The sequence below is a fragment of the Lissotriton helveticus genome, chromosome 1_1 (genome assembly GCF_964261635.1).
Source record: "Lissotriton helveticus chromosome 1_1, aLisHel1.1, whole genome shotgun sequence".
NCBI classification, from domain to species: Eukaryota; Metazoa; Chordata; class Amphibia; order Caudata; family Salamandridae; genus Lissotriton; species Lissotriton helveticus.
The window spans coordinates 518854447-518926535 of NC_136057.1; the positions used below are offsets into that span (position 1 = coordinate 518854447).

The 72089-nt window shown below is 41.1% G+C and overlaps 1 pseudogene; it reads right to left on the reverse strand.

Annotated features, from left to right (window-relative positions):
• Window positions 1–13144: 13144 nt before the first annotated feature.
• Window positions 13145–50474, reverse strand: LOC144762457 (inhibin beta B chain pseudogene; annotated as a pseudogene).
• Window positions 50475–72089: the final 21615 nt, after the last annotated feature.

The window sequence follows — 72089 nt, forward strand, 5'->3', positions numbered from 1 at the left end:
CAATACATCCAATCATACATCAATCATTCTATTGCAACCAATCTCACATCCACTGCATTCACACAATATCTGTACACAGTAGAATTTTATAGGACAAAAGGTGGAGCCTCCGCAACTATATTAGCTCAGTGTGAAACACGAGACTCCGCGCTAGGTTGACGTGCGTTTCGGTGGGTTTGACGTTGTAAGAACCACCTGCTTCAGGACCTTTCCAGATATACTCTCTCACTTCCCAGGGGACCTATGAATATATAAAAATTGTCACCACCATTGTACCCAAAAGTTCAAAAGAGGCAAAATTTAAATGTACTTTACTTGCAGGACTCAACCAAGACATCCATCTGTGACTACAAAACATATGTTCTATTCCCAAGTTACATTAATTCCTGGCCCAAAGTTTTTAAAGAGTTCAGATGTAGGTTGAAGAAGCCAAAGATCATACTATACCTGTTATGGCACTCTTTAAAAATAAGTCAAGAGGAAAAGGGGGGGGGGAAAAGAGAGGGAAAGGGAAGGGGGACATAAAAAACGTAATCATTTATCAATAGTCAGCCGACCAAGATAGCTGTGACACCTTCACCAAGCACCGTGAAAATGAAGTTTATAAGATAGACACCTTATCACCCTCATTCCTGCTATCTATATATTTACTTACACTTTGCCATGAAAGAGATTCATTTCAACTAGTTCTCCTATGGTTGGTTGGCATGAAAATGTCGTATCACATAACATCCACAATCCACGAAGGTATGGCACAAAAGCCTGCAATTATCAATATATCCTAAATAGAGTAACCAAGATGTAGTTGAATAGAGAAATCTTACCGAGTTAATAATAACGGTATACTTTCTCTAAGGGAGGTTCCTCTCACACATGCTCACGGCTGGCCAGTACGAGGAACATAAGCTAGGAAAGGAGTAAACACAGGACCCAAAATTGTATGATTGCTAACAAATTATATGAGAATAAAAGATAGTGTACCTTTCTCCAATACTAACCTCCTATTAAAAATTTGGATCGCGTGTAGATGCAGACATAATTTCGTTTCTACATAGAGCTCAGTCGAGATACAGAGCCTATGGTGAAATCAAAAAAGGCAGCTTAATACCCTTGGTTTTCTACTTATAGGGGACAATAACAACATTCCTTCTCAATAATATGTACACACTGCGTATAATCCCCAAACCTAGGAACTACCTCCTGTTTTGAAAAACAAAACGGTCTGCTGCCGGGTAATGCGTTAAGCGTCACAAATATTTTCTTCCTGAAAACACGTGCTTGTTAGCACAAGGAAAGTACAATCATCCTACATCCTCTCCTGTGCATATCCGATCGCATAGCCACAATTTATAACATCTAGGGTAAGGCGGTATCCCTACAGCCCAAGTAGATGCTGAATTACATATGTGTCATTTTACCCCCAGACCTAGGAATTACCGCCTGTTTTGAAAAGCAAAACGGGCTGTTACCTGATTATGCCTCACAAATATTCTCTTCCTGAAAACACGTGCTTGTTAGCACAAGGGAAGTACAATCATCTTACATGAAATATCAAACTAGCTTCTTAACACAATGATTAACGAACAGCTTAAAACAAGGACCAGCAATGCCAGGTCGAAATACCGGGAAGCTATAGGAGATTCTGCCCCACATTGGCCCAAAGTTCGGTAACCCATAGTACCCGTCCCCTAGACTGCCATAGATACAGTTTACAGCGTCTTACCTTAGGACATAGTCTGTATTGATGTTGTGTCGGCCGCCCAAATGACACGAAGAAGATTAAGCGTTAGAAAACTCACAGTTTAAAAACGCTGTTTAAATAGTACAGCGATGAAAGAGCATAACACAAGAAAATCAGAGACGCGAAGGAGGAGTACAGAAACCATCGTCATAGAAAGGGGACTTACTCATGGTTGCCATCTTAGAGCTATAAGTGTTCAAAAGTAGTTTATATTAAGTTGTAAGTGTTAGGCGATATATCCACGGATTATTAATCGGATGGAAGATTTTTATAATATATCTCTTACCATTTCGTTTCTAAATATACAAAAAGCTCCATATACCCGGGAGGGTAAAATGCATAGAATATTAATACGGTACCCTCAAGATGTATAACGGCTCAAACCAAAACACGGTATGTGGGCACATTATGTATTTATTGATGGACAACTGCTGTATATAAAGTCTCTACAAGAAGGGTATACATGCTACCCCAATGCGAGAATATTACAAGAACATTGATGACATCGGCTACCCTAGTTCCTAGAAGTGTAATTGTTGTGGCTTAAAAAATCTTTTATGGTCACTGACACCCTTGAGCTAAATATTCCTAATGTTTCACATTCTAAGTACTGTGTGGTCGGGCCTTGACATAATTGTGTGTGATGGTGAGTAACCAACACATACTCTGGTGATGTAACTTATATATGGTGTGTCGGTAGTCTAAATTTCTGACAAAGTCTACCTAGGTTTTAGTCACATACCACGCAATATCCTCATTTAAACCCTTCTGAACACTGTCAAGATGGAAAATCCAAAAGGTTTTGCGTTTTTTGCGCGTAACCTCTATGGATTGTCCCATTTTGTATTGAACTTTCTCTAATAAGGAAGGGGCAAGATGGCGGACGCAGCAGTGTCCGAGTGAGCAGCATCAGCGGCGCTCTCACTGTGCTCACTTCCCGCATAGCGGTGCAATTTTCAAGAAACCGAATCACCGATCAAAATACGGGAATACTATTTGGCACTTACAAACACTGTCAACGTACCGGAAGAAAGGCTGGGATGTGGCTGGATTTATGGTGCTGTGCTCGATGATTCTTGCAGCTTGCGTGGCGGTATCCAACCTCTGTGGACTCGCGCTGGTCGGCAGAGCGGAGGGCGGTAGCTGAGCGGAGCAGTGCTGCGCGAGGAGAGGAGGAAGAACGTAGATACGAGTCAACCCGCGTGAACAAACTTTGTGCATCTACTGAATCGCGGTATCGTCACTCCAGGCCACATCGGGAAAGAAGCAAGCAAGGCGCAACCGGTTCAAAATATACGGTTTCTGTCATGGCTCCCAAGACTTTAAAACCGAAGACTAGAGCAGCCACAGCAGCTTCACAGGCATCGCAAGACCTGACTAACAATGAAGGTACCAGCACTAGCGCTTGCTCGGCGGCCCTATTTGAGATTGCGAATTCTCCTCATAATGTAAATAATTTGCCGAATGAATCTTTGGATCGGGGTCTTGGTCAAGCACCCGCGGGGGATTCTGGGTCTTGTAGGACTGGTACTATTCCCAAAGTTCCAGGGATGTTCTCGAAGAAAAACACAAAGACTGGACTTTCTAACAGTAATAAACTGTTAACTTGTGATAAAATATATACACCTGATCTCACTATAGTCAATTCAAATATGTCCCTGTCCCTGCCACAAGCACCAAACCCAGCTATGGGGGGAAAACCTGGTGTTATAAGGGATAGAACAGAATCAGCTCTGGGTAAGGACACTCAAGAACTATCGACAACCTTGATCCCAGGGGAGCAATCAGATATAACCACTCAAGGACTACTAGGGTTAGTATCGTCTGTATCGTCTGGGTCCAATGTACAAGTGGCACTAGTTCCACCGACTTCGCTGGAGGAGGTAGAATCTGTTGATTCAACGGGGAACTTTTATTCAATGTCTGATCTATCCATAGCTTTAGAATCAGAGAGCTTAGATGGAGATGAGGACTGGAGGGATGCTGGCAGTAATAAGAGCCTGAACAGCTCAACACAGGATCTACGGAGCCTAGATGGTGATGGTGATGAGGAGGGCGACGCTGCCTCACCAGGGAGACCAGATTGGGGGGACGAAGAGAACACAGTTCTTACTGTACAAGGTGACAATGCCGGGTCACCCTCCACTCTATCTGCTGACACTCTGGATAGATCGCAGGTCCGAACCCAGACCCCAGAAGTAACATTGGATACTCTCTATCAGGTCATGCTCCAACACAGGGAGGAAACAAGGGCGGAAAACTTACGCACCCAAGGTGCAGTCCGGAGGCTGCAAAACAATTTAAGGCGAGTGGCTAAATCATGTAACGAGACAGCTGCTAGAGTTCAAGAGGCTGAGGGACGAATATCAACGATTGAAGATACTGTGGCTCACCAAAAAACGCAATTATCCTCGTTGGAGGGACTAAGAGACGAGATTAATTGGAAACTAGTGGACCTGGAAAATAGATCCCGCCGGAATAACTTACGTATTCTGGGTGTTCCTGAGGGGAGTGAGGGGAGGGACGTCAGACAGTACGTGATTGATCTTTTTTCTGAGGCATTCCCAGAGCTTACTCAGTGGAAATGGGATGTGGAGTTGCAAAGGGCCCACAGGTTCCCATTTCAAAATAATGTCAGGCAAGACTCAAATGCTAAACGAAGAGCGATCTTGATATGCTCAAATAATTTCTTGGCTAGGGAGGCCCTTTATGACCTGGCTAGACCGGACCGGAAGCGTAGGGGGAAAGGTGTGGAGATTTTTGTGCGCCCTGATTATTGCCATGCCACCGTCCTACAACGCTGGCAATTTCGCCAGTTAATTCCATCTTTCCAGGCTAAGGGCGCTCAAGCCTTTCTCCTTAATCCTTCAAAACTTAAAGTAATTTATAAAGATAGATCTCACTTTCTAACTTCTGAAGGATCTGCTAAAGACCTCCTTGTCTCGCTGTGAGCTAGCTGATTATATATTATTTGTTTTTTTCTTGAACTGGGCCCTCACTAATGATAACTGCACCGCATCTTTTTTTTTGTGTAACTTTGTTTATTTGATGGAATCTCCTCTCAAATTATATGGAAATAACAGATCATATATATGGTTTGTACTGTTTGTGTCAGATTTAGATCTGTTATGTTGGCTATATCTAAGAGGATGATGTGTAGGGAAGTGACCAGTGAGACACAAGATGCTTTTCACGTCATCAACTTTAGGGACTACTCAGTCCCTTTGCCCTTAATGGGTTGGGGTCAAGGGGGGGGGGGACTTGGGGTGGTTGGGGAGGGTAAAAAATGTTGCAAGCAAAGACAGAAAAAATGTATTTCAGAGTAGATGCTTCATTAGGATGACCGGTAAAATGATATGCAACTTATACTGGGTCTGAAAACTGTTTGGACTAGTTTTTTGTGGAGAATGGGTGTACTATTATGTAATGCTTCATCTAATAGGTCTTGGGGGATAATGTGTATAGGATATAATGAATGATAAAGATGGGGAAAATACGAATTTGTTCTTGGAATATTTGTGGCCTTAATAATAAGAAAAAAAGGGGGGTGTGTGCACAAATCATTCAGAACATGAGAATAGATCTTTTGTGCCTTCAAGAAACGCATATTACTTGGAATGACAGACAGATACTCAAAGAATTAGGCATGCAATTAATGGCCTGCACCCGTCAAGGTACCACCACTAAAGGGGTGGCTAAACTGATGAGAAGAGGATTGGGGTCTCTTAAACGCAGTAAAGCTGATCACTATGGTAGATGGGTAATCTTAGAGATTAGCACTGGCAATAAACTTTGGACAATATGCTCAATTTATGCATCAAACCTGGATGATCCGGAAATCCTGAATTATTTAAACTTAGAACTAGTTCACTGGCCGGCGCCCTTAATTTTCTGCGGGATTTGAATATTCACTTGGCTAATGGAGTAGATATTCGCACTGATTCAACTTACTTTGGCTTAAAGAAAAAGACATATAAGGCACTAAGAGGCTTAGTAGTGGATTTTGGCCTGTCTGATGTGGGATATGTTAAAAACCCTTTAGTACCTGGGTAAACGTTCTTCTCTGCCCCGCATCAGAAATTTGTGCGATTAGATTATCTTTTTATAAACACTGGTCTTATTAATGATACTTTATTTGAGATATTCCCACAAATAATATCCGATCATATTCCGATTCTGATTGAGTTGAAAACAGAGATCGGCGGTACTCCAATAAGATCGTGGTCATTTGATCGGAAATTATTAGCAGATCCTTTATATATAGAATATATGGGGAAATGGATTACTGAATTTTTTGAATTTAACAGAGGAAGTGCATCTACTCAAATTGTCTGGGACGCTTTTAAAGCCGGGGTACGTGGGGAGACACTATCTTACTCAATCAGGAAACAAAAAATTGAACGGATTAAAATGGCAACGAATCATAAACTGGTAAGGGAGTGGGAGGAGAAATTAGTTACGGCTATTTCCCTATCGCACGATACGGAACATATTAAAGCCGCTCTAGCCATTCATAAAGCATCCCTTTATGACATATATGCGAATAAATTGGCACAACAGATTGCAATATTCAGGTCAGAGATATATGAACTGGGCGAAAATACGGGTAAGATCCTAGCTAAAAAGATCAGGCAAAAGGTAGTTCTTAACACTGTTGATGCGATACAGGATGACAAAGGCCAGATTCTTAACAATCCCAAGAGAATCCTTGAGGTATTTCGGCAATTTTATTCTAATCTGTATGAATCTGATACGATGGCCTATGCTAGAGATCAGATACTGAATTTTACCAATATAGACAACACCTTAAAACTAACTTCTTTACAGGCGCGGCTATTGGACGCCGACATCACATGGGATGAAATTGAGATGGCTTTGCTTTCTCTAGCCTCAGGCAAAGCCATGGGCCCTGATGGTTTACCCTTGGAATTTTTTAGAATGTTTAGGAATCTATTGAAACAAGATATGTTAGCTACTTACCTGGAAGCACAGAACGGGGTGCCCCCAGAATCCTGGAGTGAATCTATAATTATGGCTTTCCTTAAAAAAGATAAATCTTCCATTAATCCGGCATCTTATAGACCTATCTCTTTGATTAATGCCGACAGCAAGGTTTTTTCGAAAATATTAGCCTCTCGTATATCAGGGATAATTTCATCTATAGTGTCGCGTTTTCAACATGGGTTCATCCCTAACAGGGACACCACGGATCATGTCCGGAGGGTCATTGCTCTGATGGACTGGGCACAGGCTACAAATATACCTTTAGGAGTCACTCTGTTGGATGCCGAGAAGGCATTCGACAGGGTGGCATGGCCTTTTCTTTGGGATTTACTTGCAATTAAAGGGTTTGGCCCGCGTATGATAGTGACTTTGGGGGCTTTATATCAATCACCAACGTCTTCTGTCAAAATTGGGGCTAATAAATCTTCCCCCCTATTTATCCATCGAGGCACTAGGCAAGGATGTCCCTCATCTCCGCTACTTTTTGCCATATATATTGATCCTTTCCTTTGCGAACTGAATCGAGCAGAAGATATAATTCCAGTGGAGGTTGGGGGCACTTCTTATAGAGCACTTGCCTATGCAGATGATGTGGTTGTAGTTACAACAGACATCTCCAAGGCACTCCCAAAGATCGAGGAACTCGCTTCTCGTTTTGGGGCTTTCTCTGGATACAAGCTTAATCTCTCGAAGACGCAAACGCTATATGTAGGGCAGAACCCGCCGTCACATCTTAATATAGTACCTACTGCCACATACTTGGGAATCAAGATTACAACCCCAGTTTCTGATATTCCAAAAATTAATTTTGATCCTATTCTTAAAAAGGCTAATTCTACATTGGAGCGCATTGATCATTTACACCTGTCTATTTATGGAAGGAATAATGTACTAAAAATGATAATATTGCCTCGATTTTTATATCTATTTAGAACGGTGCCGTTAAAATTTCCTCTAGACTTCTTTAAACAACTTGATAGGATGGCAGGGAGATTTGTATGGGGCTATAAATGCCACCGTAGAGCCTATAAAAAAATGATTCTCCCGAAAGCTAGAGGAGGTTGGGCGGTTCCTCATTTTTTGTTCTAATATTTAGCATCTGTTTTGCAATTTATTAATCCCTTAATTGTAGGCTGTAAAGCACCAATCTTGGAGGCACATACCCCCTCGATATATGAATTTGCTCTAGGGGTTGAGACCCGTGGATGTTTACTTAAGAATGTAGAACCCAGTTACTACAAGAAAACGAAATTCAAGACTATAATTGCAGCATATCGGGTTTGGAACATAATCAGGCGACATCTGGGCATGCCTAAAATTGTGAGGTATACCCCTTTGTCATCTCAATATTTTTTTCCTTCAATTGTTAGAGATCATATTATGAAAAAATGGCGTAATCTGGGTATTAATGGTATTGGCAACTTATGGCAGAATAATGATGTGATTCCTTTTTCGGACCTTCAACGTAAATGTAATCTTACTACCCTAGATTATTACAAATATTTACAGTTGCATAGCTTTCTTAAAACATTATCCCCACAGGAACGTCAAGGTCTCCAGAAAATCCCACTGATTGATAGTTTATATGTTAAAAGAAAAATTGGCTTTTTTTATAACTTATTGATTTCATCTTACTCAGATGATTTATCACTGGTAAAAGAGATGGGACAAGAAGCTTGGTGTGGATAATGTATTGATTGAAGACTCTATTTTCTTGGCTAATTCCATTTTATTATCTGGCAGATCACGCACACAGCACTACATGGCTCTCTTTGATCTCTATTACACCCCTGAAAAAATTTCTAAATGGGGAGCGTTTAAAGGAACATCATGTAATAGATGTGCATTGGATGCTGCGAATGCAGTGCACATATTTTTGGGTTGTCCACAATTAACTCTACTACTCTCTGAAATTCAATCTTTTCTTTTTGTATTAATGGGAATCACTGTAAACCTAACGGCAGAATTAGTACTGATAGGGGTGTCCTCAACAAAAATAGGAGATGATAATAGAAAGCTGCTATTTATTGCTATGTCTACCTTACGTGCTTGTATTACTCAAGAATGGATTAGCCAAGAACCTCCATCCTTTTCTACTTGGAGGGCTCGTTTCCTAGCTATGCACAATTTGGAACATGCTATATATGCAACAAAAGGGCGAAAAAAAAGACACGTAGGTCAGAAAATATGGGCTCCAGTCCAACAGTGGATCCAGGGGAACACGGTGTAATACGCATTCGTATCTTTATAATCTCTGTATGAATTCGATGGAGTTCAGCTTATATTGAAATGTGTTATATAATTTTTTTGTTGCTTGTATAAATGTTACTTTATGCTCTGTCTTGCTTGCAATAAAAAAAAAAAATAAATAAAAAAAAAAAAAAGAACTTTCTCTAATATCGACCATTTAAGATCTGTCTCAGTGTGCTTCAATTCAAGAAAATGTTGTACCAGGTGAGCATTAATCTTTTTAGTCCCGATAGCCGATTTATGTTCACTAAAACGTGAACGAAATTCCCGACTTGTTTCACCCACATATGCGAGCCCACATGGGCAAAAAAGGATATATACAATATTGCTACTCCTGCAGCTAGTTATTGGCGTAATTTGGTTTCTGTGTTGTTGTAACTCAACCTATCAGTTACTAAAGCCGCATCGCAGGAGTGGCAGGAACCACATCTATGGTTGCCCAAAATCCTTGGCAAACCTGTGATGGATTTCTGAGTATCTATTTTTTTTTTCTCTATTGCGTGTATGGACTAATAAGTCCCTGAGGTTACGATTTCTCTGATACGCCACTAGAGGAAGTGGCAAAGGAGGTACATTTTCGTCGGTATTGAGAATCCTCCAATTCTTATTGAGCACATTTTTGATCTTAAAGTTCAGGGTTGAGTGGTTAATCACATAGGTTATGCAATTATGAGGCGGGCGTTTTGTTCCCCGCAGTAGCGCCTCCCTATCATAATACTTGGCTCTCTTATAAGCATGTCGTATTAAATGATGTGGGTACCCTCTATTTAGTAATCTTTGTCTCAAGGCATCCCCATGTTCATGGAAAGCTTGCATGTCTGTACAGTTACGCCTGATGCGTAAAAATTCCCCAAAGGGTATAGCATCTTTCTGGCAATTCGGATGGTAGCTACCAAATTGTAAGATAGTGTTCTTAGCAGTCGGTTTTCTATAAAGACTTACCTCTAAATAGCCACTTCCACCATCAATAGCAATATCTAAAAACTCAACCCTGCGTGAACTCCAATTCGCAGTAAACTTGAGATTTACGTCGCTGGCATTGAGCCAGAGAATAAATTCATGCAATGTCTCGTCTTCACCTCTCCACACAAAAAAAATGTCATTGATGAAGCGTTTCCAAAGATGCACATTTTCAAAAAATGGAGCCGCCTCAATGTAGATGTTCTGTAATTCCCACTCCCCCATGTAGGCATTAGCCACACTGGGGGCACAAGAAGTGCCCATCGATGTCCCTTTTATCTGCTTGTAGAGGGAACCATTGAAATCAAAAAAGTTGTTGAGAAGAACAACCTCAAGACACTGTAGTATAAAGTTATCTGGTCTCCCATCAGAAAACCTTTGTAGAAGGGCAGCAACCGAGTGTAACGCTTGATATTGAGGAATGTTAATATATAACGCCTCAATGTCAAGCTTTACCAAGGTGTCTCTCTCCGCATCAAAAGGGATCCCCTCAATCTTATTAATCAAAAGGGATCCCCTCAATCTTATTAATAATGTCTCCAGTATCATGTATGGATGATGCATACTTTTGTGTCAAGGGACAGAAAAAGGAATCAACGTATTTGGAGAGTGGTTCAGTACTGGACCCAATCGTAGAAATAATTGGACGCATTGGTGGATCAGCCTCATTTTTGTGTGTTTTGGGTAGGCCATATAAGGCTGAGGTAATAGGATATGTTTTATTCAAAAATGTGTATTCCTCGTCACAGATATAGCCCTCCGTAAGTGCCTCATGCGTAATTTCCTGTATATACGTATTGAGTCTGATCAATGTTCTTGCACACTGGTACTATACACAAGTTGTTCTCATTTTATATTCAATGTGAATATTGAATAGAAAACACATATTGAAATGAACAAACAAAATCCATGTGTACCCTGTAGGAATTGGTAGGCGGGGGAGGGATTTCTTGCCATTGACTACACAATGTCTGGGGGCCTAGCCACCCAATACAATTATAACCAATCTCTTAGCCTATTTGGTAACAAAATTATGCATAATACATTAAAATGCCTTTTTTTCTGCCACAAAAATATCTTTTATTTTTCAAAAGGCAGTTTTTGACTAATCATGCAACTAAAATCAGTGCAAACTTTAAAAGGAAATCTGCTTGATAAAAAAAAGCGGAATATTTCATTTCATGTATAACAAAATGATGTCATATAAAGTCCAGTATTGTCTTTTGTGGGTCAACAGTTTAAATTGCATAGCTCACGCGGCAATTGTTTTACAAGATAGTGGGTGAAGGTAAGTGCACAGTCAAGTGCCACTTTTCAAGGCATTGCATCTGCAAGTGCTATGATAGTGTGCATTCAAGTGCCCTGCAAGTGCTGTAAGAGTGCGCAGGGGAACACTCTACAAGCACTGTCATGGTTTGTGGTCAAGCACTCTGCAAGTGCTCTAGGAGTGCGCGACTGAACACCCAGCAAGTGTTGTAAGAGCGCATTTCTGTACACCCTGCAAGTGTTATGCTCAGAATGTTGGTTTATTGTTGTCTTTTCTTTCTGATCGTATGGTCCCTTCTCAAAGTATGTGAAAAGGAAATCAATGCACTTTTCTTTTCTTTCCGAGTCTGCATACAAGTGCTTCTCTCTTGCTATTCATTGCACTGGTGGTACTTTTATGGATGGGACTGGCCAATGCGTCTTCTTGTAGACCCATTACTAGTTCTTATTGCTAGATTATGATTATCTCCAGATCCCTGCGGACCTCTATGAGCACAGATAGCAACCAGTTCAATCTGTTTTTTTTGTTTGTTTTTTCCAAAAATCTGAGATTTGTAACCAAAGGTCAACATAACCTTGTGGTGCAAGAGATTCAAAATCCCTTTAGTTGATGCTGCAAATGGTCACACTGGTCCCTTGGACTCAGATTGGTCAGTCAAACGCATTCAGCAATGCTAACCCACAATCAGGCACTGGGTCATATTGCAGACTTGAGCTTCGTGAATGCACACGGTAGGCTCTGCTGGAAGTGCTTCAGAGGACACAGTCATCAAAGTTGCTGGAAACTCAGCAACAAGTTGTCACCTATAAGCGAGGTGGAGTGCATCTTCCTCACAAATAGTTAGGAGGTAGCCATTTTCAATTTGGTCACTTAGGGGCAGATTTACGTTAACTGGCGCATCCCTAGGGATGCGCCAGTTAATGTGCGCCACAGTGCGCCACAGCTCCGCCACCCATGGTGCGCCGCATTTACAATGCGGCGCACCATGGTGCAAGGCAGGGAAGATGCGTGACGCATCTTTCGGCGTACGGGCGGTGCATTGCTGGAGTCATGTCGCAAGTGCGACATGACTCCTGCAATGCACAGGGGCCATCCCTACATTGCATGGTGCATCACCCTTACGCCTGCTTCAAGCAGGCGTAAGGAATTGACGTAGAAAGTGACTCAGTGAAATCTTGTAGATTTCACTGAGTCACTTTCCAGGGGCTTTCCTGCGACGGAACGCCCCCCCCTGCACCGGAACGCCTACATGAAACCTGACGCAGGTTTCATGTGGCGCAGGGTCTTACACCGTGACGCATTTCCATAGATGCGTCACGTTGTAAATGCCTCGTAGGGATGCGCCACGTTTACGCCGCCTTGCGTGACGCAACAGCGGCATAAACGTGGCGCAAAGGCCTCATAAATCTGCCCCTTTGACTTTTCATTTTTGAGCAATGTGGTTCACTGCTGTGCTTTTTTTTAGGGAGCAGCGTGGAGGGAGGGATGCGCGTATGTGGTGATATGAAAATCAGGAGATCTCTCTTTCAGACTGCTGTATTTGTTGGTGATAAGTATGGCAGAAAAAGTTGCCACTGGAAAATGGCAGTTTGCACCTACGACCAGCCGCGGCCGGCAGTGGGAGTACCTGCCGGGCGGTGAAGTGGGGAGGGGGAGGGGCAGGGTGGGGGGTGGTAATGTATGGACTACGGAGTTTTAAAGGTAAGTAAACATTTAAATAAATAAAACGAATTTCGTTGAGTGCACTGCATCACCAAATGCGATGCAGTGCGCGCAACGAAATGTGTTTTATTTATTTAAATGTTTACTTACCTGTAAAACTCCGTAATCCAAACATTACTACCCCCCACCCTGCACCTCCCCCTCCCCACGTCACCGACCTGCAGTGCAGGTATTCCCACTGCCGACCAAAAAGAGCTTGTGATGCAGAAAGTGTTCCAAGAGTAAGTGCTTTCATTGGCCAGGATCAACTGACAAGCACTGTTGTCAGAAGAGGCATGACACAATGACTTCCTGTTACGCAGGGATGCAGCAGAGCATTCCCTTCCACTTCCACTTCAGTCTAGGATTGGTCTAGTTCTTTATTATTTGCATATATACATATATCAAGCACAGACGCATTCTTCCCCAATCATAATGGGAACATCCCTTTTCACAATGTTATATTCATCATCAATGTGCTGAGCTTGGTGGGAATGCAACATGAGTTCACTGTGCCTGGGTTTAACCCGCATATTCTTTACTGATTTATTACTGCAGTTTGAAAAGATGAGGCTGAACCTGGCACTCCAGCCAAGTAGACCGGGCAGCTTCCCTCGCAGTAGTTCCCAAAGTAGCCTGACAGTGCTATAATCCAGTCTTTCCAGCCAAAGAGTCTGAAGTAAATGTAGAACTGCTGCCTGCAGTGCAGGTTTGTGAACCAATCACACTCCAGGCCTCGCTTGCGGATCCTGTACTTGTTATCAGCAAGCCGAGCATGGACCACTAAAAATGGCCATTTGATTCCTCGCCGGGATCCACATGGACCAGCACCACTGAATAGTCCTGGCAGCGGTCACAGTGAACCTCCAGTGTGACCCTCCGCTCGCTTTTCTCAAACAAGCCCTGGATGGCCTCAGTAAAAATGAAAGCGTGCCAGACACTGAACTTCAAGTCCACCTTCTTCTCTACTATGTGCCACTTGCAGCTTGTATCATCAGAGACCGGAAAGAAGACCTTGACACGTACTTTCCTTCGGTTGCCCTTTTCAGACTGGTAGGGCTGTAGTTTCAGGTACGGTCACAGAATGGCTTGCTGGACGAAAAGGTGCTGATTCTCTTTGTTGGAGATGAGAAAAGTGAGGTGAACTCTGGACGCTGTCAGATCATCTGCACAAAAAGGAAAGAAACAAGAGATTAGAGGCATAGTGGCAACAGTGTGTCATCAAATCCTCTTGTGGTGAAAAACCACAATGAAAAACAAAAACACTAACCCAGTACAGCACACCCTTTTTTAGGTTCCCTTTACTAGGACACGGAGTGCCAGCTGGCTTCAGCGAGAAAAGGTTATCCTTTATAGTAAGTAAGTAATAGCTTTATTCGATAAAAACATATCATAAAAGCATTAGTATATTAGTATGCGCAAAAGAAGTCAGGTCGGTTTAAACATAATAACACAATTAAAATATAGTGAATTGCATAGAAAATATTTTGTAGAGCATTATTCTAGAATTGCTGAGGTTGGATGCAATTAGGGAGGTTTGATGAAGGCATGCGTGCAAGACATAGCGTCAGTTGGTTAGCATAAGGTCCCAGGAGAGCTCAGAAGCAAGCACAAGTCCAGTACTGGATAGGTCTGCGTTCCACAGTACGTCAGTAGGTAGTTTGAATGTTTTTCTTTCTGAAGCAATGATCTACGCACTACATGGGGCAAAGAGGGTGGTTATGTGAATGACAGGTGTGAATTATAGGTGAGAGTTAAACGTGCAGTTGTCACATGCTGTGTGCACACATCAAGGTCATCTGTCTACAGTGGTATTTCAGATGCTAATGGCTTGAAATTTATGTTTTTGTAAAACGAGGGTGCTTTTGGACAGGGATTTCGTGCACTTACAAGAGGCAGGGCAAGTGGTGCACATCACCCATCCCGCTGCTAGCTACCCTGTGCAAGCCACTTGCAGAAGATTGATATCACATTCCTTGTCTAAGAGCGAAGGAATTTGTGTTTACACTTACTTCCAACCACCGCTGTTGTAATCCTTTTTTTCATAAGGGATTTCAAATTCTCTCCCTCGCCGTAAACTGCTTAAGAATGCGGGGCATATTACCAGCAACTAGCGATAATTATCGCTATGTTGGCTTAGCGGCAATATTTTTATCGCCGTGCTGCGGCGATTTTTATCGCTTAGGAACCTTGCTATTATCAAGGTTTATCTCCTAAGCGATAAAAATCGGCCGAAATGCATGAATATCGCTGAAAAGTCAGCGATATTCATGCATTACCGAGCTAATGCTCTTAGCCATGTTATCCACCTACCATTGGATAACATGGCTAAGAACTGCTATGGGGCAGGTGTTAGCTTTTGGAGATATTCGCGCTTAGCGCGAATATCTCCAAAAGTTGGTAATAGGAGATAGCGATGTTAGCAACTGTTTCCAGTCGCTAACATCTTGGCACGCCCACTTTGCATGTCATTAGTGATAAATTTCACTGACATGCAAAGCGGGGCCCAAGATGGTCGCTATCTCCTACTAGCTGTCGCTAACTGGTGTTAGCGACAGCTAGGTAATAGGGAGATAATTTTATCTCTGCTTTCTTGGCTTTTAAAGCCAAAAAAGTGGAGATATACCCCCTTGATAATATGCCCCGCGGTGTGTGTTTAGACCAGGTCCGCAGATTATGAAAGCTTGTCAAGCGGCGCCCATGACTGGTACACGTGCTCTTGTCTTTCTAAGGAGGACAATGAATGGGGCGCGTGGAATTCCGCTGGAGGTAAGAGGCTCTGACATCCCTCCACCAGGAAGCACCTCAAGGCAATTTTGTTTCCAGATTTGCTCTCTACCAGTACAATAATTCATCTGTCCATCCATTCAGTGGGATCGAGTGACCAAAACGTCAGGTAAACAGCCCACGTTCAGCCACTTGGATAGAGGGGTTCATAGCCCATTTATATCTGCTCAGCTTGCCATCTGTTATCCAACGCAGAGGTAATTCGGCTGGTGGTGTGTGTGCCGGATAAATAGTCAGTCAGTGAGTTCACTTCTCACCCCCACCCTGATTTTTGTACAAGCTCCGGGGAGGTGGCAGTCCCCTGGACTGCGAGGGCCCCCGCAGGCCTCTGCACTATAAATCTGCATTGCCCCCGGGACCTGACCCACCTGGAGGCTTCTATAAAACGAAGGACGGGAGATCGCACTTCGTTTTAAAAAAAAAGTGTGGGCGGGATTAACGAACCCAGCGCGAATCCTGCCGAAAATATAAAACAAAAATGCTTTTTTCGGCCCTGTGGGCCCCTGTGGAACCCCCTGAGCAGGCCTAGGTGGTCAGGGTGTTTCTACCCTGCCCCTGTCCTTCATTTTTAACCTTTTATTTTACCTTTTTTTTGTGACTCGATTCTACCGAGTGACAAGATGGCTGCCAACACTTTCTGGTTTGATGTGCTGGCAGCCAATCAAAATAAAGCTTGTGCTCAGGATGGTTCGCGTATACTCAATGGTCACCAAATATCGATATTTATTTATTTTTGCATTTCTCAGTACCTACTCAACGGATTTATACCATTTAAAAAAAGGTCGCTTTCTGAACCAAGACCTACCCTTTTGCCAAACTTAGTGTAATTCTGTTCAGCAGTTTGAGCTGTAGCTTTGTTTCCTATGAAAATTAACATGGAGAAAACACGTTTTTTGGACAACCCTCTTTTTCTCGGCCCCGCTCTATGAATCCCCCCAAAACTTTCAAGACAGGAGCTGACCTGAGCGAGCCACTAGTTTTAGAAATGTCACGAATATTCGTTAAACGGCGCCAAAGATATTGGCAAAAGAAAAAACGTTTTTACTATGGAAACTAGGTCCTAACTATAACTTAACAGGTTATATATATGTATGTGTGTGTGTATATTACCTACTGGCGGTCGCCAGTAGGTATATATAGTTAGGATTTTTTCTCTATGGGTTTTTTGAAAATTCTATGTCTAATAACTTTGCCGTTTGTGGACGGAATTGGCTGAAATTTTCAGGAAAATGGCACATTTTGTTTCTGAGCAGCCTTTGAAAATTTGGGGGGGGTTCGTCAAGGGGGGGCCGAGAAAAAAGGGGGGTCCCAAAACGCGTTTTTCCCATGTTAATTTCCATAGGGCGGTTGGCCTCACTTTTAGCCCGAACGGCTGAATGGATTTGCACGAAACTTGGCAAAATTGTAGGGACTGGTAGCCCGATGTGCCTTTTGTAGGTCTCAATATATGTGCTCCAGTGGATTTTGAGAAATTAACGTTTAAAAAAAGATATATATCTGTAAGCGCGGACCAGGCAGCGGTCTGGTTCGCGGACTTTTCGCGCAACGGAGCTTTGTGAAGCGAAGCTGATTGGTTCTCCGGCGTCTGTCAACATTCCAAACAGTCCGTAGCGGCCGCCATCTTGTCTCTCGGTAGGATCGAGAGACAAGAGGAGGCGAAAGCGAAGGGGCAAATGACCATAAGGGGGAATAGTAGATCCTCGCTGACCCCCTAGGTTTGATGTGGAGGTTTTAAAAGGGCCCCGCGGGGCAAAAAAAAAAATAATAATAATAATCGAACGGCTGAATGGATTTGCACGAAACTTGGCAAAATTGTAGGGACTGGTAGCCCGATGTGCCTTTGCTAGGTCTCAATATATGTGCTCCAGTGGATTTTGAGAAATTAACGTTCAAAAAAAGATATATATCTGTAACAGCGCTCCGCTTCGCGTACTTTTCGCGTTACGGAGGTTTGCGAAGCTGATTGGTTTTTCGGCGTCTGTAAACATTCCAAACAGTCCGTAGCGGCCGCCATCTTGTCTCTCGGTAGGATCGAGAGACAAGAGGAGGCCAAAGCGAAGGGGCAAATGACCATAAGGGGGCATAGTAGATCGTCCCTGACCCCCTAGGTTTGATGTGGAGGCTTTGAAAGGTTCTCGCAGGGCAAAAAAATATATACCGTTTTTTTAGTTTTTTTGCGTGGAGTGCGCTCGGTTCGCGAACCGGGAAGCGTTCTGGGGAGCGTACTTTCTTGAAAATTAGTGAAAAAAGTTAGAGTACAATAATAATTGTGAGTGATCAGATGTAGGGTAGCTCTGAGAAGAGCTTTTGGGTTTATGGTACATTTAGGTACTTATAAGTAGGTACCAATGCACATTCTTAAATTCAGAGTGAAAACTCTGTTGCCCTCATCTGAGAAGTGAACTCCATCTCCTCTGTAGATATCTTGCATGTAGTAACGCAAGTTATTGTTGTACAGGGAGCCCATTCCATGGTCTCTCATGTAAGCTGAAACAGATTTGTTTACATGCTTCCTCGATTTCTCAATTTGTGGACAAAATTGGTTCGACCACCTCCATTTCTGTCTTTGGCATATATTTGAATATACCAAGGCAGTCTGAGGAAAAAGTGCCATCAATTGCTCAAAGGTGTCCTTTAAAAGCATTTCCAGACCTACCCCAGTCAAAGTGCCCAAATCATTACCTCCACAGTGCACAATTAACAGGTCAGGTTTTGGCAAATGCATAAAGGTTTTCACCAATGGTATCAATTGGTGACATTTTAATCCTCTGTGGCCAAACCACTTAATTTCCACATCTTGTAAATTGAGGTTAGGTAAATTCCTGTTTTCAGCGTACCTTTGAGCCCAATAGATGTAGCTATGTCCAACAATCCAGACAGAAAACATGGCGAGAGAAGGTTCTCCTGCAGTCAGATGAAGTGTGGCAATGAAATGGCAGTTGAAAAAATGAGAGTGTAAAATGAAAAAAACTGAGGAGTTTCTGTGTTAATGAAGCAGTAAGAGTGATTGGTGGATTTTGATTGCTGAAAACAGAAAGTTAGTGTGCATGGATGAGTTCGTTGAAAGATGTATTTTGAGTGGCGAAGAAAAAATCATTAAATGAAAGAATGCTTTGGATATGCAGGTGCACTGAGAGTTCAGAGTTCAATTGCAACATTGTTGTGTGAGAGGTCTTGCAAGAGGTGGTTGCTATGCAGAAAAAGCAGAGAGGGGGCAGAGGGGGGAAGGGTTTTGCTTTGAAAAAAAGTGAGGGAAGAGTTTTGATTGGGTGACATGAGAGATCTGTGTGAGGAATTACAGCATTTCTGTGCTTTTGATAGCTGCAGACTCTGGAGTGCATACCTTTTGCTCTGCTGAAGACAAATTGGTGTGTTTCTGAGACTGTTTTGAAACTCAAAGTATTTGCTAAGGTGAGAAAAAATTTCTTTAATTTAGATAGAAAATAGTGTGCTTTAAGGAGAAAATTATGAAGAAAGTTGTGTTTTTCAAATGTTGCTTTGTCTCAAGTGTTTCACAAATAGATTTTGTTTCTTTGAGAAATTGTAATTGGAGAAAATGTGAAGTATTAGTACTGACAGGGTTTTTATGTGCATAGGAGCTGTGGAGTGTTTTCAAATTATGACTTGTAAATCGTTTTTGAGAAAAAGCAATGGTTTTAATATTGATGAGAAGGACATAATGGTGTCTGCTTCTTTATAAGGTAATTGAGAGTCTCTGATGTTATTTTTCCCAAATCAATGTAAGAAGTTTGTCTGTGGAGCAAATTGCTTGTAAATATGCTCCCACCTGTGCATGGCAAATTTAGATTTTGAATGTTTCCGTTACATAGGCATGTTAAAGGTGACTGAAACATGCTGCAAAGGCAATCAAAAAATGCTTTTATGTGTCTTAAGGACATTTTAAGTCATTTCCCCATGTGCAGTGTTTTCAAATTATGAGTTGAAAATCGTTTTTGAGGTAAAGGAATGTTTTCAAAATTTATGTGCGCCATATGACCCCAAATTTTTTTTTCAGGGGTGCAGCAGGGTGTTCTTGAGATACCCCTGCACCGTCGGAAAAATTCGTAATTTGCGATGAGGTAATTGCTAATCGCAAATTGCACCTTCATTCCTATGGGCCTCCTGCTGCATGGAAATGAATGGGTAATCTTGCTGAAATGCAAAGTCGAATCTGTATTTAAAAGGGTCTGCACCTCTGTACGGGTGTTCGCTATGTGAAGCACGAAAGTTTCACGGGCCGAACTCAAGGCCACCTCTCTCTGAGACAAAAGAGCTCTTATTCTTGCCATGCTGTTGAAATGTGCTCCCAAGGTTGGTATTTGTGGCCAGATTGAAAACTCCCTATGTTCATGTGTGGGAGGAAATAGAACATTTCTGCAGCAAATAACCCGTTCATTTACTGTTACGATAAAATGAATACTTTTAATTAACCCAGAACAATCTTCATTATTGAGCATCAAATAACTACCATTTTCCAAGAACTTGAACGTGGGGATGATAGCAGGAACTGGCGTGCCTTGCAACACGCAAGCCATATTTGGTCGGTGTTTGTTGCATGAACCGTGTAACTGTCTGTGCCTACACATTAGTGAATGATCTGGCGTCTCAGTGCATTCCTCTCCATTCAGATAAAGTTCTTGATCATCTTTGAAAATCTGTATGTGTATGGAAGCGACCAGACTTGATGAAGAAAACCACTACCTAAAGGTTAATAACGACCTATTGGTATATATTTCATACAATTTGAAAACTTATATAAAGCAAAAGGCAGCGTTATTAAACCGTGGATAAGGCACGTTGCCAAAGCAGTCAACCTTTTGGATTTATACTGGAAATGTTAAAGGAAGAATTACGGAGTAGGGCCTGTAAATCTTTAATAGACAACGAGTAAAATTACTCCAACCATCGTATTCCTCTAACTCCGGGATAGTAGGGGTGTTTAATTTTTTAGAAGTAGCCAATCCAAAGCATTTGGTCTGGGAAATTGTTTCATTCACAAACAACATATGTTTTGGGATGAGACATGCACGGTGGAAAGCCTCAGTGCCTTGTACCTGCCAGGTTCGTGAACCCCAAACTGATGTAGATCCTGGATATTTTTACTCTGTATTACGTTAGCATGGTCTCATTACTGGTTTAAACGCCATTTTTCCTTTTTTGTAACTTCTGCACACGACACTTAGTTGTTGCTTTAGCTTTCAGCCTACCTGCGTCAAGATCTATGCCTGCTTCAAGCAGGCGCAGGGTTTTGATGTAGCTTTGTCCTATCTGATTGTAAATGCGGCACACTGTGGGTGGCAGAGCAGCGGTGCACGTTAACTGGTGCATCCCTGGGGATGTGCTAGTTAATATAAATCTGTCCCTTTACATTTAATTATGTGCAGGGGACACAGAGTAGGTGAGGTTTATCCAAGGTTAAGAAGAGATGAGTCCTGTTCAGTGAAAAATTGGAGATAGGCTTCAGTATATTATATACTTAAGTAGTGTGTTAAGTTTTTGATGACTGTTATTAATTTACTGTTGGGTAATAGTGGTTAATAACATTTTTTATTATATTTTACCACAGATTCAACTGCACATTATTTCAAGATTTTAGGATGCCTAGCAAAGAAAGAGTAAGAAAGGCTGGAAAACGTCAAAGACAGCAGGAGCATGGAATATTGCAGCAGTCCTCTAACAAAAAGATTTGTCAAGTCACCAAGAAAGCACCGGGTAAGAGTCGAAAAACAGTCATAAGAAATATGTGTAGTAAAAAAAATATTACTACAGAAAATGTTTCACTCCAGAAAAGGAGACCGAATTCAAATGGTAAGGAAAGGCCAATGAGAAATGTTACTGCTAGAGTAAGAGATAACTCTATGCATGAAAGTAGAAGGAAACAACAGTTTAGGGATATTCGTAAACGAATGTTCCGCAACAGGATAATTGGGAATTTGTTAAAAAATATTAAGAAAGGTCAGCAGAAAGTGGTTTTTTATAAGAGAAAAAAAATAGTTGAGAAAGTTATTGATCAGGCATTTGAATTTAAACGTAAGTTATTTATTTTGACAATCAATAGAATTAGGAAGCTAAACAAGGTAATTTATGATTTCAAAAGAAATAGTAGATGGAAGAGAATAGTTAATCGTAGTAATTTTTGTGAAGTTTTTTCTGGAGAATGGATGCATAGTTCAAGCTCTGAGGCATTTTTTAATGAGGAGAGTTATTTCCAGGATAATGATTTGGTGCATGCAGTTGACACCAGTGGTCGAGCTTATGAAGTGAAAGATGGTTGTCCAGTTGAAAAAGAAAAACTTGTGAGAACAGAGATAGAAGAGGTGTTAGGTAATGAGGTTTTAGGGAGACGTCCTAAGGGTCCTGTGTACACCTGGAAGTGTAGTAGTATTTGCAGTGTACGACAGGATTCCATCAATTTGCTTTGTGATTTTATACGGTCATTTAGTAAGAAAAGTTTGAAGCAGAAAATGAAGTTGTTGCAAGAATTAGATCCTTGCAGAGTGAGAGAAGTGATAGGTTTGCATGGTCATTCACTGGCTTGTCTTTCCAGGAGAGTATGCCAGAGTGTTTTTCATCATTTCAGGATGCTAGCAGTGCATCATAATAAAGTGAGGAAATTAGTTAGAATGTTGTATTATGCTAAGAGTCCAGCAATTATGCTAAAACAATTATGCGCTGCTCTTTTGCATGGTTCTGAAATAGATGTGAAGAATATATGTGAAGAAATTGAGTTTTGTTACTTTGGAAGTAAAGAGGAGAATGTTGAAATTGACCAAGAAGAAGAGAGTAATGTGGAAGATAGTGTACAGGTTTCCAGTACAGATAATTTCCAGAGGGAAATTGCGACGTTTGAGGTGAAATCAAGTGAGAGGCCAAATTTCACTTGTGTGTGTTGTCGACGCACTTATTATAAGAATCAGACTAAGTTAGTGGATTTATATGGAAAAAGTGAAAGGGAAAATAATAGTGAATGGAAGGATTTTACAACATACTTGATGGTAGAAAATTGTTTTGATTTGGGATTGGATCAACGTGTGTGTACTTATTGTTGTAACAAATTAAATCAAAACCAGATGCCTGCTAGAGCAGTTCATAATAATCTGGAATTGGTTGAAATTCCTTCTGAATTGAAGGATTTAAATACTTATGAATCTATTTTGATTCAAAGTATCCATCCCTTTCAGGCTATTGTAAGAATGGAGCCAAAGACAGGGAAATTGCCTCCATCAGATTTACAGAGAGGATTAAAGGGAAGAGTTGTTTATTTGCCTCTAGATTTGAAGAAAAACATTAACACAATTGGAGTAGAAAAAGTGGAAGAGGAACCTCTGGTTATCTTAGTTAATGGGGTTCCGACAAAGAATAAGAAAATATGGCAAGATTTAGTAGATGTTAGGAAAGTCAAAAGGGCAACATTGTATTTGAAAAAATATAATAAATACTATAAAAATGTATATGTTGCAGAAGAGGAAGTAAGTGAGGAAGAGGATAGCGATTTGTGTGCTGGTCAAATTGAGAAAGTAGAACCCTGTACTAGTGAAGAAATATATGAACATTATAGTGTTCATCCTTTGCATTCCAAGGAAGTCATGGGGAATGCTATTGAGTTGTTTCAAATGAAACAAGCGAAAGGGAGTCCCATTAGTGTTTGGGAGGAAAGTTTGGAAGCTCGGTGTTTCCCACAGCTTTTTCCAACAGGTCAGGGAGGAAGATATGATGAGCGACCTCATCAAATTCCTGCTTCTGAATACCGGACTTTGCGATTGTATGCAGGAGATCCTAGGTTTCGACAATGCATTCCTTATTTGTTTCATCTCCTGTTTGAAAGCGATCTGTCTGGACTGTCATATGCAGTGAACCACATCTTGAAAAGTGGTATACACATGCAAAACATCTCGGCAAGTGACTTTATGGATAAAGTCAATGTCCAAGACAGTATTTTGGATTCTCACCTGATTAATCTCATGGCGTGTCAGCGTGGTACTAATGAGTACTGGTACCGTCGTCATGGTGATTTAAAATGTATGCTGAAGAACTTAGGAACTCCCACATGGTTCCTCACTTTGAGCTGTGCTGAGTATGGCTGGGAAGACTTACTTGAATTTCTACGAGAGGCAAATGCTAACGTAGAAAACATCGAATTCAAGACACCCGGAGAACTGTGCTCTTTGGATCCAGTCAATGTATGTAGGTACTTCAATCATAGATTTGAAGGTATGATGTCTTTCATCATGAATAAGAAGAATCCACCTCTTGGAGAGGTGTTGGATTTCTTCTGGAGGAAGGAGTACCAAGCAAGAGGTGCTCCTCATATACATATGTTGCTGTGGATCAAGGATGCACCTAAATTTGGAACGGATGCAGACGACTCAGTGATGAGTTTCATAGAACAGTATTCTACGTGTGCTGTTCCAAACGCAAAGGAGAAAAAAAGCCTAAGAGAAAAAGTTCTACGTTTCCAAAGCCATCGATGTGGAAAGTACTGTCGTCGTAAATTCCGGAACAAAGACAAGTTCTACACCAAATGTCGTTTCGGCTTTCCACGATCGGTGATTTCTAAAGGAAGAGTGAACAGTTTGATGTCTTCGCTGCGACATAATGTGATGAAGAAATCACCTAAAAACACATACAATTTGAAGAGGAACGAAGAGTCTAAGTACATCAACGACTACAACCCGGTGATTTTGTCCATGTGGAATGCTAACATGGATATACAGTTTGTGGCTGATAACTGTATGGCTGTGGCTAGGTATGTGACATCTTACATCACCAAAAAAGAGAAGACAGAATTGAAGGATATGTGGGAGGACATTTCCCATGAAAAGAGCCTCAGCAAGAAGTTGTACAGTTTCAGTCTGAAGATGTTGTCGCATCGAGAAATCGGAGCTTACGAATGTTCTGACCGGTTGTCTTCAGCAAGTCTCTATGCCAAGTCCAGGAGTATCGTTTGGGCGAGTGTTGGTCTTGCTGCAACGCGTAATCGAGTTCTGAAACCTGTGCGGGAAATTGAGTATTTGGCGGAAAAGGAGCCAAACAGTACCGACATTTTGAAGAGCAACATGTTGGATACATATTATCCAAATCGAAGCAGTCACCTCGAGAATGTTTGTCTGTATGAGGTTCTGCAAAATTACATATTCAAGAGGAACATCAAAGAAGATACTGAGAAAGGAGTGTATGCTGTAATAGGAAGTGAGGGATGTCTGGTCAAGCAAAGAAAATGCCACTTGATAAACCATCGAAAATTGAGTGGCGAATCTCCTGAAAAAAAGGAGTTTTTCTATTTAGCACTTTTGCAACTTTTTAAGCCTTGGCGTGCAGAAGAGGAACTGCTTGGAGATTTCCTCTGTTACGAAGACTCTTTCAATGCTGCCAAGGAGACCATAGAATGTCCTGCTTTTCCCAAATATGTAGAAATGTTGAATGTGGAAATTGAGCAGGAAGCAACGATTGCAGCCGAGATTGCCAGAGACAGTTCTCAGGACAGTCAGAGTTCTGCTTCATTGAGTCAGGATCCACTAGGAGGACCTCTTATCGAAAATGAAGCTGCCACTGCTATGAATGAAGTGGAAAGAGCCATGGCACATGCTCAGGAGGATGCGGTTAACTTAGAAGAGTTGGAAAGACAACTCAACGTTGAGCAGAGGAAAATATATGACGAACTTACCATGCAAATTGATCATGGATTAAGTCATGATAAGAAAGAGTGCTCATGTACGTCGTTGAAGCCTGTCCGACTGTACGTGAGTGGAGAAGCGGGAACTGGAAAAAGTTTCCTTATTAAAGCAATTTCATGTTATTTGCAGGAAAGGACAGAGTCATCGCTGTCTTGTGTTGTCACCGCTCCAACTGGACTGGCAGCACATAACATTAAAGGGATTACTTTACATCATTTACTGATGCTGCCAGTGGAGCATGACAACAAATTAGAATATCACAAGCTATCTGGAGATGCTTGTTTTGAAGTTTCAAGAGTCTTGAGGAAAATGAAACTTCTTATCATTGACGAAGTAAGCATGGTTTCCAATGTTATGCTTGCCTTTGTGCATTTGAGAATGCAAGAAGTTCTCAAAACAGAGTATGATGTGTTATTTGGTGGCAAACACATCATTGTTTTTGGAGATCTTCTGCAGCTGACACCAGTGAAAGGGCAACCTGTGTTCAAAATGCTCACGCATGAAGATACCAGGAAGTGCTTAGGGAGTATTGGCAACGTCAATATATGGTTAAACTTCAATTATGTTGAACTGCATGAAAATATGCGTCAGGCAAAGGATGAAGTTTACAAGACTATTCTACAAGATGTTAGAATTGGAAAAGTGACCGAGCATGGGAAAGAAGCTTTACATGCACGATTACTGACAAATTTATATCCAGACGAAGATGTTGTGCCTGAGAATATTTTTCAGAAAGTTACTGAGAAAAAATCTGGAATATGTTTGATGCCAACTCTTGCAGAATGTGCCAAATTCAACAACAAAATGTTGCATTTAGAAAAGCAAGAGATTGTGAAATTGGAAGCTATTGACAGAGTAGAGCATATGGGATCAACAATTATTTTGTCTGAGAATCTGAAAACAAAATTGGATTCATTAGAGAAGAGTATATCTAAAACTGCGGGTTTTGAAAAGACTCTGAATGTGTGCTTGAACTGCCGTATAATTTTAAGAAGGAATTTACATGTTGAAAGAGGTCTGGTAAATGGATCAATGGGTAATGTTGTTGATTTTGTGAAATACAGAAATAGAGATGGAATTGAATTTTTAAAAATTAAATTTGATGGCATTGAGGAAGTACAGCTAATTGCTCGTTGTTCTGCTAGATTTTTGCTTGTAAAAGACTTATATGTTCGTCGTAAGCAGTTTCCTGTTTGCTTGGCATATGCGGTGACAATCCATAAATCGCAAGGTTTAAGTGTAGACTGTGCATTGGTGAATATTGGCAGTTCTGTGTTCAAGGAGGGTATGGCATATGTGGCATTGTCACGAGTTAGGACTTTATCGGGATTGTACTTGATTGAGTGTGATGTCACAAACATTTGTGCGGATCTAGATTGTGTTAAGGAATACAATAGGTTGAGAAGAGAGTATGCGCCACATTTGCCTCAGTATCCTTTGTTTGAGAAACGTGTGGTAGGCCGGAAACGAAGAAATGTGACCAATACTGGGGAGGTTGTAGCAAAAAGACGAAAAGTTGATGAACCTGAAATTATAAGCAGAAACAAAAAGGATTCTGTTGAAGATGTTGTTGGTTTTCAATTTGAAAACAGTTCTGGTGTCAACTGCTATGCTAATGTAGTGGTTAATGTTGTCTTTTCTCTAGAAACTTTAAAAGAACAGATTGTGGTCAATTCGGATCAAAGATTTTGCAGTTTGTTAAATTCTGTGTTAGAGAAATGTAGCACTGATAGAACAAACATAGAAAGTGTGTCTGAAATTCGAAATCTGTTAGACAGATGTTCAGGCCAAACACAATTCTCTCAAAATAGTCAGCAAGATTGTCAGGAGTTTTTAATGTATATGCTTGATGTATTGCATGATGAAGGTGTAGATGTAGATCACCTGTTTGGGCTTTCTTATCAATGGCAGCATGACTGCGAGAACTGTAGGGTATCAGCTACTACTAGTGTAGACTCAGAAAGATTTATATATTTAACTTTGCCAGACAGTAAATCAGTCTCTTTTAATAAGCTAGTAAAAGCCGCTGATCACAACATGGAGTGTAGCCAATGTAAATCTGAAATGATGTCCACTTTATTTATACGAACATATGGCCAGTATGTCATTTTAATGTTCCAACGATGTAGGCCTGATGGAACAAAATTGACAACTTTAATTAAAAATTTTGTGGCTTCACAGTTGTCAATATCAGGAAGGACTTTTGTAACTGTAGCAATTATATATCATGATGGTCCTTCAATAACATCAGGACATTATACAGCTTATTTAAAGTGTAGAAATGGCTGGTCATTCTGCAATGATTCTGTTTTAATTTTCAAAAAAAAATTGCCATATGACCTTAAAAACTCTTACCTGGTGTTTTTAAAACCAAAATTTTAGGGAAAGAATCTCGGGATGTGCTCTGAGGAATTTCAAGAAGTTCTCATGGCTCCTACACTATTTGGCCTTGAGGATAAGTGTAGTACAGAGACATAACTTTTTACCATAACACTGGACGTTATTGAGAAATACGTGCACTGTGAATGAGTTCAGAAAAACTATTTCTTTTTATAAGCTAATTGAAGCAGCGAATCAAAACATGGAGTAGAGGGAATGTAAGTCTGCAATGCTGTCTACTGTTTTACATTGCTTTGTGATTAAAAGTGATGTAGAGAATTAAATAATTGTACTAGTCATAAAGGTAGTGTAAGTCTGCTTCATAGTAAGCAGTATCAGTGTGATAGGAAATGTAGAACATGATTGAGCAAGAAGGGGAAGATATTACTAGTCCAGGATTGTGTAAATGATCTTCAACATTTTAATTCTGAAAGTTGCGGAAATGCGAAAAGACGGGATTGGCTTACAAGAAATCCAAGAGTTATACATGGCTCTGACACGATTTGGCCTTGTGGAATCGTGTGGTAGAGAGCGAGAAGTCATTTATTGTATGTAACATGTTTTTGAAAACGATGGAGGTTTTCTTTCAGAAAGTGGCGGGTTGAAAGTAATAACAGCACAACAGAGTGTAAGCTGTTCATAGGACATCCTTGGCCGTCATGGAAAGTAAGTTAACTTTAAGGAGTTCTGAATTCTGATTTGTAATGTATGGGTTTTTTAAACACAATCATTTTGATTGTGTTTTTTTTTCCCCGCTGTTATATGATGAATACCTTCAAGTCACTGTTTTAGTGAAATTTGATACATTCTGAGAACAGCAAAAATAAACCATTTAACATGTATAATTAATTCTGTTCTGTTTGCATTTATGATGTACATGTAGAACTGTGTAGGAGGCATGGAGAAGGTGAGGCTTCTGTCAGTGTCAAAGTTGTTGCATACAGTGCTCATATTCTACGTAGTCTTTTATATTTCATTACTTTCACTGTTTCTGACAGATCTAAAAAATTTTTTTTTAAAAGAACAGTAAGTATAAGGGAAGGAAACAGACAGTTATGTTAAAAGAAACACAGCTATAGGGAATAAACTAGGGATACTGTTACCCGCAATCCTCTGCTGATGATGTCACTGAGCATGTCATGAATGATGTAATATGTGACATCATCAGCAGTGGATTACGGGTAATAGTATCTCTAGTTTACTCCCCTATAGCTGTCTTTCTTTTAACATAACTGTCTGTTTCCTTCCCTTATACTTACTGTTCTTTTTTATAAAAAAAATTTTTGGGTTCGCTTCCGGTTCGCGTACCGGGGAGCGAACTGGGAAGCGAACTAAGAGAAATAGAGGTTGGCACAGTTGCAAATATTGTACCAATTTTTTTATAACGGGGAGGTAGTTCTGAAAAGAACTTTTTTTTAAATTGTTTTTGTTGTTTTATATTTTTTTTATTATTTTTCTGAACATTTTTTTACTTTTTTTGAATTTTTCTGAACAGTTTTATATTTTTTTTGTTTTTTTTTCGGAGGGGGCAACGAAAACGATTCATTGTAAAGGGCTCAACAGGAGGAAGAAAACAAAAAAAAGAATTTATTGTTTGGGGAGTTTCGGACAAACATGAGCATGATTGTTAATAGCTCTGTTGATCAGAGTGATGCTACTTTCTGCGTAGCAAATGATTCCACTGCAATGTACGCAGACTTGTTTTACTTCACGAAATCTCGTTTGTATATTTGGCACCATCTCCCTGCCCTCTGGTCCCGTTACTTCCGGTACAACAGATCTTCTGGCCATAATAGGGAGATTATCTAGGTCGTCCTGTTCCTCTTCTTCCTCTTCTTGCTGAATTATAACTTTAGCAGGTGGTCCACTCTTCCTTGGATGTGGTGGAGGTGGTGGGGAAGCACCAGCTGAAGCTAGTAAAGAAGCCATTGCTCACTGGTAACAAAGGGTCTTTCTCTCACAATGATGAAAGTCAGAGTGAGGAAAGAAGGAGGGATTTTCACCATTTGGGAAAAAAAATAGTTCTCAACCAATGAAAAGTGTTCATTTTAGATCATATGACCTAGTCTTACATCATTAGGAAACCGAAAGTGAAATGAACCAATGAAAAGTGTTATTACCAAGTCACATGACCTGCTGTGTTTACGTTACGCGCTTTGCAGGGCCTCCCGGTTTGCTTCCAGAAACCTGTGCTTTGCGACTCGGTAAGCGTACGAGTTCGCTAACGTAGCACGTCATATGACGTATCACGCGACAACGCGAAACGTCATGCGGACGGGAGGCGTCACGATGTTGTTTTCTAACGCGGCAGTTGCGGTAAAGAAACGTTTACCGGCTCGCGGTCTATTTCGCGGCATCAAGGTCAGCTAACGGGAAGCTTCCCGATTCGCGAAGCGGGAACGAAGAAAAAAAAATATTTAAAAAAAAAAATTATTCATAAACATATAAAATATATTTTTGGATTTAAAGAAGAATACATTTTACAGCTACAGATATTAGCTGTTAAAAAACCAATGAAATTCACAGAAAAAAACATAGGTTATAGACCATATATAGTTAGGAATTAGCATTTACAAAACCTTGAAAATTCACTGAAAAAACCATAGGTTATAGACCATATATAGTTAGGAATTAGCATTTAAAAAACCTTATTTTACTCACACAAAACCATTGAAATTCCATATATAGTTAGTTGCACTAACTATATATCGCGCACCCGTAATCCACTGCTGATGATGTCACATATTACATCATTCATGACATGGTCAGTGACATCACTGATGACATCACTGATGACATCTCAAATGACATCACTGATGATATCTCATTTGACATCAATGGTCACATCAATGATGATATCATTAATGTGACAATACAATGCATCTCCTCACACTTTAATATAACCTCTGTTACACCCAGTGTTAAATACAGAGTATAATTTTTGAAACCATTGACACACCAATACTAGTTACTACATACCCACTCACTGATTCCTACGTCTACACACACATTCACTCATTCACCCATACAATCATTCATACATACAATCACTCATCTTTACAACACTATCATATGCACTCATACACCTATACAGACACTCACACTCTGCCACTCATCCATGGAGTTACTCACACACCTAGTCAGTCCTGTAAAGAATCAATCACAGTTCCATTTTCTAATCTACACAGTTAAACATAGAGTACCTTACATTTTAAAACATATACTAACACATACTTACTCTCTTATAGAATCACTGATACAAGTACACATTGATCTGCACAGAGTCACACACCTCCCAGCCAGTCATACACACACTCAGTCTCCCATACAAATACTTGTGCAACCAATCAATAACCCATATAGCTACTTATATAGCTACTGATCAACACATGCAGCAGCTTGCACAACAACAGACATGCTGATGCACACTTTCAGACAGTTTAGTCACTAACCCGTGCATTTAGTAAGACGCATTTAATCACTCACTCATACAGTCAATCACGCACCTACTAAAACCTTCATTCAGACACTTATACATCCACTCATTCTTCAATATGTAAAACATATTTAAACTTTACAGAAACACATAATCACTGGATGTTGTCATCAGTGATGTCATTTGAGATGTCATCAGTGATGTCATCAGTGATGTCACTGACCATGTCATGAATGATGTAATATGTGACATCATCAGCAGTGGATTACGGGTGCGCGATATATAGTTAGTGCAACTAACTATATATGGAATTTCAATGGTTTTGTGTGAGTAAAATAAGGTTTTTTAAATGCTAATTCCTAACTATATATGGTCTATAACCTATGGTTTTTTCAGTGAATTTTCAAGGTTTTGTAAATGCTAATTCCTAACTATATATGGTCTATAACCTATGGTTTTTTCTGTGAATATATATATATATATATATATATATATATATATCAAAACAAAACCCTTTCAGGCATAGAGTGACGCATAAATTATGCAAAAAAGAAGGAGAGAACTCTGGGTAGGTCTCAGTTTAGGTGGAAAGCAGCTCCTGTTAGAGCACTCTCAACATCAGCGACACTCTAGATCTGCTCACCTCAAATGTCTGTTTTTCTATCAAAGTTTTTAAGCATAAGATTAGACAGTGCTATCCATGCCGAGATAGAAAATGACAAAGTCTTTCGCCATTTAAACAGCAAAGTCTTTAAGCATAGGACTAGTACAGTGCAGTCCTTGCCGAGCTGTCAAATAACAAAAGCCATTTATCACTCCAGGCACAATATTACAGCTTTGAATTGGTAAAATACCAACTCAAGCCAACCTGAAATGATTAAAAGCAACCCCTGACACAGTGTTTCGCTCTAATTAGAGCTCTTCAGAGAGGTATAGCTTTGTCCAGACACAAGGGAGCACCCAGTATTAAGTCAAAACAAAACCCTTTCAGGCATAGAGTGACGCATAAATTATGCAAAAAAGAAGGAGAGAACTCTGGGTAGGTCTCAGTTTAGGTGGAAAGCAGCTCCTGTTAGAGCACTCTCAACACCAGCGACACTCTAGATCTGCTCACCTCAAATGTCTGTTTTTCTATCAAAGTTTTTAAGCATAAGATTAGACAGTGCTATCCATGCCGAGATAGAAAATGAAAAAAGTCTTTCGCCATTTAAACAGCAAAGTCTTTAAGCATAGGACTAGTACAGTGCAGTCCTTGCCGAGCTGTCAAATAACAAAAGCCATTTATCACTCCAGGCACAATATTACAGCTTTGAATTGGTAAAATACCAACTCAAGCCAACCTGAAATGATTAAAAGCAACCCCTGACACAGTGTTTCGCTCTAATTAGAGCTCTTCAGAGAGGTATAGCTTTGTCCAGACACAAGGGAGCACCCAGTATTAAGTCAAAACAAAACCCTTTCAGGCATAGAGTGACGCATAAATTATGCAAAAAAGAAGGAGAGAACTCTGGGTAGGTCTCAGTTTAGGTGGAAAGCAGCTCCTGTTAGAGCACTCTCAACACCAGCGACACTCTAGATCTGCTCACCTCAAATGTCTGTTTTTCTATCAAAGTTTTTAAGCATAAGATTAGACAGTGCTATCCATGCCGAGATAGAAAATGACAAAGTCTTTCGCCATTTAAACAGCAAAGTCTTTAAGCATAGGACTAGTACAGTGCAGTCCTTGCCGAGCTGTCAAATAACAAAAGCCATTTATCACTCCAGGCACAATATTACAGCTTTGAATTGGTAAAATACCAACTCAAGCCAACCTGAAATGATTAAAAGCAACCCCTGACACAGTGTTTCGCTCTAATTAGAGCTCTTCAGAGAGGTATAGCTTTGTCCAGACACAAGGGAGCACCCAGTATTAAGTCAAAACAAAACCCTTTCAGGCATAGAGTGACGCATAAATTATGCAAAAAAAATTATGCATACATACATATATACGTTCCAAATTCCTGCTACTCCTGCCGCTCTGATCTGAATTCCGACACAGAAAAACAGGTACAGACCACACAACAGCGCTGTAGATGATTTCAGAGGTGGTTTATTGACCCCTTGTCGCCAGCATGACTCGTTTCGGCTATGTCACAGTAGCCTTGATCACATGACATTAGGAACCAATAACTGTGTTTAAATACTGTGCACAATCAAATAGATGGGCGTTTACAGTCAATAGACATTGAAGACATACTTTTTAAATATGTATATATATATATATATATATATATATTCACTTAAAAAAACATAGGTTTCAGGGGCGTTATAGTTATTTGGACATTTCACTAGTACAAAACCATTGAAATTCCCCTGTTATAGTTAGTTCAGCTAACTATAACTCGCACACCTGCAATGCACTGCTGATGACATCACATATTACATCACTCATGACATTGATTTATTATAATCAGCCTGCAGCCTGACGGACTTCCATCTGTGTGGTTGAAACGTATGTGGTGACCCAGGGAGGCTTTTGGACTTAATAAAACCGAGCATACCGCGCCTTGACGTGCAGGACACCAGCCACTTTGGGTTTCATTCAGTTTCCCCACGCAACATCAGCACGAGAATGTTGCATCTTGGAGTTGCAGTGCCTACAGCGCTGCACTCGGTGGGCGAGCACAAGATTGGGGATGGAAGGTGCTCCCACCAATGGGAGGACTGCAGGACCATTCAAAGGTGGAGGCGCGGCAATGTCTTTTGTTAGCAGCGGCGTCTGAGGAAGGCCACACGGCCGAAATGCATTGTGCCTGTTTGCTGTCGAATTAAAGCACTTACCTGGATTCCCTGCGTGGCCTCTTCCTTTTGGCATGCTGGGGGGGTTTTGGACATTTGTTGCGTCAGCCAGAGGTGCATTAAGAGGCCCCGTTTCACAAGTTGGCAGGTTTCTTCACTGGCTTCTGCATCCGCAGTTTTTGTTGTTTTCCAAGGGATTGGAACGGCACCAGCCCACCCGCAGTGGTTGCTCAGCAGGGCTTGCTGCCATCCGGCAGCGCGTGACTTCACGAAGCTAGATTGATTTATTATAATCAGCCTGCAGCCTGACAGACTTCCATCTGCATGGTTGAAATGTGTGCGGGGACCCTGGGAGGCTTTTGGACTTAATAAAACCGAGCATACTGTGCCTTGACCTGCAGGACACCAGCCACTTTGGGTTTCATTCAGTTTCCCCACGCAAAACCTGCCCGAGATGTTGCATCTTGGGAGTTGCAGTGCCTACAGCCCACATCGCTGCACTCGGTGGGCGAGCACATGATTCAAGATGGAGGTTGCTCCCACCAATGGGAGGACTGCAGGACCATTCCAAGGTGGAGGCGGGGCAATGTCTTTTGTTAGCAGCGGCGTCTGAGGAAGGCCATACGGCCGAAATGCATTATGCCTGTATGCTGTCAAATTAAAGCACTTACCTGGATTCCCTGCGTGGCCTCTTCCTTTTGGCATGCTGGGGGGGTTTTGGACATTTGTTGCGTCAGCCAGAGGTGCATTAAGAGGCCCCGTTTCACAAGTTGGCAGGTTTCTTCACTGGCTTCTGCATCCGCAGTTTTTGTTGTTTTCCAAGGGATTGGAACGGCACCAGCCCACCCGCAGTGGTTGCTCAGCAGGGCTTGCTGCCATCCGGCAGCGCGTGACTTCACGAAGCTAGATTGATTTATTATAATCAGCCTGCAGCCTGACAGACTTCCATCTGCATGGTTGAAATGTGTGCGGGGACCCTGGGAGGCTTTTGGACTTAATAAAACCGAGCATACTGTGCCTTGACCTGCAGGACACCAGCCACTTTGGGTTTCATTCAGTTTCCCCACGCAAAACCTGCCCGAGATGTTGCATCTTGGGAGTTGCAGTGCCTACAGCCCACATCGCTGCACTCGGTGGGCGAGCACATGATTGAAGATGGAGGTTGCTCCCACCAATGGGAGGACTGCAGGACCATTCCAAGGTGGAGGCGGGGCAATGTCTTTTGTTAGCAGCGGCGTCTGAGGAAGGCCATACGGCCGAAATGCATTATGCCTGTATGCTGTCAAATTAAAGCACTTACCTGGATTCCCTGCGTGGCCTTTTCCTTTTGGCATGCTGGAGGGGTTTTGGACATATATATCTATGATAGAAATCTGACTCTGACTAGCACCATCAGTACAACAGAGGTTGAGTATCTGGACACTAGGGTCATCATTAAGAACAACACCATAGAGACAGTGCTATATCGTAAGAGCACAGCGGGAAACACACTTCTCCATGCTCTAAGCAGCCACCCCGACAACCTCAAATGGAGCATACCGTATGGGGAGCTGCTAAGAGCAAAGAGAAATTGCAGCAACATCTCAGATTATAAAAAGGAAGAGGGAGTCATGATTGAAAGTTTCAAGGCCAGAGGTTATCCGACCTGGGTCCTCAAAAAAACTAAAGAACGGATAACAGCGATAGATAGAACTAGCATTTTGAAGGAGCTAGAACAGGGAGAGTTTTGCGAGGATGCAGATAAAAAAGAAAATATCTCTCGCTTGATAATGACATACAATGGGAACTCCAGAGAGGTTCAGAAAATAATCAATCGACATTGGGGTATTCTCAAAAATGATCCAATAATTGGTGAAAATCTACCAAAGAGAGCAAGTATCACGTATAAAAGAGGTAGAAACTTACGTGACATTCTGGTACACAGTGACCTAACTAGTAACACAGTTAGGAAAGGTATCGATTTACAAGGTTTCTTTCCTTGTGGCCACTGCAAGGCCTGTGGTAGCTGTAAAATGGTAAGAGAATATTGGAATACCAGCACCAATAGAATGACACCGATATCACAGTTTCTTACCTGTACCAGTACTTTTGTTATTTACATACTGGAATGCCCGTGTAAATTACGCTCTGTGGGGAGCACGAAACATATGGCAAAAAAACGGGTACTCGAACATATGAGGGCCATCACCAATAAGCACAGACAATACCCCATTGCTCGTCATTTCGCAAGTCACCATTTCTCAGATTACACCAAACTAATATATTATGCTATTGAACAGATTCTGCCGAAGGCAAGGGGAGGCAACAGAGCGTTGAGGCTAAGACAGAGGGAGTCCAGATACATTGTGGTAATGTGTACACACTATTCCACTGGACACAACCTGGATGATGAGGTGGCCATACACCTGCAAACAGAATAATGGAATACCATCAGTTGATAGCTATATAGCAATCTTTTGTGGAATGAATGTATGTATGACATCTATGTTTTTATTGCTAAATGTGTTGATGTTACAAAGGTTCTCATACACATATGCATTTTCCTTTACAGGAGGAAAGGAAAGGAACTCATCTCTACCTGTGGCAGCAGGATCCCTACCCCCTTTTCTTCAGTTCCTCTTCTGATCATGTTCCGAGGAGCAGATAAGATTTAAAAACTTTAATATGCACATTTTTGATCGTCGCTAGGAACATTGGGGCGCAGACACAAAGGGTACACAACAAAGGATAATTACATTCACACTAGAACATAACACAAGGCAAAACTATAGCCTTCTCCGAGCAGCCTACAAATACGTTACCCACTAATCAGGGTTATACATAGGCATAAAATCAATAACACAGACATAGTTCAGCCCTGCGAGGCTGTAGTATGTTACAGAACGGCATTAAATAGTATTACTCATCAGAGTTTTGATATAACAGGCGGGTTACGGTCAGTGAGCGTGTAGTTTGTTGTAAAAATGTAATGTTCTCTCCTCCGCATGGGAAGCTTGATGTTTCCATCTGGCCGATGATTCCGACCTTGAAAGCAGAGTTCAACAAGATGAGTCGCATAAGAGCTCTATTGTCTCAGAAAGACGTCGCCCTCACATCTGCTCGTGAAACATTTATCCTTCACGTGGCAAACACCCGCACAGAGGTGCATGCTTTATTAAATACGGATTTGCTCTTGCATTTCGGTGAGTTAATTCACACTATCTTTAATGCTTCCTCCACCACGGGGCTGGCTCACTTTTTCAAAGTTGTTAGCAGTGGCCTTGTGACTTCATTTTAAACTATATTTGGTATGTTCCCGGCATTTTTTCATTCGATTTTTTCTAGCCTGTTTGGTGGATTTCCCTTAATGCTCACTCAGGTGGCAGGCGTACTTCTGTTGTTTTGTTTATTTCAAAATGGATGCGCGTCCTGTGTTGCGAGGAGGTCTGTCACGGCTGTTGCTGCTCTGCAACCGAACGCTTGAATATTATGGGGTGCTGCCTCTTGCTACCTTGAGCGCAGCTCATGGATTATTGTTTCGATTTTCCTTCTTTACATGCATCCAGCCTGTCTTTCATTGCGATTTCGACTGGGCCCTGGATTTGTGTCTCTGCAATACGGTGTCTCCCAATGTGGATTATGATCAGCTTATGAGCCCCTTAGTTGCCCATGAATTTCTTTATTCTGGCAGAAGGTTTATGGCCTTTGCAGCAATGCATGGAGTCTTGGGGCGTTGGAATGTTTTTGCAGCGGTGCAAGATTTCTTGGCACGCAGCTTCGTTGAAGAAACACCGAGTTGCCCTCTGATGGTGCTAGAGGCTACGGTAATTGAAGAACATGTATGCTCTTCCCCTTTGCTGAATTGGATGGCTGAAATGTTTTCAGATGAGAACAGTGACTTCCAATTGGAGGCTGTTGCTACATATTTTGCATATACATTGTTGGATTGAGATGTGTCATTGCTTCTCTCTCTTCCATGACCGAGGTCAAATGTTGGACATCAGATATTTTTATTTTTTTCTTCTTAATTTTTTTCTACCCAGGCCTATAGATTTCCCTATGTCAGTGGCTAGAATTGCTTGATTTGAAGTACATTATTTTTATTGAGTTTTGTTCCCGTTTTTTCACTGTGGCAATTTGAACTTGGTTTTGACTGTTGTTCTTGAATTCTGCTTTCCAAATTTGCACCTTTCTTATCCGTGCTCTGATCAAGGGAGGGTGTCATGGGGATGAGCCTTGCATTTACACTGTGTTAAGTTGGCATGAGCTTATTAGAAGTTTAGACGCCATTTGTCCTTTCTGCTGCCTTTGCACACGGCACACATTATTATATATGGTTAGTGTTTAGCAGAGTGTTTTGCTTCACACGAGAATAATATGTTTTTCTATATTAGCAGCCTTGCTTGGTAAGCTTTGTCTGAACAGTGAGTGCCGATGCCTTCAAGGTTATTTCAACACAGTGGTTGTTGTTCGGACTGATCAGCGCACGTTCTATACATAACATATATGCAGCTGCGGCCACCTCTGTTTTTAGCGCGTTTAATAATTCACTGCGTAGGCATGATCACACACACTTGGAGAACATTTGCATACAGAGAGCTATTGCAGAAACTGATGTGATCCATTTCTGCTAGGACCAGAGGTATGGGGCCGCCCTTGTAATCCCAAGAGACCTTCTGTAGATATAAAATAACCTACTAGCAAGGGAGAGTGATATAGAGGTGTATTCTAACCTGTTTTCAATTTAGCATTGTAACATGCTTTCTCCCTTTGTATTTTATGGAATAGTAACTATGCTGATAATCTTGTTGATTATAATATGTCTGCTTGTATTAGCTAAAATACTGCACATGAGAACACGGCATTAGAAATAAATATTTCAAACTTGCACGTGTCTCCATTTACTCCCTGTTTTGGACTGGTATGAGAGTATAACAAAAGAGTGTTCATGTGTTCCACATTGCCTGAGGTATTCTAAGTTCCATGTTCTGGGTTTTCTAATCATTGGTGTTAAGGAAGAACCAATGAGACACTGATTGCTAGTCTGGTAGGGGATATTACCTATTAAGGTGATTTTTTGGCACACCGTAATTCACTGAGTTTCCAAGTCTCTATGCACAGTTCTGTGTAGGAGCAGAATCCCTTCTACAATGGGTGAGGAGGTTGCTTCAGCACGTGGTGGACCCTCTTTGATACACGCCTGTGGCGGAAGGTGGTACAAAAGGGGGTGGTGATGGACGGAGCATCTGAGCCAATCAAACACTCACAGCCAGTCAAAAGATCTGGGTTTGATCCATCACCGTTCTTTAGCCCACTCTGCCACCCCAGTTCAGACATGGCTATATGCAAATCAGTCTGACCCTGTGCCTCATGGGAACAGTCCAGCCCGAATTGCCAAGCCATGCCTTCCCTGGACTGGAAACAATCTTCCGAGGACCGGTTTCTGGCATTCCAGCCGTCTTCAGCCCGGCTTGCTTGAATCCAGTGGCAAAGTGAGCAAGGGACTCACGTCTGACCATACCCTGCCACACTTATGGCGGCCAAAGCGGTACAAAAGGGGGTGGTGATGGACGGAGCCTCTGAGCCAATCAAACACTCACACCCAGTCAAAAGATCTGGGTTTGATCCATCACCGTTCTTTAGCCCACTCTGCCACCCCAGTTCAGACATGGCTATATGCAAATCAGTCTGACCCTGTGCCTCATGGGAACAGTCCAGCCCGAACTGCCAAGCCATGCCTTCCCTGGACCGGAAACAAGCTTCCGAGGACCGGTTTCTGGCATTCCAGACATCTTCAGCCCGGCTTGCTTGAATCCAGTGGCAAAGTGAGCAAGGGACTCACATCTGAGCATACCCTGCCACACTTATGGCAGCCAAAGCGGTACAAAAGGGGGTGGTGATGGACGGAGCATCTGAGCCAATCAAACACTTACACCCAGTCAAAAGATCTGGGTTTGATCCATCACGTTCTTTAGCCCACTCTGCCACCCCAGTTCAGACATGGCTATATGCAAATCAGTCTGACCCTGTGCCTCATGGGAACAGTCCAGCCCGACCTGCCAAGCCATGCCTTCCCTGGACCGGAAACAAGCTTCTGAGGACCGATTTCTGGAATTCCAGCCGTCTTCAGCCCAGCTTGCTTGAATCCAGTGGCAAAGTGAGCAAGGGACTCACGTCTGAGCATACCCTGCCACACTTATGGCGGCCAAAGTGGTACAAAAGGGGGTGGTGATGGACAGAGCATCTGAGCCAATCAAACACTCACACCCAGTCAAAATATCTGGGTTTGATCCATCACCGTTCTTTAGCCCACTCTGCCACCCCAGTTCAGACATGGCTATATGCAAATCAGTCTGACCCTGTGCCTCATGGGAACTGTCCAGCCCGAACAGCCAAGCCAAGGTGAGCAGAGAGACTTGTTTGCGCAGCAGCGGGCAGTCACCTCCAGGCAGTGGAAGTGGATGGGGTGCAGCAGCCTGGGTGCGCAGCGGCTGCCAGACACCTCTGGGCAGTGAGAGAGGATGAGGTGCAGTAGCCTGGGTGTGCAGTGGTGGGCAGACACCTATGGACACTGGGAGTGGATGGGATGCAGCAGCCTCTGTGTAGAACAGCAGGCAGACACCTCTTGGCAGTGGAAGGGGATGGGATGCAGCAACCTGGGTGTGCAGCAGTGGGCAGACACCTCTGGGCAGTAGAAGTGGATGGGGTACTGTAGCGTGGATACACAAAGGCTGGACAGTGATTTAGGCGGGCGCAGTTGTATGTACTCTGCCATTACTGATTCCATACTATGTTTCAGATGACTAAGCTTGAGGGCTGCCCTATATCCCGGCACATGGTTGGAGACACACGGGTGACAGAAACGTGAGCTGTGAGGATTTTCTCCAAAGTGTCAACATTCACTCTCCATCTCCTCCTTTCTGTCACTCACACTCCTCTCTCTCTCCCTCTCTATCACTTCCTTCCTTTCTCTCTCTCACACTCTTTCTCTCTCTCTTCCTCTCTCACTATGGGCCATATTATCAAGAAAGGGCGATTCATTATCACCGCTTTTATTGGCAGGAAACTGCCTCTAAAGCGGCGATAATGGGCTTGATATTATGCCCTTGTGAATTCCCATGAAGCCCAGGTTAACACCAGAACCTGGGCTTCAATGGGAATTCACAAGGGCATATTATCAAGCCCATTATCGTTGCTTTAGCGGCAGTTTCCTGCCAATAAAAGCGGGGATAAGGTATTACCCTTTCTTGATAATATGCCCCCTATATTTCTTCCTCTCTCTTACGCTGTTTCTCTCTTCCTCTTTCACTCTTTCTCTCTCTCTTTCTCTCGCTCTTACTCTTCCTCTGTTTCTCTATTCCTCTTTCTCACACTGTTTCTCTCTTCCTCTCTCTCTTCCTCTCTCTCACTGTTTGTCTCTCTCATCCTCTCTCTCTCTCACTCTTTCTCTCCTAACTCTTTCTCTCTCTCTCTCTCTCTCTCTCTCTCTCCTTTGATGGATGCATGACAGACAATCTTATTTTGCTTTTTGTCTTGCAGCCTGTGATTCCGGAAAGGTACAGGAATGACACGCTATGGCTATACATAGTTTTATTTGTTGTTGTTTTATATGTAAATCCATACATGACTGTGATTCTCATTTGTCAAACCTCACTTGCATCTTCTTAATTATAATTGTTCAACATCAGCCAATCTGTTAGATTTCCTAAGGTTGCTGTCACATTTGTGTGGGAGGCTGAGGGGGGATGGCGGACAAGGTTCTGGTAGCGGGGGGGTGTTGGAGCAGTGTTGGGTGTCCGAACTGCCTGATCGTTGGCTCCATTGCATCTGTTGTCGTTCAGGTGTGGTTCATGGCTGGGGTCCCTTTCATGTTGCAGGTTGTCGTCCGACTTTACACCATCTAAGAGCAGGTGTAAACTTCCTGCTACTAACACACCTTATCACCTGTTTTGTACTCTCTTTGACGATCTTGCTGGTGGTTGAGAAATTTTCGAAGTGATGTGTTCGCTGCTTTTTTGCACGGGAACGCCTACTCTACATCTCATTATCAATATTTGCCGGAGTTATCCGTAACAAGGCTTTTTGAGGCTGCTATCGCTGGTAAACTGGTGATATGAGCTGTTTGCTCCAGTTTGTGAATGGTGCATTACATTTATCACCAGTTTTGTTGCAATAAAGTGCCGTTAACTCGGCGATGTGTCCTTGAGAATATACCCCTCGGTGTTTGAAAGACTTAAGAAGTACTCGAGTGCCGTGCTCCCATCGCTTTCACACGAGGGGCCGCGCTGAGAGCCTAATTTACATTCGCCTCGTGGACTTCATCCCCCGAAGCATGCTAACATGTTCATTATTTAAAAAAAAAAAAAAACGAGAAGGGGGCTGCGCCGGCCCCCCTCCCATGGCCAATTTCGGCCCAAGGACCCCATCCCCCGGGGCCTGACCTCACCATTTGGAACTGTGGGGGGAGCCCCAATGCCCCCACGATCCCACAAGCTCCCCACGTCCTGCGGGAGTCGGCATTGCTTTTCCACACGGTGAGCTACTGACATGCACCTCCTCGTGCTGAAAAGCAATCAGCTTTGGATTTTGGAAGCGAGAGCAGGTTTCCTAGCTCTAGCTTCCAAAATCCAAAGCAAGTGTCATAGCAAACAGCAGTGTCCCGGGGGTGGGCACCCCAGGACACTGCAGGAGCTGGCCCTGGGGGTTGGCGGACCCCAGGGCCATGGAGGGCTCCTGAGGGGGCCACATGCCCCACCTCCCAACATGAGTGAAGCCCCGGGGTAGTGGTGGTCCCCGGAGCTGCGGAGGCCCCAGCGGGCCCCCGCTATTATTTTCTAAGAAATGCCCTCGGGACCTAACCCACCCCGGGGCCTCATTAAAATAAAACACAGGAAAATGCACTTCATTGTTTTTAAACAATTTCAGTGGAATTTGTGACCCCCCCGCCCTTATTGTGCCAAAATTTAAAAAAGAAAAAACATTTTTTTGGGCCCTGGGCATCCTTCTGGGACCACCTAATCAGGCCTAGGGGGTGAGGGTGTTTCTACCCTGCCCCCTTCTCTTGTTTTATTATCTTTGCATCTCTGTTTTCTGCTGACTCGTTTCTACTGAGTCACAAGATGACTGCCAACACTTTCTGGTTTGGAGTGTTGGCAGCCAATCACAGTGAAGCTTGTGCTTGGGGGTTAACCTTCGCCCAGATATTGAAACTTTTATTTTTTTAATTTCTCAGCAACTACTGAATAGATTTACACGATTTGAAAAAAGGTCGCTTTCTGATTCTAGCACTATCTTTTTGCCAAATATGGGGAAATTCCGTTCAGTAGTTTCTGCTGTAGCCTTGCCCAAAGATTCCTATAGGAATATAGGAAATTTATTTTTTTGACTCTTAATTTATGAATCTCTCAAAAACTAGTGAACGGATTTACACCATTTAAAAAAAAGGTCGCTTTCAGAACCAAGCTCTACCTCTTTGCCAAATTTGGAGTAATTCCGTTCAGCAGTTCGGGCTGTAGCCTGTCTCAAAATTTCCTATAGAAATTAACATAGGGAAAATGCGTTTTGGGACCCCCTTTTTTCTCAGCCCCCGCTTAACAAATCACCCCCAAACTTTCAGGATAGCAGCTGACCAGGATAGATATTTTTTTGGGACAATATTGTGAAGATTCGTCAAACGACGCTAAAGTTATTAGCAAATCAAAAAATGTTTTTCCTATGGAAACTAGGTTCTAACTATACCTACCTACTGGCCACTGCTAGTAGGTTTTATATATATGTATATATATATAGGTATATATTGCTCCAATCTTCGGTATTGCACAAACTAAAAGAACCGAGCCCAAGTGCGTAATGTGTGGAAAGTTTGATTTCATTTCCAGTTCATCGGCAACCTTGCCCGACGTGTTTCGGAGCCAAGCTCCTTTGTCACGGGTCAATTTTGTTTGTTTTAAATAAAGTATATATACACATAAAGAAAAAGTGAAAAACCATCACAATAACATAAACATCGAAATAGGACTACTACACCACATCTTAAGCTTAGTGAGAGTGCCAGCCATTTTAGAGTGTTGCTTAAATTCATAATGATATTGCTCTATTTACAATTTTCTTGGATCAGAAATTTTATAAACATATTTATTATAACTCATTTAGGTGTGTTATCTAATTTTCAATCCATATACACATGGTATGATATGTTTTATGTTTTTTACGACAATAAACAATTCCGCCCCAGTGGTCAAACAATAATAATATGTCCAAAGTTCCAAAACAATACTTCATATTTTCCTTCATATTGCAATATGTACATTATTCTTAACTCCCCCGGAGCTGCCACTACCAACCTTGACCCGCCGAGCCCAGGACACCTACCAAGGGAATGTCTACAGGCTCTCCCTTCTATCCCCGAAGTAGATTTCGAGAGACTGGCACACGGAATCACTTCTGGGTCCCCCCTCGACCCATTGCCCCCTAAAACTTGGAAAGCGTGCGGAACTGAACTATTCCACACCCTCCGTAGGATCTGTAACCAAACTCTTTGCTGTGGATTTGTCCCTACTCCCTGGAAGCAAGCACTCATCACCCCGCTGCTGAAAAAAACCTCCTTGAACCCCGAGTGCCTATCCAACTTTCGACCTATATCGCTTCTACCCTTTCCAGCGAAAGTGGTGGAGCGCTGGGCTAGCTCATGTCTCTCGACACATCTTGAGCAGAATCACATCCTGGACGACTTCCAATTCGGTTTTCGCCCAGCCCATGGCACCGAAACAGCTGTGCTTACAGCCATGGAAGAACTTCGGATGCATGCAGACAGGGGCCACGCAGTGGCCTTGATCTTATTGGACCTGTCTGCCGCATTCGATACGGTTAACCATGTGATTCTGCTGAAGAGGCTCAGAGAGGCAGGGGTCGATGGCACCGCCCTGCTCTGGTTCCATTCATACCTGAGAGATAGGAAACAGGCTGTGTCCCTTACCCCTTTTCAATCCGCTTTTTCTCCAGTGCTTCACGGTGTACCCCAGGGCTCGTCCATCAGCCCGATCCTTTTTAACGTTTATCTAAAACCACTGGTCACATTAATCAAATCCCACAGTTTGAAAACTGTAAACTACGCTGATGACACCCAGCTCATCCTCTCCTGGGAGGGGGAAGACTCAACCCCCATGGAATCGTTCCATGACTGCTTAAGGGACACAGCCGGCTGGCTGCACTTGAATTCCCTGCAATTCAACTCCTCCAAGACCGAGGTCCTGTTCTGCTCGGGGAGCCGGATTCCTCGCCTATTTCCTACTGAATTCTGGCCCCCGGAAAATCCAGAAAAACCACAGCCGGTCACTAGTGTCCGCAATCTGGGTGTTATGCTAAACAACAACCTTAGCATGCAAACGCAGGTAACCAAAACAGTCTCTACCTGCTCGGCCCTACTGCGTTCGTTACGTAAAATCATGCCACTACTCCCCACCCAGGCCCGAGCGCTAATAGTCAGGTGCACTATCCTCAGTCGCCTTGACTATTGTAATGCTCTTTTGCTCGAGTCCCCAGCTGTTCTACTGGACAGACTCCAAAGAGTCCAGTCGGCTGCAGCTAAACTGGCCCTTGGTTGGACCAGGAGATCCTCGGCCACAGCAGCCTTAGCCGAACTACATTGGCTCCCTTTGCAGCAGCGAATAGCTTTTAAAGCACTCTGCCTTGTCTTCAAGGCACTACACGGAACGGGCCCCAGTCCCCTACAAAAAATGTTTTCCTGGTACACCCCCACCAGAACTCTTCGATCCACCTCAGCCTGCCTTGTGTTGGTACCCAGATTTAACAAGGTAAGGACCGGGGGCAGATCTTTCAGAGTGTCCGCCGCCAAACTATGGAACAGTCTGCCGGTCGACATTCGCCAAATTCCACAACTCTTGCCATTCAGAAAGCGAATCAAAACTTGGCTCTTCCCCAATTCCGTTCACTTCTAATTCCCTTTAGCCTCCCGTCTCTTTCCATCTCAGGAGTAAGCTTTCAGCGCCAGGATACCTGTTAGGTGACAGTTGCGCTTTACAAGTGTTTTAAATAAATAAATAAATAAATTACAATTCTGCCCATGTGGGCATTTTCTATAGCAGTAACACTGGCTTCTCGCTAGTGTCCCCATATTTTGATGATGGTGTCTCCGTCTCCTATGATAAAAACATACAAGTGATGAATATTCATCGATTAAAATATTTACAAACAACTAACAGGCTACTCTACTTTTTTCAACAGTGCATCTAATCCTCCAATGAACTGAGAGTTCCTCATCCTTGTTCAACACAAGGGGATACATTGTCTTGTACTTTATGATCATTTTAGATTCTCTGCGCCTTAATTCTTTTAAGCGATTCCCCCCTCTTTCCATCTTTGGGATCCTGTCTATTGCACAATATTTCAACAGTTCCACATTTTTATGATGCACCTCTTTGAAATGCCTCGCAATTGGATATTGCCTATCCTCATTCACGATAGCTCTTCTATGCTTGAGAACACGCTTTTTCACCTGATGTATCGTGCTTCCAATGTAAATTAGGGGCAAGGACAAATTAGGGCATATACACAAAAATCTGATTTACATGTTAGATGTTTATCTATCACAAACGGTTTTTGATGTATACATAATTCAATCCGCTTCATGTTTGTGCTGTTCTTACATGGTTTGCAAGCCCTACAAGTAAAAAATCCTTTTACTATTTGTTTCTCACTTGCATCCCTTAAGTCACTGCTACATTGCATGTCTCCTATAGCGGTGCATTTTCTATAGGTGATTTTGGGATTCTCACCTACATATTCTTGTAGGGTACTGTCAGTTCTTAGGACATTCCAAAATTTCTTTAAACAACGTGTTACCTCCCAGGCCTGATATATATACATATATTATATTATATCTATATAAATAAAAATATAAATGTTTGTTTGTTCAAAATCGCAAATCTCCGAAAGTTCTTCACCAATTGCTTTGAAATTTTGACATACCGTTGGATTCCAATATGCGCGTGTTTTCATATACACAACATTGGAGTCCAATACGCGCATGTCGAATACGCGCGTGTTATTAATCAAAAGCCCGAACAGACACATAAAAATGTCAATGTTTGTTTGTTCAAAATTTTACGTCTCCGAAAGTTCTTCACTGATTGCTTTGAAAATTTGACACAACGTTGGATCCGATTAAGCACGTGTTTATATATACACAACTTTGGATTAGAATACGGGTGTGTCAAATAAGCGCGTGTTTTTAATCAAAAGGCCGAACAGACCCTATCAATTTGGTTGCTGGTCAACAACTACAAGGGACGCATAGAGACAATAGTCTACATATATTAGGATGGACAGTTGGTGTCAGGATGGCAGACCGAGAAGTTGGAAGAGGGAGGGGGGAGGAGTTGGTTCACTTTCCAACATTGGCATGTGTTTATATATACACAACGTTGAATTAGAATACGCGCATGTCCAATACGCGCGTGTTTTTATTGGAAAGGCCGAGCAGACTCTATCGATTTATATATGTATATATATATATATATATATATATATATATATATATATATATATATATATATATATATATATATATAATTCGAGTCTTTCACAAAGTGAATTGAATGCGCTCTCAGACAAGAAGGCAAGAAGAGGGTCCAAGTAGTTGGTAATGCAGTTTAATGCACAACGCGTTTCAGCAAAGAAAGCCTTGTTCACGTGCAACCCCACACTCATAGACACCAAGTTTAAATAAAGTTGTTTCAGAATGTCGGCTCATAGTCAACAACAAAGTAGGACTAGCAAAGATACGGTTTTGTGGCAGACATTTTGGAATGGTAAAACGGAATATACATCGTTTTTGTAAAATCTTGCTCGTATTCAATGAATGATACACACGATTAATGAATAATTCATGCACATATGCAAATCAATAATTATAAAGTTGTAACATGTAATCTAAACAATTGTTGTGGAGAAATCACATTTTGTTTGAGAAGATCACACAATCCGAATATCGGCTATTGCGTTAGCCAAGTGGCATCAAGAGGTGAAAATGAGGCTCATACTATGCATCTATTGCCAGAAGAATATTATGCAGCACTAGTCCCATTGGCTGTACTTAGACAAATATATATCCATGCATGCCAGCAGTTCCGGACTGCAGAGCAATCTCTGCAGTAGTCCAATCAGGCTCAATGCGCTGGAGGAAACAGCACATAGCTCAAATTAAATCAAATCAAATCAAATCGAAACAAAGGCTAACAGCACCCCATGCTGCATAGCTTATAGCAGTGAAAGTCAAGCATAAAAAGTAAAATACACTTGCGTGGCGTGGATCTCTACCAACAAAAATTCAGTCAATATATGTATAATACAAATATGTGAAGTCCACCCTGGGCCTCTGTGGGAGGCATAGATCCTGGCAATTGCTGGGGAAAATATTGCTGAATGAGTGTCACCATCAACCCAACCATACAAGTCAAAACATGCATGGTAATAGTGACTGCCCAATGTTGTTGTAATCACTCTCTGCAATGGACTGAAATCATATTTATCTGGAAAGGTCAAACCTTAAGGCTATGGTGTCTGGACGTGTGGTACAACCTCGAGCAGTGATTCCGGGAGTGCAAAGGTTGGGTGCGCCCGTGCAGGTGTGATCCAGTGGTGGGCCCCCTCCTTTCCTCCTAAGGAGTGAGAAAGAACAAAAGATAAAATCAAAGTTAAATGTGAAATGTGACTAATCAATAGCATGAGACAGACTAAATGAAAATGTATGACTAGACAGCATAATAAGAAAAACACATATGTTAAAAACATGTCAGAAGGCAATGAGCGGAGTCGGTGCTTTAACATCATAACAAACTATGCTGAGAAAGTCTGGGCAAATGCTGGCAGTAAGTGAGGTTGATAGGCCTTATTCTCTCAGGTGAATGGCCAATTCCTCATCCATGTTGAGACCTCCCGGGAATCTGGTTTGGAACTCAATTATGAGTTTGGATTCACGTTGTCTCAAATTGAGTACCCTGTCACCCCCCCTCGGATGTTTGGGGACCTGTTCCAATATGAAGAAATTTAATTCAGAGGTATTGGAATAGTGTTTCTGTTCAAAATGACGTGCCACAGGGTATTTAGGGTCCTTGTTGGTAATGGCTCTGAGATGCTCAAGGATTCTTTTTTTGGCAGCACAGCTGGTACTGCCTATATACCACAATTTACAGGAACATTCGATGACATAAATCACAAATGTGGTGCTGCAGGTAAAGAAAGAGGTCAGATTTTTATTGATGTTATTATATTCTACAGATCCTCTGTATTTACTGTGCTTGCAAGCTTTGCAATGGCCACATGGGTAAAAACCCACTAGACCATGCTCGGAGTTAGTCTTACTGTATTTAGTAATGTCATTCCTGACCACTAGGTCACCTATATTCCTACATCTTTTGTAAGTGATGGCAGGACGATCAGGTATACTGTTACCGAGAATGGAATCTGTCTTCAGGATATCCCAATTCTTGGATAACAGTTTTTTGACTTGGCTAACTTCTGAACTGTACGTTAAAATGAGTCTAGTAGATTCATCTTCCAAAAAGGAACTGCAATACCAATGATGCTTACCTGAGAGAGCAGGCAACCATCATAACCAGGTTTCAAAGCAGAGGCTATCCTAGTTGGGTCCTTAAAAAAGCTAAACTGAGAGCAGATGAAATAACAAGACCTGAAACACTAACTGACAAGAAGACTGCTGACACTGTGGAGCAAGATGAATCTACTAGACTCATTTTAACGTACAGTTCAGAAGTTAGCCAAGTCAAAAAACTGTTATCCAAGAATTGGGATATCCTGAAGACAGATTCCATTCTCGGTAACAGTATACCTGATCGTCCTGCCATCACTTACAAAAGATGTAGGAATATAGGTGACCTAGTGGTCAGGAATGACATTACTAAATACAGTAAGACTAACTCCGAGCATGGTCTAGTGGGTTTTTACCCATGTGGCCATTGCAAAGCTTGCAAGCACAGTAAATACAGAGGATCTGTAGAATATAATAACATCAATAAAAATCTGACCTCTTTCTTTACCTGCAGCACCACATTTGTGATTTATGTCATCGAATGTTCCTGTAAATTGTGGTATATAGGCAGTACCAGCTGTGCTGCCAAAAAAAGAATCCTTGAGCATCTCAGAGCCATTACCAACAAGGACCCTAAATACCCTGTGGCACGTCATTTTGAACAGAAACACTATTCCAATACCTCTGAATTAAATTTCTTCATATTGGAACAGGTCCCCAAACATCCGAGGGGGGGTGACAGGGTACTCAATTTGAGACAACGTGAATCCAAACTCATAATTGAGTTCCAAACCAGATTCCCGGGAGGTCTCAACATGGATGAGGAATTGGCCATTCACCTGAGAGAATAAGGCCTATCAACCTCACTTACTGCCAGCATTTGCCCAGACTTTCTCAGCATAGTTTGTTATGATGTTAAAGCACCGACTCCGCTCATTGCCTTCTGACATGTTTTTAACATATGTGCTTTTCTTATTATGCTGTCTAGTCATACATTTTCATTTACTCTGTCTCATGCTATTGATTAGTCACATTTCACATTTAACTTTGATTTTATCTTTTGTTCTTTCTCACTCCTTAGGAGGAAAGGAGGGGGCCCACCACTGGATCACACCTGCACGGGCGCACCCAACCTTTGCACTCCCGGAATCACTGCTCGAGGTTGTACCACACGTCCAGACACCATAGCCTTAAGGTTTGACCTTTCCAGATAAATATGATTTCAGTCCATTGCAGAGAGTGATTACAACAACATTGGGCAGTCACTATTACCATGCATGTTTTGACTTGTATGGTTGGGTTGATGGTGACACTCATTCAGCAATATTTTCCCCAGCAATTGCCAGGATCTATGCCTCCCACAGAGGCCCAGGGTGGACTTCACATATTTGTATTATACATATATTGACTGAATTTTTGTTGGTAGAGATCCACGCCACGCAAGTGTATTTTACTTTTTATGCTTGACTTTCACTGCTATAAGCTATGCAGCATGGGGTGCTGTTAGCCTTTGTTTCGATTTGATTTGATTTGATTTAATTTGAGCTATGTGCTGTTTCCTCCAGCGCATTGAGCCTGATTGGACTACTGCAGAGATTGCTCTGCAGTCCGGAACTGCTGGCATGCATGGATATATATTTGTCTAAGTACAGCCAATGGGACTAGTGCTGCATAATATTCTTCTGGCAATAGATGCATAGTATGAGCCTCATTTTCACCTCTTGATGCCACTTGGCTAACGCAATAGCCGATATTCGGATTGTGTGATCTTCTCAAACAAAATGTGATTTCTCCACAACAATTGTTTAGATTACATGTTACAACTTTATAATTATTGATTTGCATATGTGCATGAATTATTCATTAATCGTGTGTATCATTCATTGAATACGAGCAAGATTTTACAAAAACGATGTATATTCCGTTTTACCATTCCAAAATGTCTGCCACAAAACCGTATCTTTGCTAGTCCTACTTTGTTGTTGACTATGAGCCGACATTCTGAAACAACTTTATTTAAACTTGGTGTCTATGAGTGTGGGGTTGCACGTGAACAAGGCTTTCTTTGCTGAAACGCGTTGTGCATTAAACTGCATTACCAACTACTTGGACCCTCTTCTTGCCTTCTTGTCTGAGAGCGCATTCAATTCACTTTGTGAAAGACTCGAATTATATTAATCCACCGGACTGCTTCGCCGGTATTTGCGCCACCTTCCACGGGTTCCAAGTGCTCCAGAAGAAGCCTTTATTTTTCTCATATATATATATATATATATATGCAAAACAATGTTGCTCTGACGCTTGAGACACCCACAGCAGCGTTAAGTTGATCTTTATTCCTCCGAGGCAGCAAGAAAACAGGTCATTCTCCACCGCAAAGAGTTCAGTCCCAAACATGTTTCGGGCTTGGACAGCCCTTGCTCACTGGGGTTTTCATGGAGGAGAAGTTGCTCAGTTTTGCGCCATACGTGTAGCGCGTACAATATGTAAATCGCCATAGTGGGCGTGGTCAAATTGCACTCTGGTCTTTTTAGTCATCGAGCTGTAGTAGTTTGTAACTGCTCCTTCACTCAAAATTAAATATTTAGTAGAATTGCTGTTTCAAATTCCTGTTATCCAGCCAATATCATCCTCGGAGCACGATCCACACTGTTCCCCCCTGACGTTGGACCAATCTTGGCGCACGATAATGTTTAAATGTGCAGGTGAAGTCAATCATGCGCTTTGTTCGCTGCAAGTACCCTGGAAGTAGAGGCACAAACTCGAAACATGTTGGACTGCGGTGAAATGCTTTAAATGCCGAGAATCGTAATACCTGACCCAAAATAAAGGCTTTTTTGGGGGAAAAGTGGAACTGCTTCTAAGTGCGGCTCATTGTTGGACAACCTCTTTGGAGCTTGATATGTATATATATATATATTCACTGAAAAAACCATAGGTTATAGACCATATATAGTTAGGAATTAGCATTTAAAAAACCTTATTTTACTCACACAAAACCATTGAAATTCCATATATAGTTAGTTGCACTAACTATATATCGCGCACCCGCAATCCACTGCTGATGATGTCACATATTACATCATTCATGACATGGTCAGTGACATCACTGATGACATCACTGATGACATCTCAAATGACATCACTGATGACATCACTGACAACATCCAGTGACTGTATGTTTCTATAAAGTTAAAATATGTCTTACATATTGAAGAATGAGTAGATGTATAAGTGTCTGGACGAAGGATTTAGTAGGTGCATGACTGAATGTATGAGTGAGTGATTAAATGTGTCTCACTGAGTGCATGGGTAAGTGACTAAACTGTCTTAATTTGTGCATCATTATGTCTTTTGTTCTGTAAACTGCTGCATGTGTTGATCAGTAGCTATATGAGTAACTATATGGGTTATTGATTGATTGTCCAAGTATTTGTATGGGAGACTGAGTGTATGTGTGGCTGGCTGGGAGATGTGTGAATCTGTGCAGATCAATGTGTTCTTGTATCAATGATTGTATAAGAGAGTAAGTATGTTTTAGTATATGTTTGAAAATGTAAGGTACTCTATGTTTAACTGTATAGATTAGAAAATGGAAGTGTGATTGATTCTTTACAGGACTGACTAGGTGTGTGAGTAACTCCATGGATGAGTGGCAGAGTGTGAGTGTCTGTATAGGTGTATGAGTGCATATGATAGTGTTGTAAAGATGAGTGATTGTATGTATAAATGATTGTATGGGTGAATGAGTGAATGTGTGTGTAGACGTAGGAATCAGTGAGGGCGTATGTAGTAACTAGTATTGGTGTGTCAATGGTTAAAAAAATTATATTCTGTATTTAACACTGGGTGTAACAGAGATTATATTAAAGTGTGAGGAGATGCATTGTATTGTCACATGAATGATATCATCAGTGATGTGACCATTGATGTCAAATGAGATGTCATCAGTGATGTCATCAGTGATGTCATTTGAGATGTCATCAGTGATGTCATCAGTGATGTCATTTGAGATGTTATCAGTGATGTCATTTGAGATGTCATCAGTGATGTCATCAGTGATGTCATTTGAGATGTCATCAGTGATGTCATCAGTGATGTCACTGACCATGTCATGAATGATGTAATATGTGACATCATCAGCAGTGGATTGCGGGTGCGCGATATATAGTTAGTGCAACTAACTATATATGGAATTTCAATGGTTTTGTGTGAGTAAAATAAGGTTTTTTAAATGCTAATTCCTAACTATATATGGTCTATAACCTATGGTTTTTTCAGTGAATTTTCAAGGTTTTGTAAATGCTAATTCCTAACTATATATTGTCTATAACCTATGGTTTTTTCAGTGAATTTCATTGGTTTTTTAAAAGCTAATATCTGTAGCTGTAAAATGTATTCTTCTTTAAATCCAAAAATATATTTTATATGTTTATTAATAAAAAAAAAATTTTATATATTTTTTTCTTCGCTCCCGCTTCGCGAATCGGGAAGTTTCCCGTTAGGTGACCTTGATGCCGCGAAATAGTCTGCGAACCGGTAAACGTTCCTTTAGCGCAACTGCCGTGTTAGAAAACAACATCGTGACGCCTCGCGTCCGCATGACGTTTCGCGTTGTCGCGTGATACGTCATATGACGTGCTACGTTAGCGTACCCGAAAGCGAACCGAGGCGCGAAGCGCAGGTTCACGGAAGCAAACCGGGAGGCGGCGCAAAGCGCGTAACGTAAACACAGCAGGTCATGTGACTTGGTAATAACACTTTTCATTGGTTCATTTCACTTTTGGTTTCCTAATGATGTAAGACTAGGTCATGTAATCTAAAATTAACACTTTTCATTGGTTGAGAACTATTGTTTTTCCCAAATGATGAAAACCCCTCCTTCTTTCCTCACTCTGACTTTCATCTTTGTGAGAGAAAGACCCTTTGTTAGCAGTGAGCAATGGCTTCTTTAGTAGCTTCAGCTGGTGCTTCCCCACCACCTCCACCACATCCAAGGAAGAGAGGACCACCTGCTGAAGTTATAATTCAGCAAGAAGAGGAAGAGGAGGAAGAGCAGGAAGAGAGGCATTTTTTGCCTGAAGAGCCCAGGAGGTCTCACCGGAAAGAAAACTTCATTTGGCAATTTTTTAAAATTCCCAAAGGCCAGAAAAAAGTAAATGCAAGATACGTAACTTGCCTTATATGTCAAGATAGACTGTCCAGAGGGACCGAGAAGAAATACAGTTACGGAAACTACACAATGCATCGCCATATGACTAGGTGGCATCCTAACAACTACAGTGCTGCACAGTTTCGTAACGATCTAGATAATCCCCCTATTATGGCCAGAAGATCTGTTGTACCGGAAGTGACGGGACCAGAGGGCAGGGAGATGGTGCCAAATATACAAATGAGATTTGGGGAAGTAAAACAAATCTGCGTACATTGCAATGGATTCATTTGCTACAGAGAAAGTAGCATCACTCTGATCAACAGAGCTATTGACAATCATCTTCCAGTTTGTCCGAAACGCCCCAAATAATAAATTCTTTTTTTTTGTTGCTCCTGTTGAGCCCTTTACAATGAATCGTTTTCGTTTCCCCCCCCCAAAAAAACCCAAAAAAATATAAAACCGTTCAGAAAAATTCAAAAAAAGTAAAAAAATGTTCAGAAAAATAATAAAAAAAATATAAAACAACAAAAACAATAAAAAAAAGTTCTTTTCAGAACTACCTCCCCGTTATTAAAAAATTGGTAGAATATTTGGAACTCTGCCAACCTCTATTTCTCTTGGTTCGCTTCCCAGTTCGCTCGCCGGTACGCGAACCGGGAGCGAACCAAAAAACATTTTTTAAAAAAAAGAACAGTAAGTATAAGGGAAGGAAACAGACAGTTATGTTAAAAGAAAGACATCTATAGGGGAGTAAACTAGAGATACTATTACCCGTAATCCACTGCTGATGATGTCACATATTACATCATTCATGACATGGTCAGTGACATCATCAGCAGAGGATTACGGGTAACAGTATCCCTAGTTTACTCCCTATAGCTGTCTTTCTTTTAACATAACTGTCTGTTTCCTTCCCTTATACTTACTGTTCTTTTAAAAAAATTTTTTTTAGATCAGTCAGAAACAGTGAAAGTAATAGAGACAGAGTGAGTGACCAAGAGTGAAGAAGTATGAGAAGAGAGGGACTAAGAAAAATAGTGAAGGAGTAGAGTAATTAAGTAATAGAGAAAGGAATGAGGGAAGTAGCAAAGGCAGGAAAGTGATTCTTAAACAAATGAAGCAGTGGAAGTAATAGAAGTTAAATGTGATAGAAATATAACAAAAAGAGTACAAAACATTTACCTTATAATTGTCGTTAACTTAGTCATTTGTTCTTTTTATACTAAAAAATCTGTGAAAGAGAGAACAAACATTTGAAAAATATTAAAACATGTTTTTAATAAATTAGAAAAAACAAGGGAAAAGATTGAAGGACAAATAGTTTTTCAAGAACTTTGACACTTACAGAAGCCTCTGCTTCTCCATGCCCCTACACAGTCCTAAAAATATACATTTTAAACTAATAGTATCTTGATGCAGATGAAGTGAGTCCTATCTTGCAACATTGTGCATCTTTTGCATGACTGCTGCATCGGTTTCGTGTGGCATTGTTTTTTTACAGCATGACACATCTGCCTAGATTCATCATTTTATAATTTTGTCCCCTCATAGCAAATCTTTTCAACCGCGACTGCGTCACAAAAGTGACGCACAGTGGCGCAAAAGAGGCATACACCTATCATAAATCTGTCCCTAACATGTTAAATAATTGATTCAGGATGACAATAAGGTGTGGCCTATCCAGAGGTTTGTTTAAGGTGAGGCCTACTCAGGGTTGCAGATCAAATTTACACTTATTGAAGAATATAGAGGAGATAATACATGTGAACGCCTACTAATGAAGTAAGTCATGTCCACTTTACTCTTGAACAAAGGCTAGACCTCTTCTGTGTCCGTGGACAGACCTAAACTTCATCTGCACAATGTCATTCGTAAACTTAGGAAACACAGGTGATGTAATTGAAAAATGTGGAGTTTATTTTCCTCATTTCACAATCACATTACCTGTGTTGCCTTTGCTTAGGTATCTCATAGTGGAAATGTAGTCTATCATATGAAAGACTACGTAGAATATGAGCTCTGTATGCAACAACTTTGACACTTACAGAAGCCTCACCTTCTCCATGCCTCCTACACAGTTCTACATGTACATCATAAATGCAAACAGAACAGAATTAATTATACATGTTAAATGGTTTATTTTTGCTGTTCTCAGAATGTATCAAATTTCACTAAAAACAGTGACTTGAAGGTATTCATCATATAACAGCGGGGAAAAAAAAACACAATCAAAATGATTGTGTTTAAAAAACCCATACAACATAACAAATCAGAATTCAGAACTCCTTAAAGTTAACTTACTTTCCATGACGGCGAAGGATGTCCTATGAACAGCTTACACTCTGTTGTGCTGTTATTACTTTCAACCCGCCACTTTCTGAAAGAAAGCCTCCATCGTTTTCAAAAACATGTTACATACAATAAATGACTTCTCGCTCTCTACCACATGTTTCCATAAGGCCAAATTGTGTCAGAGCCATTTATAACTCTTGGAATTCTTGTAAGCCAATCCCGTCATGTTGTATTTCCGCAACTTTCAGAATTAAAATGTTGAAGATCATTTTCACAATCCTGGATTACTAATATCTTACCTTTCTTGCTCACTCATGTTCTACATTTCCTATGACACTGATACTGCTTACTATGAAGCAGACTTACACTATCTCTATGACTACTACAATTATTAAATTCTCTACATCACTTTTAATCACAAAGCAATATAAAACAGTAGACAGCATTGCAGACTTACATTCCCTCTACTCCATTTTTTGATTGGCTGCTTGAATTTGCTTATAAAAAGAAACAGTTTTTCTGAATTCATTCAAAGTGCAGTTATTTCAACATGACGTCCAGTGTTATGGTAAGAAGTTATGTCTCTGTACTACACTTATCCTCAAGGCCAAATCGTGTAGGAGCCATTAGAACTTCTTGAAATTCCTCAGAGCACATCCCGAGATTCTTTCCCTAAAATTTTGGTTTTAAAAACACCAGGTAAGAGTTTTTAAGGTCATACGGCAATTTTTTTTTGAAAATTAAAACAGAATCATTGCAGAATGACCAGCCGTTTCTAGACTTTAAATAAGCTGTGTAATGTCCTGATGTTATTGAAGGACCGTCATGATATATAATTGCTGCAGTTACAAAAGTCCTTCCTGATATTGACAACTGTGAAGCCACAAAATTTTTAATTAAAGTTGTCAATTTTGTTCCATCAGGCCTACATCATTGAAACATTAAAATAACATACTGGCCGTATGTTCGTATAAATAATGTGGACATCATTTCAGATTTACATTGGCTACACTCCATGTTGTGATCAGCTGCTTTTACTAGTTTATTAAAAGAGACTGATTTACTGTCTGGCAAAGTTAAATATATAAATCTTTCTGAGTCTACACTAGTACTACTTGATACCCTACAGTTCTCGCAGTCATGCTGCCATTGATAAGAAAGCCCAAACAGGTGATCTACATCTACACCTTCAGCATGCAATACATCAAGTATATACATTAAAAACTCCTGACAATCTTGCTGAATATTTTGAGAGAATTGTGTTTGGCCTGAACATCTGTCTAACAGATTTCGAATTTCAGACACACTTTCTATTTTTGTTCTATCTGTGCTACATTTCTCTAACACAGAATTTAACAAACTGCAAAATCTTTGATCAGAATTGACCACAATCTCTTCTTTTACATTTTCTAGAGAAAACAAAACATTAACCACTACATTAGCATAGCAGTTGACACCAGAACTGTTTTCAAATTGAAAACCAACAACATCTTCAACAGAATCCTTTTTGTATCTGCTTATAATTTCAGGTTCATCGACTTTTCGTCTTTTTGCTGCAACCTCCCTAGTATTTGTCACATTTCTTCGTTTCCGGCCTACCACACGTTTCTCAAACAAAGGATATTGAGGCAAATGTGGCGCATACTCTCTTCTTAACCTATTGTATTCCTTAACACAATCTAGATCCGCACAAATGTTTGTGACATCACACTCAATCAAGTACAATCCCGATAAAGTTCTAACTCGTGACAATGCCACATATGCCATACCCTCCTTGAACACAGAACTGCCAATATTCACCAATGCACTGTCTACACTTAAACCTTGCGATTTATGGATTGTCACCGCATATGCCAAGCAAACAGGAAACTGCTTACGGCGAACATGTAAGTCTTTTACAAGCAAAAATCTAGCAGAGCAACGACCAATTAGCTGTACTTCCTCAATGCCATCAAATTTAATTTTTAAAAATTCATTTCCATCTCTATTTCTGTATTTCACAAAATCAACATTACCCATTGATCCATTTACCAGACCTCTTTCAACATGTAAATTCCTTCTTAAAATTATACGGCAGTTCAAGCACACATTCAGAGTCTTTTCAAAACCTGCAGTTTTAGATATAGTCTTCTCTAATGAATCCAATTTTGATTTCAAATTCTCAGACAAAATAATTGTTGATCCCATATGCTCTACTCTGTCAATAGCTTCTAGTTTCACAATCTCCTGCTTTTCCAAATGCAACATTTTGTTGTTGAATTTGGCACATTCTGCAAGAGTTGGCATCAAACATATTCCAGATTTCTTCTCAGTAATTTTCTGAAAAATATTCTCAGGCACAACATCTTGTTCTGGATATAAATTTGACAGTAATCGTGCATGTAAAGCTTCTTTCCCATGCTCGGTCACTTTTCCAATTCTAACATCTTGTAGAATACTCTTGTAAACTTCATCCTTCGCCTGACGCATATTTTCATGCAGTTCAGCATAATTGAAGTTTAACCATATATTGACGTTGCCAATGCTCCCTAGGCACTTCCTGGTATCTTCATGCGTAAGCATTTTGAACACAGGTTGCCCTTTCACTGGTGTCAGCTGCAGAAGATCTCCGAAAACAATGATGTGTTTGCCACCAAATAACACATCATACTCTGTTTTGAGAAGTTCTTGCATTCTCAAATGCACAAACGCAAGCATGACATTGGAAACCATGCTTACTTCGTCAATGATAAGAAGTTTCATTTTCCTCAAGATTCTTGAAACTTCAAAACAAGCATCTCCAGATAGCTTGTGATATTGTAATCTGTTGTCATGCTCCACTGGCAGCATCAGTAAACGATGTAAAGTAATCCCTTTAATGTTATGTGCTGCCAGTCCAGTTGGAGCGGTGACAACACAAGACAGCGATGACTCTGTCCTTTCTTGCAAATAGCATGAAATTGCTTTAATAAGGAAACTTTTTCCAGTTCCCGCTTCTCCACTCACGTACAGTCGGACAGGCTTCAACGACGTACATGAACACTCTTTCTTCTCATGACTTAATCCATGATCAATTTGCATGGTAACTTCGTCATATATTTTCCTCTGCTCAACGTTGAGTTGTCTTTCCAACTCTTCTAAGTTAACCGCATCCTCCTGAGCATGTGCCATGGCTCTTTCCACTTCATTCATAGCAGTGGCAGCTTCATTTTCGATAACAGGTCCTCCTAGTGGATCCTGACTCAACGAAGCAGAACTCTGACTGTCCTGAGAACTGTCTCTGGCAATCTCGGCTGCAATCGTTGCTTCCTGCTCAATTTCCGCATTCAACATTTCTACATATTTGGGAAAAGCAGGACATTGTATGGTCTCCTTGGCAGCATTGAAAGAGTCTTCGTAACAGAGGAAATCTCCAAGCAGTTCCTCTTCTGCACGCCAAGGCTTGAAAAGTTGCAAAAGTGCTAAATAGAAAAACTCCTTTTTTTCAGGAGATTCGCCACTCAATTTTCGATGGTTTACCAAGTGGCATTTTCTTTGCTTGACCAGACATCCCTCACTTCCTATTACAGCATACACTCCTTTCTCTGTATCTTCTTTGATGTTCCTCTTGAATATGTAATTTTGAAGAACCTCATACAGACAAACATTGTCGAGGTGTTTGCTTCGATTTGGATAATATGTATCCAACATGTTGGTCTTCAAAATGTCGGTACTGTTTGGCTCCTTTTCCGCCAAATACTCAATTTCCCGCACAGGTTTCAGAACTCGATTACGCGTTGCAGCAAGACCAAGACTCGCCCAAACGATACTCCTGGACTTGGCATAGAGACTTGCTGAAGACAACCGATCAGAGCATTCGTAAGCTCCGATTTCTCGATGCGGCAACATCTTCAGACTGAAACTGTACAACTTCTTGCTGAGGCTCTTTTCATGTGAAATGTCCTCCCACATATCCTTCAATTCTGTCTTCTCTTTTTTGGTGATGTAAGATGTCACATACCGAGCCACAGCCATACAGTTATCAGCCACAAACTGTATATCCATGTTAGCATTCCACATGGACAAAATCACCGGGTTGTAGTCGTTGATGTACTTGGACTCTTCGTTCCTCTTCAAATTGTATGTGTTTTTAGGTGATTTCTTCATCACATTATGTCGCAGCGAAGACATCAAACTGTTTACTCTTCCTTTAGAAATCACCGGTCGTGGAAAGCCGAAACGACATTTGGTGTAGAACTTGTCCTTGTTTCGGAATTTACGACGACAGTACTTTCCACATCGATGGCTTTGGAAACGTAGAACTTTTTCTCTTAGGCTTTTCTTCTCCTTTGCGTTTGGAACAGCACACGTAGAATACTGTTGTATGAAACTCATCACTGACTCTTCTGGATCCGTTCCAAATTTAGGTGCATCCTTGATCCACAGCAGCATATGTATATGAGGAGCACCTCTTGCTTGGTACTCCTTTCTCCAGAAGAAATCCAACACCTCTCCAAGAGGTGGATTCTTCTTATTCATGATGAAAGACATCATAGCTTCAAATCTATGATTGAAGTACCTGCATACATTGACTGGATCCAAAGAGCACAGTTCTCCGGGTGTCTTGAATTCGATGTTTTTGATGTTTGCATTTGCCTCTCGTAGAAATTCAAGTAAGTCTTCCCAGCCATACTCGGCACAGCTCAGAGTGAGGAACCATGTGGGAGTTCCTAAGTTCCTCAGCATACATTTTAAATCACCATGACGACGGTACCAGTACTCATTAGTACCACGCTGACACGCCATGAGATTAATCAGGTGAGAATCCAAAATACTGTCTTGGACATTGACTTTATCCATAAAGTCACTTGCCGACATGTTTTGCATGTGTATACCACTTTTCAAGATGTGGTTCACTGCAAATGACAGTCCAGACAGATCGCTTTCAAACAGGAGATGAAACAAATAGGGAATGCATTGTCGAAACCTAGCATCTCCTGCATACAATCGCAAAGTCCGGTATTCAGAAGCAGGAATTTGATGAGGTCGCTCATCATATCTTCCTCCCTGACCTGTTGGAAAAAGCTGTGGAAACACCGAGCTTCCAAACTTTCCTCCCAAACACTAATGGGACTCCCTTTGGCTTGTTTCATTTGAAACAACTCAATAGCATTCCCCATGACTTCCTTGGAATGCAAAGGATGAACACTATAATGTTCATATATTTCTTCACTAGTACAGGGTTCTACTTTCTCAATTTGACCAGCACACAAATCGCTATGCTCTTCCTCACTTACTTCCTCTTCTGCAACATATACATTTTTATAGTATTTATTATTTTTTTTCAAATACAATGTTGCCTTTTTGACTTTCCTAACATCCACTAAATCTTGCCATATTTTCTTATTCTTTGTCGGAACCCCATAAACTAAGATAACCAGAGGTTCCTCTTCCACTTTTTCTACTCCAATTGTGTTAATGTTTTTCTTCAAATCTAGAGGCAAATAAACAACTCTTCCCTTTAATCCTCTCTGTAAATCTGATGGAGGCAATTTCCCTGTCTTTGGCTCCTTTCTTACAATAGCCTGAAAGGGATGGATACTTTGAATCAAAATAGATTCATAAGTATTTAAATCCTTCAATTCAGAAGGAATCTCAACCAATTCCAGATTATTATGAACTGCTCTAGCAGGCATCTGGTTTTGATTTAATTTGTTACAACAATAAGTACACACACGTTGATCCAATCCCAAATCAAAACAATGTTCTACCATCAAGTATGTTGTAAAATCCTTCCATTCACTATTATTTTCCCTTTCACTTTTTGCATATAAATCCACTAACTTAGTCTGATTCTTATAATAAGTGCGTCGACAACACACACAAGTGAAATTTGGCCTCTCACTTGATTTCACCTCAAAGGTTGCAATTTCCCTCTGGAAATTATCTGTACTGGAAACCTGTACACTATCTTCCACATTACTCTCTTCTTCTTGGTCAATTTCAACATTCTCCTCTTTACTTCCAAAGTAACAAAACTCAATTTCTTCACATATATTCTTCACATCTATTTCAGAACCATGCAAAAGAGCAGCGCATAATTGTTTAAGCATAATTGCTGGACTCTTAGCATAATACAACATTCTAAGTAATTTCCTCACTTTATTATGATGCACAGCTAGCATCCTGAAATGATGAAAAACACTCTAGCATACTCTCCTGGAAAGACAAGCCAGTGAATGCCCATGCAAACCTGTCACTTTTCTCACTCTGCAAGGATCTAATTCTTGCAACAACTTCATTTTCTGCTTCAAACTTTTCTTATTAAATGACCGTATAAAATCACAAAGCAAATTGATGGAATCCTGTCGTACACTGCAAATACTACTACACTTCCAGGTGTACACAGGACCCTTAGGACGTCTTCCTAAAACCTCATTACCTAACACCTCTTCTATCTCTGTTGTCACAAGTTTTTCTTTTTCAACTGGACAACCATCTTTCACTTCATAAGCTCGACCACTGGTGTCAACTGCATGCACCAAATCATTATCCTGGAAATAACTCTCCTCATTAAAAAATGCCTCAGAGCTTGAACTATGTATCCATTCCTCAGAAAAAACTTCACAAAAATTACTACGATTAACTATTCTCTTCCATCTACTATTTCTTTTGAAATCATAAATTGCCTTGTTTACCTTCCTAATTCTATTGATTATCAAAATAAATAACTTACGTTTAATTTCAAATGCCTGATCAATGACTTTCTCAACTATTTTTTTTCTCTTATAAAAAAACACTTTTTGTTCACCTTTCTTAATATTTTTTAACAAATTGCCAATTATCCTGTTGCGGAACATTCATTTACGAATGTCCCTAAACTGTTGTTTCCTTCTACTATCATGCACAGAGTTATCTCTTGCTCTAGCAGTAACATTTTTCATTGGCCTTTCCTTTCCATTTGAATTGCTTCTCCTTTTCTGGACTGAAACATTTTCTGTAGTAATATTTTTTTTTACTACAGATATTTCTCATGAATGTTTTTGTACTCTTACCCGGTGCTTTCTTGGTGACTTGACAAATATTTTTGTTAGAGGACTGCTGCTTTTTTTCATTAACCTGCTGTCTTTGACGTTTTGCAGCCTTTCTCAGTCTTTCTTTGGTTGGCATGCTGAAATCTTCAAATGATCTGCAGTTGAATCTGTGGTAAAATATAATAAAAAATGTTATTAACCACTATTACCCAACAGTAAATTAATAACAGTCATCAAAAACTTAACACACTACTTAACATTTTTACATAGAAGATTTTTTAGTGCTTGGCAAATTTAGATTACAGAAATAGCAGAAAAGAAATGGAATTTATATTCATTTTACCTGTGCTGCTTTATATGTGAATCTGATCTAATTTTATGAGCATATTTTAATATTTTATTGAAGACACTACACATAACCTGTTTTTGAAGGTGTCTTTATTTTTAAATTATACGGTTTACATTTTTACTTTTTATTTGTTATAAATTTTTTAAATAAATGTTTATAGTTCCATAGGCTCAAGCACGTCAGCTTCCCATCCTATGTCATACAATTCTGACAAATCTGCATCCTCATCACGTTCTTCTTCATCCTCAGGATTTAAATCATCCAAGGGATCAACATCCACTGATGTTTCAATTACGAGTTCAATGATGAGGTCGAAATCAACTGATTGCTGATTGTCGCTCATGTTGATGTTGTCTTTATCTTTAAAGAAAGATAACAACAATGAGATGTTGCATAGTAAGAGACAAATCTCAGAGATTATAATAGTAAAATTGTTTAACAAGAGTAACATTTTGCAGCTATTATTTAGCCATGTCCAGCGATGCTGAGGAGGTGAAGCCTATGTCCAATTTTTCAGTGAACAGGACTCATCTCTTCTTAACCTTGGATAAGCCTCACCGACTCTGTGTCCCCTGCACATACTTAAATGTAAAGGGGCAGATTGATGTTAACTAGCACATCCCCAGGAATGCACCAGTTAACGTGCACCGCTGCTCTGCCACCCATGGTGTGCCGCATTTACAATCAGATAGGACATAGCTGCGTCAAAACCCTGCGCCTGGTTGAAGCAGGCATACGTCTTGACGCACGCAGGCTGAAAGCTAAAGCAACAACTAAGTGTCGTGTGCAGAAGTTGCAAAAAAGGAAAAATGGCGTTTAAACCGGTAATGAGCCCATGCTAACTTAACACGGTGTAAAGATATCCAGGATCTACATCAGTTTGGGGTTCACAAACCTGGCAGGTACAAGGCACTGAGGCTTTGCACCGTGCATGTCTCATCCCGAATCATATGTTGTTTCCCAGACCACATGCTTTGGATTGGCTACTTCTAAAAAATTAAACACCCCTACTATCCCGGAGTTAGAGGAATATGATGGTTGGAGTAATTTTACTCGGTTGTCCATTAGTGATTTACAGGCCCTACTCCGTAATTCTTCCTTTAACATTTCCAGTATAAATCCAAAAGGTTGGCTGCTTTGGCAACGTAGTTCAGATTCTTGCAATTTGCTTGGACCCTTCAAACTCTGAAAAATGGTAAAGTTCCCTGGGGATACATGAACGTTTCTTCTTTATTTGCCCCATTCAATTTGACTAACAAACAACGCTTGCTGTCAATGCGTGATGCTTCCTTTTCAATGTTACATATTGAAAGGTTAGAATCTTTGCCTTTTTCAGTGGCAGAGGCCAATGCTGCAACGTGCCTTATCCACGGTTTAATAACGCTGCGTTTTGCTTTATATAAGTTTTCAAATTGTATGAAATATGTACCAATAGGTCGTTATGAACCTTTAGGTAGTGGTTTTCTTCATGAGGTCTGGTCGCTTCCATACACATACAGATGTTTTAAAGATGACCAAGAAGTTTATCTGAATGGAGAGGAATGCACTGAGACGCCAGATCATTCACTAATGTGTAGGCACATACAGTTACACGGTTCATACAACAAAGACCGACCAAATATGGCTTGCGTGTTGCAAGGCACGCCAGTTCCTGCTATCATCCCCATGTTCAAGTTGTTGGAAAATGGTAGTTATTTGATGCTCAATTAGGAAGATTCTTGTGGGTTAATTACAAGTATTCCTTTTATCGTAACAGTAAGTGAACGGGTTATTTGCTGCAGAAATGTTCTATTTCCTCCCACACATGAACATAGGGAGTTTTCAATCTGGCCACAAATACCAACCTTGGGTGCAGATTTCAACGGCATGGCAAGAATAAGGGCTCTTTTGTCTCAGAGAGAGGTGGCCTTGAGTTCGGCCCGTGAAACTTTCGTGCTTCACATAGCGAACACCCGTACAGAGGTGCAGGCCCTTTTAAATACTGATTCGCCTTTGCATTTCACCGAGATGGTTCGGACTATCTTTAACGCGTCCTCCACAAAGGACCTGGCACATTTTTTTAAAGTTGTTAGCAGTGGTCTCGTGACTTCATTTGAGAAAATCTTTGGAGTCATCCCTGTTTTCTTTCATTCTATTTTTCCACTTTGTTTGGTGGATTCCCAGTTTTACTTGCATTAGCAGCGGGCGCTCTTGTGGTTTTTTACATTTTTGAATATGGATGTCCTTCCTGTGCAAGGTCCCGCCCTGCAGCTGCTGACGCTGTTCCGCAATCGCATGCTTGAATATTATGGCACAATGCCGTGGGCGATATTAAGCACGGCATATGGATTATCTTTTCGATTCTCCTACTTCACCTGTGTCCAGCCTGTATTTCACTGCCTAACCTGTGATTTCGATTGGGCCATTGATTTGTGTCTCTGCGGACCGGTTTCTCCTGACGTCGACTTTAATCAGCTGATGAGTCCTATCATCACTCACGAGTTGGTTTGTCCTGGCGAAAGGATTGTGGCTGTGGCATTGATGCATGGATTAATTGGTCCCTGGAATTTACTGGCGGCAACACAGTCTTTCTTGGAACAGAGCTTTCTTGAAAACCCACCGAGCTGTCCTCTGATGGTGATAGAGGATCCGGTGCTGGGAGAGCACGTATGTTCTTTTCCGCTTTTAAGTTGGATGGCTGAACTGTTTTCGGATGAAGACGGTGACTTCCTATTGGAGGCTGTTGCAGCTTATTTTGCATACACAGTTATGTCATAGACCTTTTTCATGTTTGATATGCTGAGTACTAGCATTTCATTGACAATTCATTTACTTATTTGTCAAGTTTTTATTATTTAGCTTGCCTATTGGCTTAAGCCTCGATAAAGTAGTTGGCTGTTTTATTTTTTTTTAGCATTAAATTTTGCTAGTTTTTAATGTTTTACCTTGTGGACCGTGCACATATAAAGTTGCAATCTGCTCTCATGAAATGGCACTTCTATTATCTTATTCAGTTCGTTTCCGGATCATGGGGGGGTGTCATGTAGATCCTGGATATCTTTAAACCGTGTTAAGTTAGCATGGGCTCATTACCGGTTTAAACGCCATTTTTCCTTTTTTGCAACTTCTGCACACGACACTTAGTTGTTGCTTTAGCTTTCAACCTAGTAGTTCATCGTGGTTTACATGACAATAATATGTTATTGCTCTACTACCTGCTTTGCTTGTTAAACTATATCTGTACAGCGAGTGCTGAAGTTTCAAGAACAACACGATACAGAATTGTTATGAGGTCTGATCTCCACGACTTCATAGTCATAACATAAGTGCAGCTTCTGCCAATTCTGGGCATGAGGCGCGTTTTATATTGCTTTGCCGAACACACATACACAACACTTGATGCGGTTCACATGAAGAGAGAGCTGGTGTATGCTGATGTGATTCCTTCAAATCTAGGACACTAAGGTATGGGCCCGCCCTAAACCAACCCAAAGAGACCTTCTTAACAAATAATATAATATGTGTATTAGGGAGGGTGAAATATAAGTGTTGCTAACTCTTATTCATTTACAGCATGTTAACATACTGTCACCATTCGCTTTTGATGTACTAGTAACTATGCTGGTAATTTTGCTACTGATAATATGTGTACTTGTATTATCTAAGATACTACGCCTGAGAAGACGGCATTAGTAAATAAACATTTCAAATGCACATGTATTCTTCTTAACTCCATGTTCTCGTTTGTAATGAATATATAACGACCGAGTGTTCATGAGTTCCACGTATCCTCAGGTACTGTAAGTTCATGTTCTGAATTGTCTAAAGATTGGGAGTTTGTTATATCCAATGTGACACTGTACCTAGCTTGTTAGGGGGTTTTTGGGTACTAAGGTCAGTTTTGGGGCACCCTAATTCGCCGAGGTTCCAATCCTCTGTGCTTAGTTCTGTGTGAGAACAGAAACCCTACGACAGGGGCACCCCTGAGCCTTGCTGGAGCTTCATCACACTTGCGATACAACTCCAGCAATGCGCCACCTTTACGGCACAGATGCGTCACGCATCTGTGGTGTTTTTGCCCCATGGTGCGCAGCATTGTAAATGCAGCACACCATGGGTGTCGTAACAGCGACGCAGGATGACTGGCACATCCCTGGTGATGCGCCAGTCATCATAAATCTATCCCTAAGCTTCTTATCTTGTTAGAGATGAACCGCCATATGTATCATCAAAGTTTTTTGCATTTCCTAAATAGCGAACTTTAAGGAATAAATAGCGATTCTTTACCATTCCTAATTTGCAATGAGCAAATTGCTAATTGCAAATTACCCATTCATTTCCATGGAGCAGGAGACCCATAGGAATGAAGGTGCAATTTGCGATTAGCAATTAGCTCATCGCAAATGTGGAATTTTTTCGAGGGTGCAGGGGTCTCTCAAGAACACCCTGCTGCACCCCTGAAAAAGAAATTTGGAGGCATATGGCGCACATACATTTTAAAAACATTCCTTTACCTCAAAAACGATTTTCAACTCATAATTTGAAAACACTGCCCACGGGGAAATGACTTAAAATGTCCTCAAGACACATGAAAGTGTTTTTTTAAAGCCTTTGCAACTTTTTTGGGTCACTTTTAACATGGCTATGTAACTCAAACAGTCAAAATTTAAATTTACCATGCACAGGTGGGAGCATATTTACAAGGAATTTGCTCCACGGGGAAAGGTCTTTTAATTTAATATTGGAAAAATAACTTCAGAGACACTGAAATGCCTTATAAAGAAGCATACACCATTATGTCCTTGTCATAAATTTTAAAAGCATTCCTTTTCCCCAAAAACGATTTTCAAGTCATAATTTAAAAACACTCCACATGGGGAAATGACTTAAAATGTCCTTAAGACACATGAAAGCGTTTTTTGATTGCCTTTGCAGCATGCTTGGGTCACTTTTAACACGGCTATGTAACGCAAACATTCAAAATCTAAATTTGCCATGCACAGGTGGGAGCATATTTACAAGCAATTTGCTCCACAGGGAAAGGTCTTACATTAAAATGGAAAAAATAACATCAGAGACACTCAATTGCCTTATAAAGAAGCATACACCATTATGTCCTTGTCATAAATATTAAAACCATTCCTTTTCCTCAAAAACGTTTTACAAGTCATAATTTGAAAACACTCCACAGCTCCTATGCACATAAAAACCCTGTCAGTACTAATACTTCACATTTTCTCCAATTACAATTTCTCAAAGAAACAAAATCTATTTGTAAAACACTTGACACAAAGCAACATTTGAAAAACACAACTTTCTTCATAATTTTCTCCTTAAAGCACACTATTCTGTATCTAAATTAAAGACATCTTTTCTCACCTAAGCAAATACTTTGAGTTTCAAAACAGTCTCAGAAACACACCAATTTGTCTTCAGCAGAGCAAAAGGTATGCACTCCAGAGTCTGCAGCTATCAAAAGCACAGAAATGCTGTAATTCTTCACACATATCTCTCATGTCACCCAATCAAAACTCTTCCCTCACTTTTTTTCAAATTAAAACCCTTCCCCCCCTCTGCCCTCTCTGCTTTTTTTGCATAGCAACCACCTCTTGGAAGACCTCTGGTGTTTGCAAGTTCACACAACAATGTTGCAATTGAACTCTGAACTCTCAGTGCACCTGCATATCCAGTGCATTCTTTCATTTAATGATTTTTTCTTCACCACTCAAAATACATCTTTCAAAGAACTCATCCATGCACCCTAACTTTCTGTTTTCAGTAATCAAAATCCACCAATCACTCTTACTGCTTCATTAACACAGAAACGCCACAGTTTTTTTCATTTTACACTCTTATTTTTTCAACTGCCATTTCATTGCCACACTTCATCTGACTGCAGGAGAACCTTCTCTCACCATGTTTTCTGTCTGGATTGTTGGACATAGTTAAATCTATTGGGCTCAGAGGTATGCTGAGAACAGGAATTTACCTAACCTCAATTTACAAGATGTGGAAATTAAGTGGTTTGGCCACAGAGGATTAAAATGTCACCAATTGATACCATTGGTGAAAACCTTTATGCATTTGCCAAAACCTGACCTGTTAATTGTGCACTGTGGAGGTAATGATTTGGGCACTTTGACTGGGGTAGGTCTGGAAATGCTTTTAAAGGACACCTTTGAGCAATTGATGGCACTTTTTCCTCCGACTGCCTTGGTATATTCAAATATATGCCAAAGACAGAAATGGAGGTGGTCGAACCAATTTTGTCCACAAATTGAGAAGTCGAGGAAGCATGTAAACAAATCTGTTTCAGCTTACATGAGAGACCATGGAATGGGCTCCTTGTACAACAATAACTTGCGTTACTACATGCAAGATATCTACAGAGGAGATGGAGTTCACTTCTCAGATGAGGGCAACAGAATTTTCATTCTGAATTTAAGAATGTGCATTGGTACCTACTTATAAGTACCTAAATGTACCATAAACCCAAAAGCTCTTCTCAGAGCTACCCTACATCTGATCACTCACAATTATTATTTTACTCTAACTTTTTTCACTAATTTTCAACAAAGTACGCTCCCCAGAATGCTTCCCAGTTCGCGAACCGGACGCTCCCCACGCAAAAAAACTAAAATTTTTTTTTATTTTTTTTTGCCCTGCGGGGCCCTTTTAAAGCCTCCACATCAAACCTAGGGGGTCAGGGAGGATCTACTATGCCCCCTTATGGTCATTTGCCCCTTCGCTTTGGCCTCCTCTTGTCTCTCGATCCTACCGAGAGACAAGATGGCGGCCGCTACGGACTGTTTGGAATGTTTACAGACGCCGGAGAACCAATCAGCTTCGCAAAGCTCCGTAACACGAAAAGTACGCGAAGCGGAGCGCTGTTACAGATATATATCTTTTTTTGAACGTTAATTTCTCAAAATCCACTGTAGCACATATATTGAGACGTAGCAAAGGCACATCGGGCTACCAGTCCCTACAATTTTGCCAAGTTTCGTGCAAATCCATTCAGCCGTTCGATTATTATTATTTTATTTTTTTTGCCCCGCGGGGCCCTTTTAAAACCTCCACATCAAACCTAGGGGGTCAGGGAGGATCTACTATGCCCCCTTATGGTCATTTGCCCCTTCGCTTTGGCCTCCTCTTGTCTCTCGATCCTACCGAGAGACAAGATGGCGGCCGCTACGGACTGTTTGGAATGTTTACAGACGCCGGAGAACCAATCAGCTTCGCTTCACAAAGCTCCGTAACGCGAAAAGTACGCGAACTGGAGCGCTGCCCGGTCCGCTGTTACAGATATATATCTTTTTTTGAACGTTAATTTCTCAAAATCCACTGGAGCACATATATTGAGACCTAGCAAAGGCACATCGGGCTACCAGTCCCTACAATTTTGCCAAGTTTCGTGCAAATCCATTCAGCCGTTCGGGCTAAAAGTGAGGCCAACCGCCCTATGGAAAACTCAATGTTAAAAACACGTTTTGGGACCCCCCTTTTTTCTCGGCCCCCCCTTGACGAAACCCCCCCAAATTTTCAGGGGCTGCTCAGAAACAAAATGTTCCATTTTCCTGAAAATTTCAGCCAATTCCGTCCACAAACGCCAAAGTTATTAGACATAGAATTTTCAAAAATCCCATAGAGAAAAAATCCTAACTATATATACCTACTGGCGACCGCCAGTAGGTAATATATACATATATATATACACATACACTTCACTTTAGCCCACACTGGCAATATTAGATTGCCCACCCATGGACGGTATTCGATGTTCAAATTTCTTTTCCAG